Below are 72,089 nucleotides of genomic sequence, written 5' to 3'. Positions count from 1 at the left end.
CAGGAACAAGAGATTACTCTCAAATCTATATGTCAAGCCCTTCTTTCTCTCTCATGAAATGGAGACCTGAATTTCTAACCTATGTACATCTCTATGAAGATGTCTCACTGGCACATCAGTCATTTTTTAAACATTACATTGGGGGGGGCAGAGCCAAGATGGCATAGAATATACACGTGAATCTGTAAGCTCCCTTCTTCCCTCATTACAAATTAGTTAAATCAGCCACAAAATAACGCTGGACTGATAGAAACCACAAGGATTGGAAGCACAACTTACCAGCTGAAGAGAATCTGGAGTTTCAACAGAAAAGGTCAGTTCCAAGGGGAGGAAGAAAAAAGGCCAGCACAGATGGTTAGGTGCTAGCACACTGGGCCAATTGGGCGGGGGAGAACTCTGGGATCAGAGAAGCCACTGAGATAGAGGAATCTGGCACAGGCTGTTAGCTCTACTCTGCTTATAAAACAGCAGTTCAGAAAAGAAATCAAGCCACTTTAAAATATAAAGATAGTAGAATCACCCCAACCCAGAAGTGACTTAACAGATCTCTGCACGGCTGTGCAGCCTCTTTCTGCTGTCCCGGCTTCACCTTGGGGTAGTTAAGAGCCTGAACAGCGGGGACACACCCTGAGGCAAAATCCAATCCACATAGTGCCAGGTTTGGCTGGAGGCTGTGGAACTCAGCTGTGGAAGTCCCAGAGAAGCAGAACCTTTGAAATAGGGACCACAGTTTCTGGGCAGACACTTCCCATTTGAGTGCAGGGGCCTTTCACGTCAGCTGCTGATATCCATGCCCCATGTAACCTCAGGGAAGTACACACAGCCCTTCACTGGGCAACTCTCACAGCTCAGTTGTACTAATCACCTCTGAGGCACTTCCAGAGAGGGGGAGGGGAACTCTCTCCCAGAGCTATCTCTTAGCTCAGACAGGAGCCGCTGCATCACTCCAGGCTGGTAAAGAAATAAATAAATAAGCTTCTTACCCCAAGCACAGACCCCAAAAGATTTTTAACAATGAGTGAAAAGCTGAAGAGAACTATTAATTCCTTCTACACAGAGAAAGAGTGGGTATCCAACCCCGAGGAAGTTAAAAGCAGAGAGTCAGCAGATAACACCCTAAAGGGGAATGATATCTGCACCCCATTACATAACTCTCTCCTAGAAGAGACTATTAAAAAGTTAAGAGAGTTTGGAGAAAAATGGGGAAAGGAAAGAGAAGCTATGATAGAGAATAACAATGTTCTGAAATTAGAGTTGGAAAAAATAAAGAATTCACAAGAGATGCAGGGAAACAAAATTTGTGAATAAGAAAAGGTTAAAAAATAACAGGAAAGTAGTATTTCTGAATTGGAAAAGATAAAAAATTCTCAAGAAAGTAGGATTTCTGAATTGGAAAAAGAAAATAACTATCTAAAAAAAATTAGGGAAATGGAAAAAAATTCAATAGAGCAAAATAATTCATTTAAAAATTCAATTGAGCATATACAAAAAGATCTAAAAAACGTGAATGAAGAAAATAACTCATTAAAAATCAGGACGTAACAAATAGAAATGAATGATTCATTGAGAACCCAAGAATCAGTCAAACAAAACAAAACAAAACAAAAAAAAAAAAAAAAAAGAAAAGCTGGAGAATAATGTCAAATACTTACTGGGAAAATCTATAGACCTGGAAAATAGATCTAGGAGAGATAATCTGAGGATCATTGGACTTTCCAAAAACTATGATCAAAAAAAGAGCCTAGATTCTATTTTACAGGAAATCATCAAAGAGAACTGTCCAGAGATAATAGAAACAGAAGGGAAAATAGGGGTTGAAAGAATTCATCAAACATCTTCTGAAAAAGACCCTAAAAAAAGAACTCCACAGAATATTGTGGCTAAGCTGCAGAACTACCAAATAAAGGAAAAAATATTGTAACCAGCTAGAAAAAAGCAATTCAAATATTAAGAGGCAAAAATAAGAGTCACTCAAGATCTGGCTGCCTCCACATTAAAATATCAAAGGGCCTGGAACCTGATATTCCGAAAGGCAAAAGATCAAGGATTGCAACCAAGAATAAACTATCCAGCTAAGTTTACCATTTTCTTCCATGGAAGAAGGTGGTCATTTAATGAAACAGAGGAATTCCATTAGTTTCTAAGAAAAAAATGGACTTAAACAAAAAATTTGATCTGCATCCACAAGACTGAAGAGAAACAGAAAAAGTAAAAAGAACTCTTGAAAACTGTATCTCTGTTGTGGATATATAGAAAGTCCACATGGATAATTTGATTTTACTGATATAAAAAAATGGGAAGTAGTAAAGAGAAGGGGGTAGTATCAGAAAAAGGGGAAGGAGTGATTAAAAGAGGGAAACTACATTCCAGGAAGAGGCATAGAAAAATATACCACATCTGAGGGAATTTAGAGAGGGGGTGAAATATTGTGTGAATCTTACTCTCATCAGAGTAGGCTCAAAGAGTAAATTATTGACATATTTGTTTTTCAGAGAATTCTCTCTCACCTCATTAAAAGGGGGGAGAGGAAAAGGAAAAAGGAAAAGGGGAATAAGGGAAGGGTACAAGAAAAGGGAAAGGATTTGGAAGGAGGGGAAGGGATACTAAAAAGGGAGGGCTGCGTGTCACAAGTGGGGTCTATAAATTAAATATTGGAGAAGGGGTTCATGGAGAAAAGCATAATCTGGGGATAATATGATGGCAGGAAATACAGAATTAGTAATTTTAACTGTAAATATGAATGGGATGAACTCTCCCATCAAATGGAGACGGATAGTAGACTGGATCAAAAGTCACAACCCTACAATATGTTGTTTACAGGAAACATTCTTAAAGCAGGGAGATACATACAGAGTAAAGGTAAAAGGTTGGAACAGAGCCTATTATGCTTCAGGTAAAGCCAAAAAAGCAGGGGTAGCTATCCTTATCTCAGTTCAAGCAAAAGCAGAAGTTGATCTAATTAAAAGAGATAAGGAAGGAAACTGTATCCTGCTAAAAGGTAGCATAAACAATGAAGCCATATCAATACTAAACATATATGCACTAAGTGGTATAGCATCTAGCTTTCTAAAGGAAAAGTCAAGAGATTTGCAAGAAGAAATAGACAGTAAAACTATAATAGTGGGAGACCTCAACCTTGTACTCTCAGATTTAGACAAATCAAACCACAAAACAAATAAGAAAGAAATTTAAAAAGTAAATAGAACATTAGAAAAACTAGGTATGCTAGACCTTTGGAGAAAACTGAATGGCGATAGAAAGGAATATTCCTTCCTCTCAGCAGTTCATGGATCCTATACAAAGATTGACCACATATTAGGACATAAAGATCTCAAAATTAAATGTAGAAAGGCAGAAATAATAAATGCTTTCTTCTCAGATCACAATGCAATAAAAGCTACATTCAGTAAGAAGTTAGGGGTAAATAGACCAAAAAGAAATTGGAAAATGAAGAATCTCATCTTAAAGAATGACTGGGTGAAACAGCAAGTTAAAGAAACAATTAAGAATTTCACCCAAGATAATGACAATGATGAGACATCATACCAAAATCTGTGGGATGCAGCTAAAGTGGTAATAAGGGGAAATTGTATATCTTTAGAGGCTTATTTGAACAAAACAGAGAAAGAGTAGATTAATGAATTGGGCCTGCAACTTAAAAAGCTAGAAAAAGACATTTGGTATTGGCTAAGAAATAGACCGGTAGATCAGTGGAACAGATTAGATACAAAGGACAAAAAAGGGTACATCTATAGCAATCTAGTGTTTGACAAACCCAAAGATACCAAAATTAGGGATAAAAATTCATTATTTGGAAAAAACTGTTGGGAAAACTGGAAATTAGTATGGCAGAAATTAGATATGGATCCACACTTAACACCATATACCAAGATATGATCAAAATGGGTCCATGACTTAGGTATAAAGAATGAGATAATAAATAGATTAGAGGAACAGAGGATAGTCTACCTCTCAGACCTGTGGAGGAGGAAGGAATTTATGACCAGAGGAGAACTAGAGATCATTATTGATCACAAAATAGAAGATTTTGATTACACCAAACTAAAAAGTTTCTGTACAAACAATACTAATGCAAACAAGATTAGAAGGGAAGTAACAAATTGGGAAAATATTTTTAAAGTTAAAGGTTCTGACAAAGGTCTCATTTCCAAAATATATAGAGAACTGACCCTAATTTATAAGAAATCAAACCATTCTCCAATTGATAAATGGTGAACGGATATGAACAGACAATTCTCAGATGATGAAATTGAAACTATTTCCACTCATATGAAAGAATGTTCCAAATCACTACTGATCAGAGAAATGCAAATTAAGACAACTCTGAGATACCACTACACACCTGTCAGATTGGCTAAGATGAGAGGAACAAATAATGATGAATGTTGGAGGGGATGTGGGAAAACTGGAACACTGATACATTGTTGGTGGAGTTGTGAAAGAATTCAGCCATTCTGGAGAGCAATTTGGAACTATGCCCAAAAAGTTATCAAACTGTGCATACCCTTTGACCCAGCATTGCTGCTATTGGGATTATATCCCAAAGAAATACTAAAGAGCGGAAAGGGACCTGTATGTGCCAAAATGTTTGCAGCAGCTCTTTTCCTAGTGGCTAGAAACTGGAAGATGAATGGATGTCCATCATTTGGAGAATGGTTGGGTAAATTATGGTATATGAAGATTATGGAATACTATTGCTCTGTAATAAATGACCAGCAGGAGGAATACAGAGAGGCTTGGAGAGACTTACATCAAGTGATGCTGAGTGAAATGAATAGAACCAGAAGATCGCTGTACACCTCAATGCTGTATGAAGATGTATTCTGATGGAAGTGGATATCTTCAACATAAAGAAGATCCAACTCACTTCCAGTTGATCAATGATGGACAGAAACAACTAGACCCAGAGAAGTAACACTGGGAAGTGAATATAAATTGTTAGCACTACTGTCTATCTACCCAGGTTACTTATACCTTCAGAATCTAATACTTAATGTGCAACAAGAAAATTGTATTTACACACATATATTATATCTAGGTTATACTGTAACATATGTAAAATCTATGGTATTGACTGTCATATAGGGGAGGGAGTAGAGGGAGGGAGGGGATAATTTGGAAAAATGAACACAAGGGATAATGTTATAAAAATTACTCATGCATATATACTGTCAAAAATTTGTAAGTATAAAACAAAAAACATTACATTTTTTATTCCTTTTCTAAAATTGCTTTTCCTAGTGTTTTCGTTTTTATCAATTTATACCATTCTTCTCTACCCGTGCCCTGAATCCTGAATTTTTTTTTCATCTCTTTCTCTTTGCCTCTTTTCTTACTTCCAATCAAACAACCAATTCCTTTTGATTTTATCTGTAATATTTATAACATATAATTTTCTTTTCTTTCTCATATGGACACCCTAAGTCCTCATTTATCTGTTCAGCGGATTATCCCAATACCTTTCTAACTGTTCTCTTTCCCTCCAATAACCCTTGATTTCAAAGTATTTTACTCAAAAATCTGTATTCACTCTCTACTATCTATTGATAAAATTTAAACTCCTTAGGTGGCTGATAGTGATCCATATTTTGTGTTGAATGTATCTGTTCGGCCCAGATCATATTATTCCCCGGGATGAGTGCTGAAATTAAACTAACTGAATTAGTGATAACTTCTGGAACAAATTTCATACTTGCTTGTTTTGATGTCTTTGTTCACTTAAAATGTTTTATCTCTACTTCCTTGTTTGTTGAAATATACAACCAATGCATCTATCCTTTAAGACAAGTATCAAATACTAGTTCTTTCGTGATGTCTTTCTTGAATTCACCATAACTAAATATGTTTTCTCCCCTAGATTTTCATGTAAATTTCCTGTGACTTCTCTTACTCAGATCCTATATTGTATTGTAATTATTTTTTTGTTTATATCTCCAGTTAAATTGATAGTAAATAGAAAGTTTGTCTTAATTTTAGTTCCCTCTTCTAAGTTTCTTGCATTGTAACAACTAAGTAATAGTTTCTTTAAAAATATTTGTTGATGAAAGAATGCAAATTCTTTGATGATAGAAACTGCATATATATATATATATATGTATATATATATGTATATATATATATATATATATATATATATATGTATATATTTAAATTTGGCTGAGGCAATTGAGTTTAAGTGACTAGCCCAAGATCACACAGCTAGGAAATATTAAGTATTTGAAACCAGATTTTGAAAGCAAGTCCTCCTGACTTCAGGGCTGGTGTTCTATCCACTGCACCACTTAGCTGCCCCCAAATTATGTTCTTTTGAATACTAAAGTTCATAGCTTAATAAATTGTTAATACTTTTCAAAGTAATCAACTTGCTTCATATTTAAAGGCTTTAGAACTGTGGTTGGGAGATTGTGGGGATTCTATTTCTATTTCTAAATTAGTTTCAATACATGTTGTAGACATATTCATGTTAAGGGTAAAGGAGACCTAAAATCGTGGAGAAAAGGCAGGGACTTGTCTGAATTTTCCCAAATTTCTCTCCAAGCAGTATTAAATAATGCTTCAAAACAAATTCTGGAATCACAAGACTCACAAAAGGACAAGATAAAACAGTTCCATCCCAAGACAACTTAGAAGGTCAGTAGGAAATGTCTGTCATAGTGAGGTGAAAGTGGAACAAAAGTCAGTGCAGGATATACCAGTACTAAAAATGCCACAGGAAACTGGAAGGCCTTGGGGGCAATTGAATCAACAATTATATTGGATGTTTTTAGAACTCTCAGTCCAGAACTGGTAAGAAGGCTAAAGAAACTTTGAATCACTGGTTTGAATATGATAGAGGTCCATTTGGGGATATTTGGTATAAGGCTCTTTTGCACTCCCATATTCAGATCCAGATTACAAACTTATGTTGCAGTTACAGTGCAAAGATGAGTACTAGCACATTAGAGCTTGTGGAGAAAGTGGATCAGGTGCCATGTTTCCATGGAAGAAAAGAGTGCTTAGAATTGTTCATGAATTGGAACATAAGTGAGCAGAATTAGCAGTCAATACATTTCATGTTTAATCATAGCACTTATGGAACTGAAAGCTTAAAAACTCTCCCAATATTAGCTCTGAAAATAGCTTTACAAAAAACCTAAAAATTGGTCCAATGCCCCCTCTACCCTGAGAGCAGAATCAAACTTTAATATAAAGCTAAGTGTCAAGAGATAGTCTAGAAAAATAGCAAACAACAAAAAGATTCTGACTATAGAAAGTCAGATGTGACTGTGATGATATGATAGATCAAAAAGAAAAACAACTCAGAAGACAATAAAATTATATCTAGAAGCTCAAAGAAAAATGTGAATGTCTCAGGCTCAGAAATAATTCCTGCAAGAATCCAAAAGGTTTTAAAAATATTTAAGAGAAAATTGGGAAAAGAAAAGACAGTGATGAAAGGAAATCATGGGGGGGGGGGGAAGCTCAACAGCTTTATAAAGCAAGTACAAAAAACACTGAAGAAAATTACACCTTAAAAAATAGGCCAAATGGTAAAAGAGGCACAAAAATCTGATAAAAAGAATGCCTTAAGAATCAAAATTTGTTAAATGGAAAGAAATATACAAAAATGTAATGAAAGAAACTCATTTAAAAATTGAACCAACCAAATGGTTAAAAAAAATGGTGTAAAATCTCATGAAGAAAATAATTCTTCAAAAATTAGAATTGAGAGAGTGGAAGCTAATGATTCCACAAGACATTAAAAAACAAAAAGCAAAATTAAAATACATAAAAATTGTGAAAGAATTCATTGAAAAAAAAAACTTAGTTGGAAAATAGATTGAAAAAAATGCACCTGAAAGCCATGATCAAAAAAAAAAAAAAAAAAAAAAAAGGAATTTAGACATCATTTTTCAGGGAATTACCAAAGAAAATTGCCCTGCTATTCCAGTACCAGAAGGTAAAATATAAATTGAAAGAATATACTGATAACCTCTTGAAAGACATTCCAAAATACAAACTCCCAGGAATATTATAGTCAAAGTCTAGGGCTTCTAGATCAAGGAGAAATTACTGCAAGTATCCAGAAAGAAGCAGTTCCAATTGTGGATCCTCAGTCAAGAAAACAAGATTTAGCAGCTCTCCATTACAGGACTGGAGAGACTAACGTATAATATTCCAAAGGGCAAAGTCTTTAGGATTACAATGAAGAATCACCTATCAAGCAAAACAGAATGTAATCTTTCAAAGGAAAAAGTTGATATTCAATGAAATAGAAAATTTTAAAGTATTCATCGTAAAAAAAAAAAAAAAAAGAATAGAATAGAAACTTTGACTTTTAAATCTAAGACTGAAGAGAAGCATAAAAAAGTATCCAGAAAAGAAAAAAAAGATTGGGATCAATTATGTAACATAAAAAAGGCAAGAAAGGGCTTTTTATAATGGAGGGGAAGGTTAGACAGATAAGCTGGAGAATTTGAAACTTACTCTCATTGGAATTATTCCAAAATGGGAATAATATACAAACTCAGTAGGATACAGCAATCTATCTTATCCTACAGGAAGTTAGGAAAGAAATAATATGAAAAGGGGGTTGATAGAAGGGAAGGCACATTAGTGGAGTTGGTAGTCATAAGGGAAAAAAAAAAAAACTTTTGAATATAAGTAGTGTGAAGAGAGATACAATGGAGGGAAATATATGGTAATCATAGCTATGAAAAAATCTTATAACAAGTAATTGTGATAACAGACTCATTTCTCAAATTTATAAAAAGTGGAGTCATATTTATCAAAAATAAGATCCATTATCAAGTTAATAAAATGGTCAAAGACTATGAAGAGTTTTCAGACAAAATAATCAAATTTATCTGTAGTTGTATAAAAAAATTATCTTAGTAACTATTGATTAGAAAAATGCAAATTGAAACAACCCTTAAGTACCATCCTGTACCTATTAAATTGACTAAGAGGAAAAAAATGAAAATAAGGAAAATTGGAGAAGATATGGGGAAACTGAGATGTTAATACTTTTTTGGTGGAGTTGTGACTGATTCAATCATTCTGGAGAGCAAAGGGGAATTATGTGCAATGGGCTATAAAATTATGCATATACCCTTTGACACAACAAAATTAGTACTAGGTCTTTATCCCAAAGAATTAATAAAAATGATCTATTTGTGCTGAAAATTTTATAGCACTCTTTTCTGGGGCAAAGAACTGTAAATCAAGAAGTTGTTCATTAGGTGATGCTCATTAGCTGATGAGCAGAATACATTCAAGAAAAAACTTGGAAATACATATATGAGCTGATTTAAAGTGAAGTGTATAAATTCAGGACAACAGTGTACACAATAATAGCAATATTATATAATTATTGACTTCAAATGACTTATTCTTTCCAATGCAATGGTCCGAGATTATTCCTAAGGACTTATGATAACAAATGTTTAGAGAAAGAACTGTTGGAGTCAATGTAGATCACAACATTTTAAAAAAACTTTCTTTGTCTATTTGGTTTTGGTCTGTGTTTTCTTTCAGATGTATGACAAGATATGAAAACCTAACAATTTATGATATATTTCTCACTTTCTCAGTGATAGGAGCTGAGAGAGGAAAGAGAGAATTTGAAACTCAAAAGGCTAAACTTGTTTTTATGTATATTTAGGGAAAATAAAGCATTCATTTTTAAAGTGCCAATGTTGTTAAAGATATAAATAGAAAATTATTAAAATCAAGCAAGCCACTTATTATTTCAAGTGTTAGTAACATTTTCAAGATGTTTTTCAATCCTGATCAAAAATGAAAACAATACACATAGTTTGTGCTGAGTACATTATCCAAAGAATCATTTAAATTTTATTCAAATGATTTAGTATTTAAAGCAATGTCAAGACTGGGGTATTTGTACCATATCATTGTGGAGGAGAGTGAATAATGTTGTAAAAAAGAATGAGGTGGCTCAATGTACAGAGTACTGGGGTTAGAGTCAGCCCAGTGTTGATCTCTCTGGGTTTTGATCTCTTTCCCTTAAATTTCATTAATTCCTTTTGATTTTATCTCTGAAATTTATTTCATATATGACCTCTTATTTCCATTCACACTATACCAACCCTAATCCCAGTCCTTACTTTCCTTTCGCTTGAACTAGTCAAATAGCTTGTTAAATGTTGTTCTTACCTACAAGATTCCTCTACTTAAGGACATTTTAGAAATTATTAGGTTCATTCAATTGGTCAAAACCTATAATGGCCTTCAATTGTCTTTTTAAAAAGTTTAGACTCTTTAGGATTACAGTTGAGTCATCCATATTTTGAGTTAAATCTATCTCATAGAAGATAGTACCACAAACATTAATTATTTATGTTACTCCAGATAAATTATTTTACCTCCCTAAGCTTCACTTTCTTTCCTCACATATATATATATATATATATATATATATATATATATATATATATATATATGTGTGTGTGTGTGTGTGTGTGTGTATGTGTGTGTATACATATATATTTAATCATTTATTCTTTTTTAAGGCTTTTATTTTTAAAATATATGCATGAATAATATTCAAAATTCATTCTTTTATATAAAAGTAAAATTTTTTATTATTACAGTTAGCTCACAACAGGATACAAAAGCACAAAGGTAGCATCATAGATCCTAGATTTAAAACTGAAGGGATTTTTTTTTAATTGACAGAACTTATGCCTGGGTAATTTTTTAAAACATTATCCCTTGCACTCACTTCTTTTCTGACTTTTCCATTCCTTTCCTCCACTCCCTCCCCTAGATGGCAGGCAGTCTTATACATGTTAAATATTATAGTATATCTTAGATACAATATATGACAGCAGAACTGTGTAGTTCTTTTGTTGCACAAGAAAAATTGGATTCAGAAGGTAAAAATAAACTGGGAAGAAAATAAAAAATGCAAGTAGTCCACATTCACTTCCCAGTGTTCTCTCTCTGTGTGTAGCTGATTCTGTCCATCATTGATCAATTGGAAGTGAATTAGATCTTCTCTTTGTTGAAGATATCCACTTCCTGTAGAATACATCCTCATACAGTATTGTTGTTGAAGTATATAATGATATCCTGATTCTGCCCATTTCACTCAGCATTAGTTCATGTAAGTCTTTCCAAGCCTCTCTGTATTTATCCTATGAGTCATTTCTTACAGAACAATAATATTCTATAACATTCATATAACACAATTCACCAAAACATTATCCAATTGATGGGCAACCATTCATTTTCCTAGCCACTACAAAAAGTGCTGCCACAAATATTTTGGTACATACAGGTCCCTTTCCCTTCTTTAGTATCTCTTTGGGATATAAGCCCAGTTGCAATACTGATGGATCACAGTTTGATAACTTTTTGGCCATAATTCCATATTGCTCTCCAGAATGGTTGGATTTGTTCACAACTCTACCAACAATGCATCAGTGTTCCAGGTTTCCCGCATCCCCTCCAATATTCATCATTATTTTTCCCTCTCATCTTAGCCAATCTGAGAGGTATGTAGTGGTATATCAGAGTTGTTTTAAATTGCACATTTCTGAACAATAGTGATTTGGAACACCCTTTCGTATGAGTAGAAAAATTTCAGTTTCATCATCTGAGAATTGTCTGTTCATATCCTTTGACCATTTATCAATTGGAGAATGACTTGATTTCTTATACAGTCAAATCTCTCTATATTTTGGAAATGAGGCCTTTATCAGAGCCTTTAATTGTAAAAATGTTTTCCCAGTTTATTGCTTCCCTTCTAATCTTGTTTGCATTAGTTTTATTTGTACAAAGGCTTTTTAATTTGATATAATTAAAATTTTCTATTTTGTGATCAATAATGATCTCTAATTCTTCTTTGCTCACAAATTCCTTCCTCCTCCACAAGTATGAGAGGTCAACTATCCCATGTTTCTCTACTTTCTTTATAATCTCACTCTTTATGCCTAAATCATGGACCCATTTTGATCTTCTCTTGGTGTGTGCTGTTAAGTGTGGTTCCATGCTTAATTTCTGCCATATTAATTTCCAGTTTTCCCAGCAGTTTTTGTTAAATACTGAATTCTTATCCCAGAAGTTGAGATCTTTAGGTTTATCAAACACTAGATTGCTCTAGTTATTGACTATTTTGTCCTGTGAACCTAACCTATTCCACTTATTAACTAATCTATTTCTTAAGCAATAGCAAATGGTTTTGGTGATGACTGCTTTATAATATAGTTTTAGATCAGGTACAGATAGGCCACCTTCATTTGATTTTTTTTTCATTAATTCCCTTGAAATTCTTGACCTTTTGTTCTTCCATATGAATTTTGTTGTTATTTTTTCTAAGTCATTGAAATAGTTTCTTGGAAGTCTGATTAGTATAGCACTAAATAATTAGATTAGTTTAGGGAGTATTGGCATCTTTATTATATTCTATCAGCCTATCCAAGAACACTTAATATTTTTCCAATTATTTAAATCTTACTTTATTTGTATGGTAAGGGTTTTGTAATTTTGCTCATATAATTCCTGACTTTCCTTTGGTAGATCGATTCCCAAATATTTTATGCTATCAACAGTTATTTTGAATGGAATTTCTCTTTGTATCTCTTGCTGTTAGATTTTGTTGGTGATTTATAAAAATGCTGAGGATTTATGTGGATTTATTTTGTATCCTGCAACTTTGCTAAAGTTGTGAATTATTTCTAATAGATTTTTAGTAGAATCTCTGGGGTTTTCTAAGTATGCCATCATATTATCTGCAAAGAGTGATAATTTGGTTTCTCATTACCTACTCTAATTCCTTTAATCTCCTTCTTCTTGCTAAGGCTAGTGTTTCTAATACAATATTGAATAGTAATGGTGATAGTGAGCAACCTTGTTTCACTCCTGATCTTACTGGGAATGGTTCCAGTTTATCCCCATTACATATGATTCTTACTGAAGGTTTTAAATATATGCTCCTTATTATTTTAAGGAAAAGTCCACTTAGTCCTGTACTCTCAAGTGTTTTTATTAGGAATGGATGCTGGATTTTATCAAATGCTTTCTCTACATCTATTAAGATAATCATAGGGTTTTTGTTAATTTGGTTATTGATATAGTCAATTATGTTAATAATTTTCCTAATATTGAACCAGCCCTGTATTCCTGCTATAAATCCTAATTGGTCATAGTGTATTATCCTGGGGATGATATTCTGTAATCTTTTTTTTATTGGTATTTTATTTAAGATTTTAGCATCAATATTCATTAGGGATATTGGTCTATAATTTTCTTTCTCTGTTTTCAATCCACCTGGTTTAGCTATCAGTATCATGTCTGTGTCATAAACGGAATTTGGTAGGACTCCTTCAATCCCTATTTTTTCAAATAGTTTATATAGCATTGCAGTTAATTGTTCTTTAAATGTTTGATTGAATTCACATATAAATCTATCTGGTCTTGGGGATTTTTTCTTAGGGAGTTGATTAATAGCTTGCTCTATTTCTTTCTTTTTTTTTAAGATGGGACTGTTTAACCAATTTACTTCTTCTGTTAATTTGAGCAAGCTATATTTGTGAAGGTATTCTTCCATTCTATTTAAGTTATCAAATTTATTGGGACAAAGTTGGGCAAAGTAACTTCTAATTATTGTTGTAATTTCCTCTTCATTAGCGGTGAGATCTCCCTTTTCATTTTTAAGACTAACAATTTAATTTTCCTCTTTCCTTTTTTAAAATTAGATGTACTAAGGACTTATTTGTTTTGTTGGTTTTTTCATAGAACTAAATTTTCAATTTAGTAATTAATTCAATAGTTGTTTTTTTTACTTTCAATTTTATTAATCTCTCCTTTTATATTTAGAATTATAAGTTTAGTGCTTGAGTGGGGATTTTTAATTTGTTCCTTTTCTAGCATTTTTAGTTGTAAGCCCAATTCACTGACCCTATCTTTCTCTATTTTATGCATGTATGCCTCTAGAGATATAAAATTTCCCCTTCTTATCTCTTTGGCTGCATCCCACATATTTTGGTATGATGTCTCTTTATTGTCATTTTCTTGAGTGAAGTTATGTCTATGATTTGCTGTTTCACTCAATCATTCTTTAGTATGAGATTATTTAGTTTCCAATTATTTTTGGTCTATTTCCCCCTGGTTTTTATTGAATGTAATTTTCATTGTATCATAATCTGAAAAGGATGCATTTATTATGTCTGCCTTACTGTATTTGAATTTGAGGTTTTTATGTCCTAATATATGGTCGATTTTTGTATAGGTTCCATGAACTGCTGAGATGAAAGTGTACTCCTTGCTGTCTCCATTTAGCTTTCTCCAAAGATCTATAATATCTAACTTTTCTAGTATTCTATTTACCTCTTTGACTTCTTTCTTATTTATTTTGTGGTTTGATTTATTGTGGCTTCTCTATATTTGAATTGTTTTTTTTCTAGCAGCCTGCAGTATTTTTTTCCTTGGTCTGATAGTTCTTGAATTCAGCTGCAACTTTTCTTGGAGTTTTGATTTTAGGATCTTTTTCAGTAGGTGATTGATGAATTCTCTCAATGTCTATTTTGCCCTCTTTTTCTAAAACATCTGGGCAGTTCTCTTTGATAATTTCCTGTAAAATAGTGTCCAGTCTCTTCTTTTCATCATATTTTTCAGGAAGTCCAATAATTTTCAGATTACATATAGATTACATAGATTAAATAGATTACATCTATTTTCCAGGTCTCTTGTTTCCCCAAGAAGGTATTTGACATTTTTTTCCATTGTTTCATTTTTTTTATCTTGCTTGACTGATTCTTGGTGTCTCCTTGAGTCATTCAATACCATTTGTTCAATTCTGATTTTTAATGATTTATTTTCTTCACTCACTTTTTTATATCTTTTTTGTATTTGTCCAATTGAGCCTTTAAATGAGTTGTTTTGTTCTATGGACTTTTTTTCTATTTTGCCAATTTTATTTTTTAGAGAGCTATTTTTGTTTTTCCAATTCATTATTTCTGTTTTTCTTGGAATTGTTTACCATTTTCAATTCACCAATTCTGTTTTTCTAGGATTTGATTTATTTTTCCACTCTATCCTTAAATGAGTAGGATGACTTATCCAGACCCTCTTGCCAAGCTTCCCTTTCCTTTTCCCATTTACTTCTAGTTATCTTGTGAGAGCATTTTTAATTTCTTCTACGAGAGTCTTGTATTTTGAGGACTAGATCATAACCCCTTTGGGGATTCATTTGGAGACATTCTGTTTTTCGTCTCCTTGGGTTTAAAGTATGCTTTCTATCCATATAGAAGCTGTCAATAGTTAGAGCTCATTTTAATTTTTTGCTCATTTTGTCAAAGAAGAATCAAAGAAAACAAACTAACAAAACAATTTCTAGTCTTATGTAAAGGGGCTCCAAATCATTATTGATCAGAGAAATGCAAATTAAGACAACTCTGAGATACCACTACACACCTGTCAGATTGGCTAAGATGAGAGGGAAAAATAATGATACATATTGGAGGGGATGGAGGTTTCCTGGAACACTGATGTATTGTTGGTAGAGTTGTGAACAAATCCAACCATTCTGGAGAGCAATCTGGAATTATGACCAAAAAGTTATCAAACTGTACATACTCTTTGGTCCAGAAGTATTATTTCTGGGTTTATATCCCAAAGAGATATTAAAAAAGGGAAAGGGATCTATATATGCAAAAATATTAGTGGCAGCCCTTTTTGTAGTAGCTGGAAACTGGAAATTAAATGGATTCCCATGAATTGTACAATGGCTGAGTAAATTATGGTAAAGTGATATTATTGTTCTATAAGAAATGACCAGCAGGATGAATACAGAGAGGCTTGGAGAGACTTACATCAACTGATGCTAAATGAAATAAGCAGAACCAGGAGATCATTATACATTTCAATGACAATACTATACGATGATTGATTCTGATGGAAGTGGCTATGTTTGTCAATGAGAGGATCTTAATCAGTTCCAATTGATCAGTGATGAACAGAACCAGCTACACCCAGACAAAGAACACTGGGAAATCAGTATGGACCACAACATAATATTTTCATACTTTGTGTTGTTGTTTGCTTTCATTTTTATTTTTCTTTGCAGGTTATTTAACATATACTTTAACATGTTTAACATGTATGGGACTACCTGGCATCTATGGGAGGGGGTGGAGGGAAGGAGGGTAAAAGTTGGAACAGAAGTTTTTGCAAGGGTCAGTGTTGAAAAATTACTCATGTATATGTTTTGTCAATAAAAAAAAACTGTAATAAAAATAATAAATAAAAAAAAAGAAATGAGCAGAACCAGGAGATCATTAACACAATAACAGCAAGATGATAAGATTATCAGTTCTGAAGGACATGGGTCTCTTCAACAATGAGATGATTCAAACCAGTGATGAAGGGGATGAGAAGAAGGGGTGGATTTGAAACATAAAGTTTTGTGAAGGTTAATTTTAAAACCTGAATTGAAGCAGAAAACATTACCTTGGCAAATAAATTATCTTGAAAGAGCAAAATGTTAATAACATTGTCAGATGCTTGATTGTCAAATTTGGAGTCCAACAATGGAAGCTCAACAAAGATAATTCTTTACTTTTTGATTCTTTCTAAGTGGCATTTTTCCTGCTTGAAATATCTGGCTTTTACATTAAAACAGATCTGCTTATGAAATCTGGGTAACTGATAGATTTTTTCATATTTCTCCATTTGCAGAAAGGGAAGAGAGAGACAGAGACAGACAGACAGAAAGACAGACAGACAGAGATAGAGATAGAAAGAGAAAACAAGACACAAAGAGACACAGAAGAAAAGAGAGACAGAAACAGACACAGATACACATACACAGAGAAGGGGAGATGGGAAGGAGAAAGAAGGAGGGAGGAAGTTAAGGAATGAAGTAGGAAGAAAAGATAGGAAAGAGGGACAGAATGAGGGAGAAAAGCAGGAAGGAAGGAAGGGAAAGAGGAAAGGAAGGAAGAAAAGAAAAGAGACAAGGATGGATTTTAGAGGGGAAAGAGTGTAATTCTTTTATTTACTTATGTCTCCTGATTCTGGCAAAAAGAGTTTTTTTTTTGTTTTTTTTGTTTTTGTTTTTGTTTTAGAGGTTTTGCCCCCACAAGTGTTGTTGTTTTTTTGTTTTCTTTTGTTTTGTTTTTTTCTAGAATATCCATGGTGGGCATAAAATTCAAATGAAATTAGACTAAGCCCATTAAATTCAGGTAATAAAAAGGTAATATTTTAAATTTAAAAAAAATTAAACCCTATGACATAGTACAATCTTCTAATTCTTCAGGCTTTTCTTTTGAATATAGTAACACTTTTCCTTGTTGCTAAACATAGGAATAGCTTCACTATGAGCTGCTGAAAATATAAAGTCAGAAAATTAGAGTAATCATAAGACACATTAGAGGATATTTTAATTTCTAGATTCTTTCCACCTTAAAAATATTGAAATATTTGTCCTGGAATTTCTATTCTACTTGTCAGAGCTATTGAGATTCTCCAGTCCACTAGACATAAATTTTAGATTCAGCAATATTAAGGAATGTAACAGTGGAAAGGAACTGGACTTGGATTGAAATGCTGCTTCTAACTATTATTACCTATGAATTTGGAGAAGCCACTTAATCTCACTGGGCTTTAATTTCATCATCTGTAAAATAAAACAGGATGGGGATTTCTACCTTCTTTATAAAATGCCTTTTGCTTCTAAACCCATAATCCTATGCAATTTGTTAGGTATATATTATATAGCTGCCATTGTACTAGCCACAGTAGAGCTTAGATTTAGGGGTAGAAGTATCCACTTATGGGTCAAAATCCAACAAAACATTGTAAATGAAGAAATTGAAATTCAGGGGTTAAATCTCATATTACAGAGCTACCAAATCTCTGAGGTAGGACTTGAATTTAGATTTTCCTGAAATCAACCCAAAAGTTCTATTATCTGGACTAAGAAAATGAAAATAATGTCTTTCCTTAAAGAGATTGTACATTATCCTGGGTGGTAAGACATTATATGTATGTAAATAAAGAAGTGAAAAAACAACCATCTATTACATACTTACTATGTGCTAAGTACTTTAGTAATATTATCCCATTGATCCTCACAACAATCTTGTTAGGTAGACTCTGTTGTTACCTCATTTTAATGTTGAGGAATCGGAGGAAGGCAGAGATTAAGTACTTGCCCAAAGTCCATGGGTAGTAAATTTAAATTAAATTGAATTACAGGAACAGTAATAATTAGAGCCATCAAGAAAAATTTTGTGTAGGAGTTTACATTTAACTGAGTCTTTAATGGAGCTAGGTGTTCTGAAGAGCAAAATTAAGGGAAATAATTGTGGTCTTTGAAAATAGCCTGTGAGAGTCCCTAGATGGTGCAGTGGATAGCATTGGTCATGGAGTCAAGATGATCTGAATTCAAATCCTGCTTAGACATTAATACTTCCTAGTAGTGTGACCTTAAGCAAGTTTCTTAACCCAACTTCTTCATAAAAGAAAAAAAAAAAGATAAAAATGTAGTCTGTGCAAAAAGTTAAAAGAACATAATATAGCATGTGGAGGTTGGATTAGAAATTAAATGTTTTTCTTAAAATAAGTAACACAATAGAGGGGGCGGAGCCAAGATGGTGGAGAAGAAACACACCACTCTGTGAACGTACTCACTCTCTCACAACCAATTAGATAAATTAAGCCTCAAAATAAGCCCAGGACTGATAGATACCACAAGGACTGGAAGCACGACTTACCAGCTGAAGAGAATCTGGAGTTTCAACAGAAAAGGTCAGTCCCCAGGGGAGGAAGAAGAGAGGCCAGCACAAACGGCTGGGTGCTAGCATACTCTGCCGATCGCGCTGGGAAGGGCTCTGGGATCAGAGAAGCCACTGAGATAAAGGAATCTGGCACAGGCTATTAGCTCTTCTCTGCTAATTATTTAGCAGTTCAGAAGAGAAAGCTAAAATACTTTAAAAACTCAGATTAGATTTTCCTCGGATCCTGGAGGTGACTCAGCAGATCTCTGCACCAGGGGGTGTGGCCTCAGCTACCACCTGAGAATAGTTAAGAGATTGACAAGTGGGTGGATACGGCCCAAGGCAACACACACTGCCTAGTTTAGCTGGAGGGAGTGGAACTCAGATCCAGGAAGTCCCAGAGAAGCTGAACCTTTGAACTAGGGACCGCGGTTTCTGGCAGACACTTCCAGTTTGAGCACAGGGGCTTTTCATGTCACCTGCTGCAGACATCCACGCCCCACCTGGACGCATAGGCTAGGCTTTGTGCTGCCTTTACTGTTCAGTCTCAAACCTCAGGGAAGCCTCTAAAACACAGCGCCCTCGGGGCACAGCAGCTCTAATCACCTCTGAGGCACTTCCAGGTAGGGGGTGGGGAACTCTCTCCCAGAGCTCTCTCTTAGCTCAGGCGCAGGAGCCACTGCATCCATCCGGTCTGGGAGGAAGCTGGTAAAGAAGTAAATAAATAATTTCCTACCCCAGGGACAGATCCCAAAAGATTTTTAAAATATGAACAAAAAAGCCAAAAAAATCATAGATTCCTACTACACAAAGAAAGAGCGGGTATCCAACCCGGAGGAAGTTAACAGCAGAGAGACAGCAGATAACAACCTAAAGGGGAACGATTCCTGCCCCCCATCACATAACTCTCTCCTAGAAGAGACTCTTAAAAAATTAAGGGAGTTTGAAGAAAAATGGGGAAAGGAAAGAGAAGCTATGATAGAGAATAACAACGTCCTGAAATTGGAGTTGGAAAAAATAAAGAATTCACAGGAGATGCAGGAAAACAAAATTTATGAATTAGAAAAGGTTAAAAAAACACAGGAAAGTAGGATTTCTGAATTGGAAAAGATAAAAAAGTCTCAAGAAAATATAATTTCTGAATTGGAAAAAGAAAATAATTCTCAAAAAAAATTAGGGAAATGGAAAAAAATTCAATAGAGCAAAATAATTCATTTAAAAACGAAATTGGGCATTTACAAAAAGAACTAAAAACTGTGAAAGAAGAAAATAACTCCTTAAAAGTCAGGACGGAACAAATGGAAATGAATGATTCACAGAGAACCCAAGAATCAGTCAAACAAAACAAACAAAAAAAAATGAGAAGCTGGAGAACAACATCAAATACTTACTGGGCAAATCTATAGACCTGGAAAATAGATCTAGAAGAGATAATCTGCGGATCATTGGACTTCCAGAAAACTATGACCAAAAAAAAGAGCCTAGATTCTATTTTACAGGAAATTATCAAAGAGAACTGTCCAGAGATAATAGAAACAGAAGGGAAAGTAGATGTGGAAAGAATTCATCGAACTCCTTCTGAAATAGACCCTAATAAAAGAACACCATGGAATATAGTGGCTAAGCTGCAGAATTACCACACAAAAGAGAAAATCCTGCAAGCAGCTAGAAAAAAACAATTTAAATACCAAGGTGCCACAAAAAGGGTCACCCAAGATCTGGCTGCCTCCACATTAAAAGATAGAAGGGCCAGGAACCGGATATTCAGTAAGGCAAAAGATCAAGGACTGCAACCAAGAATGAACTACCCAGCTAAGTTTAGCATCTTTTTCCATGGAAGAAGATGGTCAATCAATGAAACAGAGGAATTCTATATGTTTCTAAGAAAAAAACCAGACTTAAACAAAAAATTTGACCTATATCCACAAGACTGAAGAGAAACAGAAAAAGGTACACAGAACCCTTGAGAACTGTAACTCTGTTGTGGGTATATAAAAAGTACTCAAGGATAATTTGATTTTACTGATATAAAAGAAAAAAAGGGGGTGTAGTAAAGGGAAGGAGGTCGGTTCAGAAAAAGGGGAAGAAATGATAAAAAGAGGGAAACTACATCCCAGAAAGAGGCATAGAAAATGCACCATATCTGAGGGAACTTAGTGAGGGGGAGAATCATTGTGTGAATCTTACTCTCATCAGGAGAGGCTCAAAGAGTAAATAATTAACATATTTGTTTTTCAGAGAATTTTCTCTCACCTCATTAAAAGGGGGGAGAGGAAAAGGGAAAAGGAAAAGGAGAATAAGTGAAGGGACTTGGAGGGAGGGGGGAGGGATACTAAAAAAAAAGAGAGGGAGGGTTGCGCGTCACAAGGGGGGTCTGTAAATTAAATATCGGGGAGGGGGATCAGGGAGGTCAAGGGAAAAAAGCATAATCTGGGGATAATATGATGGCAGGAAATACAGAATTAGTAATTTTAACTGTAAATGTAAATGGGATGAACGATCCCATCAAACGGAGACGGATAGCAGATTGGATCAAAAAGCAGAACCCTACAATATGTTGTCTACAGGAAACACACTTAAAGCAGGGAGATACATACAGAGTAAAGGTAAAAGGTTGGAACAGAGCCTATTATGCTTCAGGTAAAGCCAAAAAAGCAGGGGTAGCTATCCTTATCTCAGATCAAGCAAAAGCAGAAGTAGTTCTCGTTAAAAAAGATAAGGAAGGAAACTATATCTTGCTGAAAGGTAGCATAAATAATGAAGCCATATCAATACTAAACATATATGCACCAAGTGGTATAGCATCTAACTTTCTAAAGGAAAAGTTAAGAGAATTGCAAGAAGAAATAGACAGTAAAATTATAATAGTGGGAGATCTCAACCTTGCACTCTCAGATTTAGACAAATCAAACCACAAAACAAACAAGAAAGAAATTAAAAAAGTAAATAGAACATTAGAAAAACTAGGTATGATAGACCTTTGGAGAAAACTGAATGGCAATAGAAAGGAATATACTTTCTTCTCAGCAGTTCATGGATCCTATACAAAAATAGACCATATATTAGGACATAAAGATCTCAAAATTAAATGTAGGAAGGCAGAAATAATAAATGCCTTCTTCTCAGATCACAATGCAATAAAAGCTACATTCAGTAAAAAGTTAGGGGTAAATAGACCAAAAAGTAATTGGAAACTGAATAATCTCATCTTAAAGAATGACTGGGTGAAAGAGCAAATTATAGAAACAATTAAGAATTTCACCCAAGATAATGACAATGATGAGACATCATATCAAAATCTTTGGGATGCAGCTAAAGCAGTAATAAGGGGAAATTTTATATCTTTAGAGGCTTATTTGAAGAAAATAGAGAAAGAGAAGATTAACGAATTGGGCTTGCAACTTAAAAAGCTAGAAAAAGACCAAATTAAAAAACCCCAACCAAAAATTAAACTCGAAATACAAAAATTAAAAGGAGAAATCAATAATATTGAAAGTAAAAAAAACTATTGAATTAATAAATAAAACCAAGAGTTGGTTTTATGAAAAAGCCAATAAAATAGATAAACCTTTTGTAAATTTGATCAAAAAAAAAGAAAGAGGAAAATCAAATTGATAGTCTTACAAATGAAAAGGGGGATCTTTCCACCAATGAAGAGGTAATTAGAGAAATAATAAGGAGTTACTTTGCCCAACTTTATGCCAATAAATTTGATAACTTAAGTGAAATGGATGACTTCCTCCAAAAATATAGGCTCCCTAGATTAACAGAGGAGGAGATAAATTGCTTAAATAGTCCCATTTCAGAAAAAGAAATAGAACAAGCTATTAATCAACTCCCCAGGAAAAAAATCCCCAGGGCCAGATGGATTCATATGTGAATTCTACCAAACATTTAAAGAACAATTAGCCCCAATGTTATATAAATTATTTGAAAAAATAGGGGATGAAGGAGTCCTACCAAACTCCTTTTATGACACAGACATGGTACTGATACCTAAACCAGGTTGATCGAAAACTGAGAAAGAAAATTATAGACCAATCTCCTTAATGAATATTGATGCTAAAATCTTAAATAAGATATTAGCAAAAAGACTTCAGAAAATCATCACCAGGATAATATACTATGATCAAGTAGGATTTATTCCAGGAATGCAGGGCTGGTTTAATATTAGGAAAACTATTAATATAATTGACCATATTAATAATCAAATTAATAAGAACCATATGATCATCTCAATAGATGCAGAAAAAGCATTTGACAAAATCCAACATCCATTCCTACTAAAAACTCTTGAGAACATAGGAATAAATGGACTATTCCTTAGAATAATCAGGAGCATATATTTAAGACCTTCAGTAAGCATAATATGCAATAGAAATAAACTGCAACCTTTCCCAGTAAGATCAGGAGTGAAACAAGGTTGCCCACTATCACCATTACTATTCAATATAGTACTAGAAACGCTAGCCTCGGCAATAAGAGCCGAGAAAGAGATTCAAGGAATTAGAGTAGGAAAAGAGGAAATTAAACTATCACTTTTTGCAGATGAAATGATGGTATACTTAGAGAACCCCAAAGACTCTGCTAAAAAGCTACTAGAAATAATTCAAAATTTCAGCAAAGTGGCAGGATACTAAATAAATCCACATAAATCCTCAGCATTTTTATATATCACTAACAAAATGCAACAGCAAGAGATACAAAGAGAAATTCCATTGCAAACAAATGTTGAGAGTATAAAGTATTTGGGAGTCCATCTACCAAAGAACAGTCAGGAATTATATGAGAAAAATTACAAAACACTTGCCACAAAAATAAAGTCAGATTTAAATAATTGGAAAGACATTCAGTGCTCTTGGATAGGACGAGCGAATATAATAAAGATGACAATACTCCCCAAACTAATCTATTTATTTAGTGCTATACCAATCAGACTCCCAAGAAACTATTTCAATGACCTAGAAAAAATAACAACAAAATTCATATGGAAGAATAAAAGGTCGAGAATTGCAAGGGAACTAATGAAAAAAACCTCAGAGGAAGGTGGTCTAAGTGTACCTGATCTAAAGCTATATTATATAGCAGCAGTCACCAAAACCATTTGGTATTGGCTAAGAAATAGACCGGTAGATCAGTGGAACAGATTAGATACAAAGGACAAAAAAGGGTACAACTATAGCAACCTAATCTTTGACAAACCCAAAGATACCAAAATTAGGGATAAAAATTCATTATTCGGAAAAAACTGTTGGGAAAACTGGAAATTAGTATGGCAGAAATTAGATATGGATCCACACTTAACACCATATACCAAGATAAGATCAAAATGGGTCCATGATTTAGGCATAAAGAGGGAGATAATAAATAGATTAGAGGAACAGAGGATAATCTACCTCTCAGACTTGTGGAGGAGGAAGGAATTTATGACCAGAGGAGAACTAGAGATCATTATTGATCACAAAATAGAAGATTTTGATTACATCAAACTAAAAAGTTTCTGTACAAACAATACTAATGCAAACAAGATTAGAAGGGAAGTAACAAATTGGGAAAATATTTTTAAAGTTAAAGGTTCTGACAAAGGTCTCATTTCCAAAATATATAGAGAACTGACCCTAATTTATAAGAAACCGAACCATTCTCCAATTGATAAATGGTCAAAGGATATGAACAGACAATTCTCAGAGGAAGAAATTGAAACTATATCCACTCACATGAAAGAGTGTTCCAAATCACTATTGATCAGAGAAATGCAACTTAAGACAACTCTGAGATACCACTACACACCTGTCAGATTGGCTAAGATGACAGGAACAAATAATGATGAATGTTGGAGGGGATGTGGGAAAACTGGGACACTAATACATTGCTGGTGGAGTTGCGAAAGAATCCAGCCATTCTGGAGAGCAATCTGGAATTATGCCCAAAAAGTTATCAAACTGTGCATACCCTTTGACCCAGCAGCGCTACTACTGGGCTTATATCCCAAAGAAATACTAAAGAGCGGAAAGAGATATATATGTGCCAAAATGTTTGTGGCAGCTCTTTTTGTAGTAGCTAGAAACTGGAAGATGAATGGATGTCCATCAGTTGGAGAATGGTTGGGTAAATTATGGTATATGAAGGTTATGGAATATTATTGCTCTGTAAGAAATGACCAGCAGGAGGAATACAGAGAGGCCTGGAGAGACTTACATCAACTGATGCTGAGTGAAATGAGCAGAACCAGAGGATCACTGTACACTTCAACAACAATGCTGTATGAGGATGTATTCTGATGGAAGTGGAAATCTTCAACATAAAGAAAAACCAACTCACTTCCAGTTGATCAATGATGGACAGAGGTAGCTACACCCAGAGGAGAAACACTGGGAAGTGAATGTAAATTGTTAGCACTAATATCTGTCTGCCCAGGTTGCATGTACCTTCGGAATCTAATGTTCATTGTGCAACAAGAAAATGATATTCACACACATGTATTGTATCTAGACTATATTGTAACACATGTAAAATGTATGGGATTGCCTGTCATCAGGGGGAGGGAATAGAAGGAGGGGGGGTAATTTGGAAAAATGAATACAAGGGATAATATTATAAAAATATATATAAATAATAAAAAATTATTAAGTAAAAAAAAATGGAATTGTGTAAAGAGAGAATAAAAAAGAAGTCAATATTTCCATTTTATTGCAACAGGTCTGAAAGCATCTGGGAAAAGGTGATTAAGAGGCATTCTGAAGTTAGTTTCAAATTATTCCATATAGGTTCTTAATGCTCTTTCAGAGCAGAGAAAGTTTCATTGTTGTCTTTGTAGATCTAGTATTGAGTATAGTTTCTGGTGTATATTAATAGGGTTTTAATAAATGACTGTTGAATTGAAATGAATTGAATTAAATTGAAAAAGTCTGTGGAGATTGCCAAAAAAATTCATTCAGAAGTTAAATTCATCAAATGAAAATTCAACTTGTACTGAGATTATTATTTTCCAATTAACAAAAATAAGATATGGTATACAGTAAAAAAAAAAAAAATAAGTAGCACAATAATATGTGAACCCTGGTTCCCTGACTCCAATTATGCTCTACATGGGCACATGGAAGCATATGTCCTAGGTAGGCAAGAACACTCATCCAACATATTATCACAATTTTTTTCTCTCCCCTATAAATTCCTTATAGCTTCGATATGAAAAGAGGGGATGGAGAAAATTTGTGGTAGGCATAGAAATCAATGAAAAATTTGTTGTAGTTTTGCCACAAATCAAGCAACACAAATTTATTTTGTGTTTGGGAATTGGTCTAGATCTAAGAATTCTCCTAAAGCCAATCAAAGGCATTGAAGTGAAAGATCTTGCCTGAAGCCCTGAGCGGTAGCAGGGTAGTTTTCCACACTTCTCATCAAATGAAAGGAGATAGATAATCTTAAAACAGGAACTTTAAAGGGTATGCCAATTGCTCTGACTCCTTGCCATTAACAAGTTTAGAATTAGCTCACAGATGGCAGGCTCTGCAGTTCAATGGCTTTCATATGAAAAAAATGGAGGGAAGAAAGGTAGCTTATTTTTCTGCAAGCTATGGAACACAAGTTAGTTGGCAGTCTTATTGTATCTTGTAGAAATACAGCTTTATTCATGGAAGAGTATGCTTAACATTAATAATTCAGAGAGGATGGTGAATAGTCAAGCATCCAAGAGATGTTGAAAATAAACATTTGAAAGTACTATATAAAAGCTAAAAGCTAAAGGGTTGAAGCTTTACTTTACTTTAAAAATGATATAAACCAACTATATGACTTAACATCTTGAGTTCCAAATTCTGCTGTTTTTCTAGTGGAAATAAAATCTGAAAAAGCTCCATGCTACTAGTTATATGATGTTAGAATAGTACATTTCTCTAGAATTTTGTGATCACTTTCCATATATTTTCCCATTTGATTATCAGAGACAGGTGAGCAAAAACAAATACTATTATCTCTGTTTTACAGATTCAAACAAGTGAGATTCAGAGGTAAAATGACTTCTCTAAGGTGTGGTAACCCAGGTATAATGCAAATTCTCCAAGATGTAATGCAAGAAAGCAAGGATAGCAGTTCAGGTCTTCTTACTCCAAATCTAGTGCTTTTGTTTTTACTTTATTCCACTAAAAGTATTTTATCATCAATTTAAAATAATTTAAAAATTAAAAATGCATACCTACATATGTACCCACACACATAAATATATAATAAATATGTATATATATTTATATATGTTGTTTCCTTTCAAGATGTACCAAATAGAATAACTGCACTCTCTCAAATTTTATTCTTTTTAAAAGCACAATTATTGAGTATGAAATGGGGAATGTATTTATAGTGTTTAGTCTCTAAAAGTTGGAAAGTGATAGCTTTTGGGAAATAGGTGATGAGAATCCTTTCTGTATGATATAACTTCTGGTAGGTTTCCTATAGTGTCATGTAATTTACTTAGACTCAATGGGGTGAGAGTGAGTGGAGATTAGAAGTCTGGGAGTTCTCTGTCACTAGATGTTTGAAATGAATGATTACCCTTTGAATATCATAGACTTTCAAGAAACTGATACAGGGTCAATTTTGGGCGATATGCCCTCTTTGCTTCTTATTATATATAAGAATATAAAGAATTGCCAGCTATATAGAAAAGAATTAAAAGTTAATAGAACATCTGGATGATTGGATGATATTTATTCTTTAAATCTTTTTTTTCCTAAAAGGAACTACTTTTCAACATGAAAAAACCCATAATTAGAAGGGATAAATGCCAGATCACAATTATGGTTTTGGAGAACACTTTTCAAGGAAGCAGTAGTTTTAGATCAACTCAGGAACAATGATCTCTGTGAAGTGGTTTGAATTATTGGCCTAGTCCATTGTAACTCTCCCACTCACTCTCTAAGAAAGCAACCAGCCAGCAACAATTATTAAGTTTAGGTCATGTTTTCTGGACAAGGGAAGCACAGCTACAAGATCTACCCTTATGATAAGCAAAAAAAGACAGAATTACAAGAATTTGAAGAAGATAAGTCAAAGAGGAGAGAATCTGAATGATTAATTTTGACATTTTCCATAATGTTGAGATGCATCCAAATTCATCCAAAGTATGCAAAATTCATCCAAATATAATCATTCCAAATGATTTCTTCAAAGTCTCAACTGTAACATGATAATGTTATGCAGAAGGTTCCAGTGTTTATGTCAAGGAAAATGTAATCCTCACCATCTGCAATTGCCCAAAGCTCTAGAATTTTGGATTTTTCAGGATATTTATGTATTATTAGTATGATAAAATGGACATATATTCACATTAACTAAGTCCAATGTTTTGCTGTGGGGAAATTTTGATTAAGAAATTGTAACTTTTTCCCCACTCATTTTACTAAATCTGATAAGACCAAACAAAAACATTTTTCAATCTCTTTCCAAATTCCATTAAGTAGCCTATTTTTCAAACTTTTATATTATATCAAATGCATATTTATTATTCCATTTTTCTCAGCACTTCCTTTTTCTCATATTGCTTATATGAAGAAAGATTTGTTGCAATTTTAAAATCAAACACATGCAAATAGAACTTTAGAAAAAAATGCAAATATAATGTCATTTGATTAATGAGAGGGAAATAAACTGCTCACTTTGTGATGATGCATTACCTCTTTAGACCTATACTTAACTATTTACAATAATGATATAGATAAATGTTCTACTTCTACCTACCAGCCTCACTTTGAATATAATACCCTATAGTTTTCAGAGAGACTGATTGTAGATTACTGCTACAGTAAGATCTAAAACAAGTTTAGATACATGGAAATGTCTCCATGTAGACCTCCAGGCAGTTATTATGTCATATTCCATTTTGTTAAAGCTTTCCAAAATTCTATCATATTTCCCTCCCTCTTTCCCACACCTCTAGTCAGATTTGAAAAACATTTATCTTTTATCTTTTTGGTTTATTTGTGCTTTAGGTTCAGTCAGAGATAACCTTGGGTCTTTAAATCAGTAATTTAACCTCTATGGACTATAATTGTTTCATACCTATGGAAAAGGTATTAAACTAAGTGATTTATGTGGCCTTCATAGTTCTAATGTTCTTTGATTCTATTTTATCTGGGAGAGGAGGGACAGCTAGAAGATCATTGAGGAGAGAAATGAAAATAGTAGTAGGGAAATATTAAATGCAAACCATTCCAGTATCTTTGTCAAGAAAATCCTAAATGGGGTTATAATGTGTTGGACACAACTGAAAAATGACTAACAACAACATGTCAGTATCTATGATAATTGTTGTGAATATAAATAAGAAAAAATGCCAATATTCCTCAAAAATATTAAAATCCAAGGGGATTATCCTATGGGGAGTTTGTGGGGTGAGGTCATAGAGGATGCAGTAGAAGTCAAGAGCTATGGAAATTGGGAGTTCAGGAGCACTCTATGAAGAAAGAATATGGGAAGAATTGAGTTTTTATCCACAAGTCAGAGGGGAGAGATAGCTGAGCATGAGTTAAGATGGTATTGAACATCAAAACCTGTATTAATCACCTGATTTCACACAATCGGATTGGAGGTGGTATGGAATGGCATTTATAGAGTTAAAGACAAAAACAGTTGTTCATTGAAAATCCAGGACTATTAAAACTTATTTACTAAAAGGAGACATTTTCCAGGAATAAATAATTGAAAACAATGAGTGTTTTCAAAAATCTGTCCAGTTCATAGTTATAAATTTGAAGAATATACTTTGTCATTCTTCTTAAAAATCTTTTAAAGGAATCTTAGCAGTTTAGACTAATTCAGGAACGATGTTTGCATTATGAACTACTTTGGACATTGAATGAAACCTGTATACAGTTTATCAAGATAAGATTTTAAATGTGTAGAATAAAATCTATAAAATTTCAAAGTAAACCAAATATATTGAAACAAATAGCTAATTTTTATCTGTTCAAGTTCATAGACCCTTTGAAATTTATTCACAGATATCAGATTAAGAACTCAAGGTCTAAATTATTACTTGATATGCATTCCATTTAGGGTACATTGACATATGATGTACGTTTGTATCAATTCACATCCTTTGTCATTATAAATCAGTTTTTGAGTTTTATATTTATAGCCCATATATCATATGTGTTGACTTTTAATTCTTACTTCCATTTATGGGTTGAGTTTCCAGAGTTAGGATGGCTATATTACATAATCAGGGTTCTGTAGGGCCATGGATGATTCTCTAATGCAATTAGCTTGAGCTCTAACTGGCATGAATTTTACCAATATTGTATGAGTTGAAAATCAGTTTAGTCAATTAGCTTCTAGAAAGGAATATTTACTAAATTGGTGCAATAAGACCACTTGGTATACAATGATCTTCCCCTTCTTTTCTCTAGAATCTATCATGTGCTTTCTCACAAGAATATGGAAAACCGGGGTGGGGGAGGAGTTGATTCAATTTTAAAGAGTCTCTATGATAAAGGTATAGTAGTTACTGATTTCTGATAATTCTTTCCCCCATATTCTTGGGATGCTCATTTTGTTTATATTACAAATTCCTTATAGATTTGTGTTCCTTCTCTGGGTGTAGTTATTTCACATCATTGATCACATCATTGATCAACTGGAAGTCAGTTGGATCTTCTTTATGTTGAAGATATCCACTTCCATCAGAATATATCTTCATACAGCATTGAGGTGTACAGCGATCTTCTGGTTCTATTCATTTCACTCAGCATCACTTGATGTAAGTCTCTCCAAGCCTCTCTGTATTCCTCCTGCTGGTCATTTCTTACAGATCAATAGTATTCCATAATCTTTATATACCATAATTTACCTAACCATTCTCCAATTGATGGGCATCTATTCAACTTCCAGTTTCTAGCTACAACAAAAAGAGCTGCCACAAACATTTTGGAACATACAGGTCCCTTTCTGCTCTTTAGTATTTCTTTGGGATATAATCCCAATAGCAGCAATGCTGGGTCAAAGGGTATGCACAGTTTGATAATTTTTTGGGCATAGTTCCAAATTGCTCTCCAGAATGGCTGGATTCTTTCACAACTCCACCAACAATGCATCAGGGTCCCAGTTTTCCCACAGCCACTCCAACATTCATCGTTATTTGTTCCTGTCATCTTAGCCAATCTGACAGGTGTGTCAGAGTTGTCTTAATTTGCATTTCTCTGATCAGTAGTGATTTGGAACACTTTCATATGAGTGGAAATAGTTTCAATTTCATCATCTGAGAATTGTCTGTTCATATCCTTTGACCAGTTATCAATTGGAGAATGGTTTGATTTCTTATAAATTAGGGTCAGTTCTCTATATATTTTGTAAATGAAACCTTTGTCAGAACCTTTGCGTTTAAAAATATTTTCCCCATTTGTTACTTCCCTTCTAATCTTGTTTGCATTAGTATTGTTTGTACAGAAACTTTTTAGTTTGATGTAATCAAAATCTTCTATTTTGTGATCAATAATGATCTCTAGTTCTCCTCTGGTCATAAATTCCTTCCTCCTCCACAGGTCTGAGAGGTAGACTATCCTCTGTTCCTCTAATCTATTTATTATCTCATTCTTTATGCCTAAATCATGGACCCATTTTGATCTTATCTTGGTATATGGTGTTAAGTGTGGATCCATATCTAATTTCTGCCATATTAATTTCCAGTTTTCCCAACAGTTTTTTCCAAATAATGAATTTTTATCCCTAATGTTGGTATCTTTGGGTTTGTCAAAGATTAGGTTGCTATAGTTGTACCCTTTTTTGTCCTTTGTATCTAATCTGTTCCACTGATCTACCGGTCTACTTCTTAGCCAATACCAAATGGTTTTGGTGCCTGCTGCTATATAATATAGCTTTAGATCAGGTACACTTAGACCACCTTCCTCTGACTTTTTTTTTCATTAGTTCCCTTGCAATTCTCGACCATTTATTCTTCCATATGAATTTTGTTGTTATATTTTCTAGGTCATTAAAATAGTTTCTTGGGAGTCTGATTGGTATAGCACTAAATAAATAGATTGGTTTGGGGAGTATTGTCATCTTTATTATATTCGCTCGTCCTATCCAAGAGCACTGAATGTCTTTCCAATTATTTAAATCTGACTTTATTTTTGTGGCAAGTGTTTTGTAATTTTTCTCATATAATTCCTGACTGTTCTTTGGTAGATGGACTCCCAAATACTTTATACTCTCAACATTTGTTTGCAATGGAATTTCTCTTTGTATCTCTTGCTGTTGCATTTTGTTGGTGATATATAAAAATGCTGAGGATTTATGTAGATTTATTTTGTATCCTGCCACTTTGCTAAAATTCTGAATTATTTCTAATAGCTTTTTAGCAGAGTCTTTGGAGTTCTCTAAGTATACCATCATGTCATCTGCAAAGACTGATCGTTTGATTTCCTCATTTCCTACTCTAATTCCTTGAATCTCTTTCTCGGCTCTTATTGTCGAGGCTAGATGTTCTAGTAGTATATTGAGTAGTAATGGTGATAGTGGGCAACCTTGTTTCACTCCTGATCTTACTGGGAAAGGTTGCAGTTTATTTCTATTGCATATTATGCTTACTGAGGTCTTAAATATATGCTCCTGAGTATTCTAAGGAATAGTCCATTTATTCCTATACTCTCAAGAGTTTTTAGTAGGAATGGATGTTGGATTTTGTCAAATGCTTTTTCTGCATCTATTGAGATGATCATATGGTTCTTATTAATTTGATTATTAATATGGTCAATTATACTAATAGTTTTCCGAATATTAAACCAGCCCTGCATTCCTGGTATAAATCCTACTTGATCATAGTGTATTATCCTGGGGATGATTTTCTGAAGTCTATTTGCTAATATCTTATTTAAGATTTTAGCATCAATATTCATTAAGGAAATCGGTCTATAAATTTCTTTCTCAGTTTTCTATCAACCTGGTTTAGGTATCAGTACCATGTCTGTGTCATAAAAGGTAGGACTCCTTCATCCCCTATTTTTTCAAATAGTTTATATAGCATTGTGGCTAATTGTTCTTTAAATGTTTGGTAGAATTCACATGTAAATCCATATGGTCCTGGGGATTTTTTCCTGGGGAGTTGATTAATAGCTTGTTCTATTTCTTTTTCTGAAATGGGACTATTTAAGCAATTTATCTCCTCCTCTGTTAATCTAGGAAGCCTATATTTTTGGAGGAAGTCATCCATTTCACTTAAGTTATCAAATTTATTGGCATAAAGTTGGGCAAAGTAATTCCTTATTATTTCTCTAATTTCCTCTTCATTGTGGGAAAGATCCCCCTTTTCATTTGTAAGACTAACACTCTGATTTTCCTCTTTCCTTTTTCTGATCAGATTTACCAAAGATTTATCTATTTTATTGGTTTTTTTCATAAAACCAACTCTTGGTTTTATTTATTAATTCAATAGTTTTTTTTACTTTCAATATTATTGATTTCCCCTTTTAATTTTTGTATTTCAAGTTTAGTTTTTGGTTGGGGTTTTTTAATTTGGTCTTTTTCTAGCTTTTTAAGTTGCAAGCCCAATTCCTTAATCTTCTCTTTCTCTATTTTCTTCAGATAAGCCTCTAAAGATATAAAATTTCCTCTTATTACTGCTTTAGCTGCATCCCAAAGATTTTGATATGATGTCTCATCATTGTCATTATCTTGGGTGAAATTCTTAATTGTTTCTATAATTTGCTCTTTCACCCAGTCATTCTTTAAGATGAGATTATTCAGTTTCCAATTACTTTTTGGTCTATTTACCCCTAACTTTTTACTGAATGTAGCTTTTATTGCATTGTGATCTGAGAAGAAGGCATTTATTATTTCTGCCTTCCTACATTTAATTTTGAGATCTTTATATCCTAATATATGGTCTATTTTTGTATAGGATCCATGAACTGCTAAGAAGAAAGTATATTCCTTTCTATTGCCATTCAGTTTTCTCCAAAGGTCTATCATACCTAGTTTTTCTAATGTTCTATTTACTTTTTAAATTTCTTTCTTATTTGTTTTGGGGTTTGATTTGTCTAAATCTGAGAGTGCAAGGTTGAGATCTCCCACTATTATAGTTTTACTGTCTATTTCTTCTTGCAACTCATGAACTTTTCCTTTAGAAAGTTAGATGCTATACACTTGGTGCATATATGTTTAGTATTGATATGGCTTCATTTATGCTACCTTTCAGCAGAATATAATTTCCTTCCTTATCTCTTTTAACGAGATCAACTTCTGTTTTTGCTTGATCTGAGATAAGGATAGCTACCCCTGCTTTTTTGGCTTTACCTGAAGCATAATAGGCTCTGTTCCAACCTTTTACCTTTACTCTGTATGCATCTCCCTGCTTTAAGTGTGTTTCCTGTAGACAACATATTGTAGGGTTCTGATTTTTGATCCAGTCTGCTATCTGTCTCCATTTCATTGGAGCATTCATCCCATTCACATTTATAGTTAAAATTACTAATTCTGTATTTTCTGCCATCATATTATCCCCAGACTATGCTTTTTCCCTTGACCCCCCTGAACCCCTTCCCAGATATTTAATTTATAGACCCCACTTGTGACACGCAGCCCTCCCTTTTTTTGTATCCCTCCCCCCTCCCTCCAAGTTCCTTCCCTTATTCTCCTTTTCCTTTTCCCTTTTCCTCTCTCCCATTTTAATAAGGTGAGAGAGAATTCTCAGAAAAACAAATATGTCAATTATTTACTCTTTGAGACTCTTCTGATGAGAGTAAGATTCACACAATGTTTCTCCCCCTCTCCAAATTCCCTCAGATATGGTGTATTTTCTATGCCTCTTCCTGGGATGTAGTTTCCCTCTTTTTATCCCTCCTTCCCCTTTTTCTGATACTACCCCCTTCCCTTTACTACACCCCCTTTTTTCTTTTATATCAGTAAAATCAAATTATCCATGCATACTTTCTATATACCCACAACAGAGATAAACTTCTCAAGGGTTCCGTGTACGTTTTTCTATTTCTCTTCAGTCTTCTGGATGTAGATCAAATTTTTTTGTTTAAGTCTGGTTTTTTTCTTAGAAACATATGGAATTCCTCTATTTCACTGAATGACCATCTTCTTCCATGGAAGAAAATGCTAAACTTAGCTGGGTAGTTTATTCTTGTTTGCAATCCTTGATCTTTTGCCTTACTGAATATCCGGTTCCAGGCCCTTCTATCTTTTAATGTGGAGGCAGCCAGATCTTGTGTGACCCTTATTGTGGCACCTTGGTATTTAAATTGTTTTTTTCTAGCTGCTTGCAAGATTTTCTCTTTTGTGTGGTAATTCTTCAGCTTAGCCACAATATTGCGTGGTGTTCTTTTTTTAGTGTCTATTTCAGAAGGAGTTCGATGAATTCTTTCCACATCTACTTTCCCTTCTGTTTCTATTATCTCTGGACAGTTCTCTTTGATAATTTCCTGTAAAATAGAATCTAGGCTCTTTTTTTGGTCATAGTTTTTGGGAAGTCCAATGATCCGCAGATTATCTCTCCTAGATCTATTTTCCAGGTCTATAGATTTTCCCAGTAAGTATTTGACGTTATTCTTCAGCTTTTCATTTTTTTTTTTTTTTTTTTTTGTTTTGTTTGACTGATTCTTGGGTTCTCAATGAATCATTCATTTCCATTTGTTCCATCCTGACTTTTAAGGAGTTATTTTCTTCATTCACAGTTTTAGTTCTTTTTGTAATTGCCCAATTTCATTTTAAAATGAATTATTTTGCTCTATTGAATTTTTTTCCATTTCCCTATTTTTTTTTGAGAATTATTTTCTTTTTCCAATTCAGAAATCCTATTTCCTTGAGACTTTTTTATCTTTTCCAATTCAGAAATCCTACTTTCCTGTGATTTTTTAATCTTTTCTAATTCACAAATTTTGTTTACCTGCATCTCCTGTGAATTCTTTATTTTTTCCAACTACAATTTCAGAATGTTGTTATTCTTTATCATAGCTTCTCTTTCCTTTCCCCATTTTTCTTCAAACTCTCTAACTTTTTAATAGTCTCTTCTAGGAGATGTGATGGGGGCAGGAATCATTCCCCTTTAGGTTGTTATCTGCTGACTCTCTGCTGTTAACTTCCTTGGGGTTGGATACCCGCTCTTTCTCTGTGTAGAAGAATCGATAGTTTTTCTTTGCTTTTTACTCATATTTTAAAAATCTTTTGGGGTCTGTCCCTGGGGTAGGAAATTATTTATTTATTTCTTTACCAGATTCCTCCCAGACTGGATGGATGCAGTGGCTCCTGTGCCTGAGCTAAGAGAGAGCTCTGGGAGAGAGTTCCCCACCCCCTCCCTGGAAGTGTCTTGGAGGTGATTAGCAGGACTGCGCTGTTAGGGCGCTGTGTGTCCTAGCGACTTTTCCTTTTAGACTGAACAGTAAAGGCGACACAAAGCCCAGCCTATGTGTCCCAATGGGGCGTGGATGTCAGCAGCAGGTGACGTGAAAAGCCCCTGCACTCAGACTGGAAGTGTCTGCCCTGAAACTGCAGTCCCTAGTTCAAAGGTTCCACTTCTCTGGGACTTCCACAACTGAGTTCCACAGCCTCCAGCCAAGCAAAGCACTATGAGTTACTGCCCGCTTTTCAATCTCTTAACTACCCCCAGGTGAAAGCCTGGACAGCCTAAGTAGGCCATACCCACAGTGCCGAGATCTGCTGAGTCACTTCCGGATTGGGGTGGTCCTAGTATCTAGCTTATATTTTAAAGTGGCTTGATTTCTCTTCTGAACTGCTGTTTTATAAGCAGAGATGAGCTAACAGCCTGTGCCAGATTCTTCTATCTCAATGGCTTCTCTGATCCCAGAGTTCTCCTCAGCGCGATTGGTGCAGTGTGCCACCACCCAACCGTCTGTGCTGGCCTCTTTTTTTTTCCTCCCCTGGGAATTAACCTTTTCTGTTGAAACTCCAGATTCTCTTCAGCTGGTAAGTCGTGCTTCCAGTCCTTGTGGTTTCTATCAGTCCAGTGCTATTTTTGATTTGTCTAATTGGTAGTGAGGGAAGAAAGGAGCTTACAGGATTGCGTGTATCTTCTCCGCCATCTTGGCTCCGCCCCCTTCTCATAATTTCTTAAAGAACAATAATATTCCATTACTTTCATGTGTCATAACTTCTTCAGTCATTCCCCAACTGATGGGCAATCACTCAATTTCTAGCTCCTTGACATTACAAAAAGAGCTGCTACAAATATTTTTACACATATGGGTACTTTTCTCTTTTTTATTATCTCTTTGGGATACAGACCTATTAGTGAGACTGCTTAGTCAAAGGATATGCACAGTTTTATAGCCCTTTGGCCATCATACCAAATTGCTCTCCAGAATGGTTGGATCATTTTATAACTTCACCAGCAATGTATTAGTATAATGGTTTTTCCTTACCCCCTCCAGCATTTATTATTATATTTTTCTGTCATCTTAGCCAATATGAAAGATGTCTTAATTGTCTTAATTTGCATTTCTTTGATCAATAGTGATTTAGAGCATTTTTTCATATGACTATAGATGGATTTAATTCCTTCTTCTCAAAATTGTCAAAATTGTCTATCCTTTGTCCATTTATCAAGAAAGGAATGACTTGTCTTCTTATAAATCCGAGTTATTTCTCTATATATTTTTAAAATAACGCCTTTATCAGAAATGTTGGCTGTAAAACTCCCCCCTCCCCTAGTCTTTTACTTTCCTTCCAATCTTGGTTTCATTGTCTTTGTTCTTCAAAATTATTCTTGAAACAATAGTGCTGTTCCGGTATACAATGCTTTCTTTGGTCTACTAAGCTCATTCTTCATCATTTCATGCAGCCCTTTCCATGTTTTTTTTCTAAAGTCATTGAACTCATAATTTCTTATAGCACAGTAGCATTCCATCATCAATCATATACCATAATTATTTCCAAATTGATAAAGATCACTGGAGAGATAGGCTATAAACATTTTAGATCATATAGGTTCTTTTCCTTTTTCCCTAGTTATCTTTGGAAATAAAACAAGTTGTATGAATAGTTTAGTAACTCTTTGAGAGTAATTCCAGATGACTTTCCCAAATAGTTGGATCAATTCACAATTGCACCAATAATAAATTATTGCCCAAATTTTTTCCACATCTACTCCAACATTTGCCCCTTTCTCTTTTTTATCATTTTAACTAGTCTTTTATGTGTGAAATTAGAAATATTAATGCCAATAAATGTGTCTCCTTTCTTTACATTGATCAAATCCCATGATTAACTGTATAGGATTACAACATAGGTTGAAAGGTTGACAAAGAAGCAGTTAATGGAAAATCTGCTCAAATAATTCAAGTTATTCACAAGTAGTTTTGACATGAGTTATTTTCACCCATAAAGGATATATTTTATGTGGAAATTGTGTTTTCATGCCAGAAGATGGTTGTCTTGGTCACATTATATCCATCAATTTCAAAAAAGTGTTTTCATGAAGGTCTTGGCTAGAAGCTGTGCCTGGTGACCTGGAATCAATTTTGATATTGGAAAGACTATAAAAAAGGGTGAGCTATGCCAAGCTCCTTGGCAAAATCCAGCTAAAGCATCTACTCTTCTATGGAAAGGAACCAAGATGTCTTTATAATGGTTTTGCCAGCCCTTCTTCCATCTTTTCAAAATGATACTAAATATACAAAGTACCATCTCATATCTATGATTCAAAATGGATAGTTATTTATTGATTATATATCTGACATGACTAATCAACCAAAATTTTTTTATAATTATCAAAAGTAAATAGAAAATCTAGCAAAACATATTTGGAGGAGTGAGCTGGTTATAAATACTGGCTCATGTAAGAAGTACTTGCCAAGGTCACATTTCAAGATGATAATTAAAGGAGAACAATTTAAGGGTAGGTTTTGGTAGGAGTACAATACTGGTATTATATCAATTTATCAATATTCTTCCTCTTTTTCCTTTCTTTTCCTTTTTTCCTGAGTCAATTGGGGCTAAGTGTCTTGTCCAGGATTACACAGCTAGGGAAGTGTTAAGAGTTTAAGGCCAGATTTGAAATAAGGTCCTCTTAACTTCAGCACTGGTGCTCTCTCCATTGAACCACCTAGCTGCTCCTGTCAATATTATTCTTTAACATGTTGTTGATCAGTTGTTGTCTTTTGTTCTTGAAGAAGACCAAAATGATATCATATTAGAGTCAAGTTACAGTGTGTCCCGCCAATCAGACCAATCTGAGCTGAGAATGCTCTGCTTCAGAATGGGCACAAATAGTCTATAAGAACATTTGGTGTGGATTCTCTAACTTTGCACATCTTCTGAGCTACTTCATTTTGTATAATGTTTGGGCTAGCTTTCTGGAGGTCCTCTGGAAGGGCCTTGGTCTCAGCAGAATAGACACCACAAGAATGGACAAGAATAGAGTCCAAAGTCTTTGTAGTCTCTTACATAGTCTGTATCTGTCATAGTCTGACTCAGTCTCCTTCAGCAGTCTGCCAGTCTGACTTCTGTCTGATTGCCTGTCCCCAGTTCTTATATACCCTTATATACTCTATTACAATTACTGAACATGTATGAATATACTAAAGATGTGTGAACTAGAAAATCATTACATCACCATACTAAGTACTAAGTACTAAGTATATATGTGAACTACAGAATTATCTCATCCATTCCACTGAGTTAACACCTTGCTTCTCCAGAGTTCTGGCTCTCTACAATATTGTTTTGCTCATAGAGCATTGCACCTTCTCTGATGAGGGCATGCCATGCTAGGCAATACTGTGCCAGTGTCATCCATTCATACAATCAATTCTAAAGCTCCTTTTAAAAAAAAATTCTGCTTTAAAAAAACAGAATAGAAAAAATAAAAGGGGAACAAAACAAAATAGAATATTGCCATGTTATCAGCAGAACATCAGGGAAAATTCAAAGTATGTAACAATAAATTTCCAGTTCAAGAATGAATAAATAATAGAAGAAATTATATTCATGAATATCCATCTGTTATTTGCTTCATTGTAGGTTGTTTTTTGTTCTCTGCTGTGCACTTTTTTTACTTTAATCTTTTTTCCCCTTTCATCTTTCCCACTTCCCTTAAACAGACTATAGTTAAGCATATACACACACATGCACACACACACACACACAGACACACATATACATACAAGTAAATGCACATATACATATACTTGACATCTACCCATAGACTCATACACTATACATATATCTATATACATACAAACATAGAATGAAATACATACATATCTACAGATGTTCATACACATACACATATAAAACACATTTGCCCATATGAAACATATATCTAAAACAATATTATCATATCTGACATATAATGTGGATGACTCTTTTGACTGAATCTTTAAGTTTGACTTTATCTAAATTTAATGATTACTAGCTATTCATTTTTTCCTTAATAAATTCTACACCTGGGCTTTGTTGTAGTATTTATTTTTAATCTCTATTTTACTGTCTCTGCTGATTCTTCTACTTTAATTTTGCTTCTTAATTTGCATTTCTATTTCTTAACCTTCTCCTACTCATGTATCCCTCTTTTGTCTTCTTCCCTTCCCTTTTGCTTTTCACTCAGCTCATCCCATCTTTATAGATTTTAGAGGGTGCTATACCCTTTATGATATATATATATAGCATAAAGCTTTTCTCCCCCCCATGCCTCTTTGTCTATACTTTTTCTACATCTCATTTGTAAAACATAATTGCTATGTTTAAGTTTTCCTAGGCAGTTTACTTTTTAGAATCAGATTTTACTCAATTCTATCATAATCTCTCTTTTGAACTACCCAATTACTGTTATAGTGTCTATTTTCACATATAAAACACAAACAATTTGTCTATGTTAAGTTGAAATTGAAACCTTTGAAATTAACCTTTGATATTAGCTCTTGTATGTTAAATTTTCTATTGAATTTGGATTTGGTTGAAATTCCTGAAAATCTGCTAGTTTGTTGCTATCTATATTATAGGTAATTTTTCTGGATGTAACATTTTTGGACACAGGTTTAATTCTTTTGATTTTTGGTAGATATGAATCCAGGACCTGTTTTTTCATTGTGGCTGTTGATAAGTCCTCTACAGTTCTAATTGTTGCTCCACCATATTTGAATTACATTTTTCTTGTTTCTTGCAAAATTTTTATCTACAATATAGTGATTTCAAACTTTGGCAATTATATTCCTATGTATTTTCCACAAAAGAGGTCTTTGAGATGGTGATCAATGGATTTTTTTTTCCATTTCTACTTTTCCTTTATGTTCCATTATTTCAGGATAATTTTATTGGATTATTTTTTGCATTATAATGTCAAGGTTCTTTTTTTGGGTCACAACTTTCCAATTATTCTTATATTTCCTTTTCTTGATTTGTTCTCCAGATCTATTGTTTTCCTTATGTTTCACATTCTGTTCTATTTTTTCATTCTTTATATTCTATCTTGTTATTTCTTGGTCTCATAACTTCACTGGCTTCATCTTGCCCAATTTGAATTTTCAAAGAGTTATTTTAAAACTCTATCTCCTTTTCTAGTTCATTAACTTTTTTAATATTCTTTTTTCTTTTAATTTAGTTTAGTTTAGTTTTCTCTCAATGTTTCTAATTTGATTTTAAAATTCTTTTTTGAGTTTTTCTATAAATTCTCTCTGGGCAGGGAGCCATTTAACATTACTCTTTGGGGTAAAAGAGACTTTTTCTTTCTTTCTTTTTTTCTTTCTTTTTTTTTTTCTTTTTTTCTTTCTTTCTTTCTTTCTTTCTTTCTTTCTTTCTTTCTTTCTTTCTTTCTTTCTTTCTTTCTTTCTTTCTTTTTTCTTTCTTTCTTTCTTTCTTTCTTTTTTTTTTTTTACTTCAATGTCCACCTCTGTAAGTTTTCATAGTTGAATTAAAAAAATATTAGTGTAAGGATTTTTAATTGAGGGGTGGGGTTGTGATATTGCCTCTAGCTTTACTTCATCTCTCTCCTCTGAGCTGAAACCCAAACCAAAAGCTCCACCTTCCTGCAAGTGTCCCCAGCCAGCAGTATCCCTGCCCTATTGCTTTTGCATTTACCTTGCCTGCTAGTTCTATTTCTTCCAGGGTAGCATCTCTGTAGCACAACAGGGCCTGTTATTCCTAATCAGCCAAGTTTCCCTTCTCATCCCCAACTCAGACCCCCCAACTCCACAAGCAATCTGGGAGGTGAAAGTATCTGTGTTTCCACCTGAGATTTTAGCCACCCAGCCAGCCCCAGAAGCCCTACTTGGTGTTACAGTGGAGCTAGCCCTGAGGCATTTGTATTTTACATGAGTAAATCCCCACTCGCGGGTTTTTAGACCATGGGCTATACATGGAGGACCCCAGTTGTACCCCAAGTCTTCTTAATTTTTCACGAGTCTATGTCCTGAGGTGCAAATGTGTTCTGTTTGTGGGTGAAATCTAAAGCTTGAAATTTACCAACCTACTCTGCCATGTTCCCAAGATAGTCCCCATATTCTAAAGTTCTTAAGATAAACCTTAAAAGTGTCCTTGTGTTCCTTTTCTGATCACCAAGTGAGCAATTGCCCTTTGTGTGAGTTCTCCATAAAATAGTCTTTTTGGCAAGTACACATTTGGTCTTTGGACAATGTTGCCTGCCCCACAGAGTTACATTCTCTTTAATGGAGTTTGAATTCTTTGAAAAAGGACCTCAGTATCTGGTGTCTTATCCTATCAGGTGATCTTCAGAATCTTCCTCAGAAAATTAAAATGGAAGCCATTCCATTTCCTGGCATGGTGTCCTTAGATGGTCTAGGTTTCACAGGCAAACAACAATGAGGTCAGCACAATGGTTTTGTACATCTTCAGTTTGGTAGTTAATCTAATAACTCTCTTCTCCCACACTTTCCTTTGAAGCTTCCCAAACACTAAGCTAGCTCTGGAAATGCATATTTCAACCTCTTTATCAATGTTCATCACATCCATCAGAATTGATCCTCATATAGTATTATTGTTGAAGTATATAATCATCTCCTGGTCCTGCTCATTTCACTCAGAATCAGTTCATGTAAGTCTCTGCAGGCCTTTCTGAAATCCTCTTGCTGGTCATTTCTTACAGAACAATAATATTCCATAATATTCAGACACCACAATTTATTCAGCCATTCTCCAATTGCTGGGCATCCACTAAGTTTCCAGTTTCTAGCCACCACAAAGAGGGCTGCCACAAGCATTCTTGCACACACAGGTCCCTTTCCCTTCTTTAAGATCTCTTTTGAATATAAGCCCAGTAATAACACTGCTGGATAAAAGGATATGCACAGTTTGATAATTTTTTGAGCATAGTTCCAAATTGCTCTCCAGAATATCTGGATGTATTCACAATTCCACTAGCAATGTATCAGTGTCCCTGTTCTCCCTCATGTCCTCCAACATTCTGCATTATCTTTCCCTACCATTCTAGCCAATCTGAGAGGTATATAATGGTATCTCAGAGTTGCCTTAATTTGCATTTCTCTGATTAATAATGACCTGGAGCATCTTTTCATATTATTAGAAATAATTTCAATTTCTTCATCTCAAAATTGTCTGTTCATATCCTTTGACCATTTATCAATTGGAGTATGGCTTGATTTCTTATAAATTAGAGCCAATTCTCTATATATTTTGGAAATGAGGCCTTTAATAGAATCTTTGACTGTAAAAAGGTTTTCCCAGTTTATTGTTTCCCTTCTAATCTTGTGTGCATTAATTTTGTTTGTACAAAAGCTTTTCAATTTGATATAATCAAAATTTTCTATTTTATGTTCAATAATGACTTCTAGTTCTTCTTTGGTCATGAATTCCTTCCTCCTCCACAGGTCTGAGAGGTAAACTATCCTATGTTCTTCTAATTTATTTATAATCTCATTCTTTATGCCTAGATCATGAACGGAGGTTATAACTCTTGAACTGACATTCAAAGGGAAGAAGAGATTTGAAAAAAAATGGAGCATGGAATGAGGAGTAAAGGAATCCATTTCCAGCATGGCATTAGGGAAAAAAAATATAAGGAAAGATATAAAGATGGCTGTGAGAATAAAGGTTTAATACAATCCATTTTAACAGAGATTGTAGATTATATGAAAGGGAGTGAATATGAAAGAAGCCTGGAAAAGAAAGCAGTATAATATATTGGAAAGAGCACTGACATTCAAGTGAGAGGATCTGTGTTCAAATCCCGTCTCTTACACTGTATAATTTTGGGGAGTCTTTCTGGGTTTGTTTTCTCTTCTATTAAATGAGTTTAATTACCTATAAGACTTTTGAGTCTTATAAAACTTATGAGATCCTTTCCAAATCTACATCTATTAGACCTTATTTTCCTTCACATAAATATTCTCTTAATCTCTAAAATATTTCTTAGTTAAACAATAAGTTGCCATAAGAATTTCTCTCTCTCTCTCTTTCTCTCTCTCTCTCTCTCTCTCTCTCTCTCTCTCTCTCTCTCTCTCTCTCTCTCTCTCTCTCTCTCTCTCTCTCTCTATCTATCTGTCCTTCCCTCCTCATTCCCTTCTCTGTTATCTGGGGAGTGGTTGTTGAAATTCCACTTGTTTGTATGACAACTTAGAAGCAAGTAACATGGGAATTTGGACAGAGAACACAAGAAAACTGTCAGTGATGATATGTCATCAGAATTAGTTTTATTTCTGCTTTTCTAGAATGTCCTATGAAGCATATCTATTGAGATGCCCCAGAGAAAATATCCACTCCAGAGGTTTTGATATCTGATACTGTGTGATTTCCCTCCATTGAGTTTAAAGATTTTGTAGATGAAAATCTTATTATTCTGTCATTATCATCCCTCTTTACTCTTAAGCAAATAGTGAGGTTTAAGTGGCAGTGCAGATTTCTGCAATAGAATGACTAAGATACATTTGCCAATTTTTCATTGTTTCATGTGGCATTCTATGATACACAGTGGAAGTCAGTTTTTCTAAATCATTAAAAAAAAACTTACTTAGGATTTGTCTTGACTGTCAATATCTAGGTTTATCAGAACACTCATTGTTTGCATTTTCCCTCCTAGTTTGTTTTAGTCAGAAATTATCAAACTGATCTAAATTGGTTTCCTGGTACTATAATTAAAATTGGTGGTGAAGGTCCTACTGATGGGTTAATGTGGAACTGTTTTGCTGATCAAATGTGAGAAACTTTCCTCAAACTGTAATTTGACAATATCAGAACCATTAGCCACATCTTTTATTAAAGCCAGTCTTTCACTAAGACCTGCTGAGGACTTAAAAGAGCTATAAAGATAATTGAATTTGTAAGGTTAATATACTTATTTTTTAGTCATTACAACTATCATGTTGGATACAACTGTCATTTCTATATCTTCTACCATGATCCAGAAACATTTTTACCCAAGGGTTTCCCCTTCCTCTTTCTAAGATTTTTCTACTTAAGAGAAATGGAAGCTATGTATATTTCTTACTAAGAGATGCTATATCGAGATGAAGTGATCTTATTCAGCTTACAATCTTTTTTCTTTTAAAGTAAAAATACTATGTTGTGATCCACATTCAGTCCCCATAGTCCTCTCACTGTATATAGATGGCTCTCTTCATTACAAGTCTATTAGAACTTGTCTTAATAACCTCATTGTTGACAAGAGCCAGTCTATCACAGTCTTGGTGCTGCTCACTTCACTTAGTATCAGTTCATGTAAGTCTCTCTAGGACTCTCAGAAAACATCCTGCTAATTGTTTCTTATAGAACAATAATATTCTATAACATTCATATACCATAACTTATTCAGCCATTCTTCAACTGATAGGCATCCATTCAGTTTCCAGTTTCTTGCTACTATAAAAAGGACTGCCACAAATGGTTCTGCACATGTATGTCCTTTTCCCTCCTTTATCTCTTTGGGATACAGACTCAGAAGAAACACTGCTAGATCAAAGGGTATACACAGTTTGATAAACCTTTGGGTCTAGTTCCAAATTATTCTTCAGACTCCACCAATAATGTATTAATGTTGAAGTTTTCCCTCATCCCCTCAACATTTATCATCTTAGTCAATCTGAGAAGTGTGAAGTTGTACTTCAGAGTTGTCTTAGTTTTAAGCTTACATTCTTACATAGCATGCTTAATTGAAGAAAGAATTATCTTTTAAAAATCAGGTAGGCAGATCTGATTTCAAATCCTGTACTTGAGACTTATACACGGCTATGTGACCTTAAGCAATTTCCTCTCAATTCTTTGGGCAACTATTTCAGACCTTATGTTTCTGAGGAGAAATCAGCCTCCCTTGACAGAAGTGTTTTGCATGTGTGTTTGTGTGTGTGTGTGTGTGTGTGTTTGTGTGTTTGTTTTTGTTTTTGTTTTTTTCACTCAGAAGTTTCACATACATATGAAATCACAAGTGCTGGTTCCAACCTTTCCAATATATCCTAATTAGATTGTATTATTTTAGTTCTGGCACTTATATGTTACACTTATTTTTAGAAAAAATGTATATGATATAATCAAGTACAGTCATATTGAAGTTATTATCTCTTGCTATTATCAATGTTATGCAATATAATTTTTAAAAAGTAACAAGAAGAATGCAATTTATACTTTCCATTTTATAGCATGTAAGGAAAATAGCCTTTCTCCTAAAGATATCTCATCCTCCAATGATGATTTCTCTTTTTCTGATATTTTTGACACACTGATACAAGAGCAGGAATTAGCAAACCCCTTGTTTGCCACTGTCACTTCCAAAACCTTCTTCTGCCAGCAACCTTTCCCCCTCTGAGGTTCATTTTCTCCTCTCCAGGTTCTTGTTGATATCATCTACTGGTCTCAAGATCACTTCTTTATCTTTTCACAAATATAATTTAATTCAAATTGACTAATTTATTTTTACATTTTTCAACTATGGATCTCGGGGGATATTTTACACTCTCAGATTACAAGTGTTTCTATTTAATTATTCTGTGTTCTGTGCAGGTAGCTCAAATAGGATCATTTATGAGAGGTACAGAATTTATATTTATTATATTATTTGCTATACTACTATACCCCCAATCTTTGAAAAACAAAGTAAAAATTAAAATAGGGCATGTAGGTGAAAATGCAATGGATAAGGGCACTAGGTCTAGAGTAGTAAGACTTGTAATACAAGAGTTCAAATCTGACCTCAAACACTTATTGACTGTGTGACCCCCAGAGAAATAAATTGAATCTTGCCTGCAAAAAACTGGAGAAAAAAGCAGAAAATCACTCCAGTGTCTTTGCCAAGAAAACATAACTGAATAATTAAACAACAGCAGCAATGTTTAGTTACTTTTTGCATTAGTTTGGATTGACAACATGGATTTACTACATTTTCAAGGGAAAATGGAATATTTTGAGGGATTAGGAGAGGTTTTAAGAAATCTCCATTTTGATAATATTGAGTTTTAAAGTTAAAAATCAATGCAGACAAGATTAGAAGGAAAATAGTAAAGTGAGAAAAATTTTATCCAAGGGTTCTGATATATAGACAATTGAATCAAATTTATAAGAATACAAGCCATTCTCCAATTGACAAATGGTCAAAGGATATGAACAATTTTCAGATGAAGAAATTAAATCATTTTTGGTATATGAAAAAATACTCTAAATTACTACTGATGAGAGAAATGCAAATTAAGACAATTCTGAGGTACCGCTACACATCTGTCAGATTGGCTAAGATGACAGGAAAAGTTAATGATGAATGTTGGAAGTGATGTGGGAAAATTGGAACACATACATTGTTGGTAGAGTTGCAAACTGATCCAATCATTCTGTAGAACAATATGGAACAATATGATGCAGAATGACAATTTTGGAAATATGTATAGAAAGACTGTAGATGTTTAACATATATTAAATTACTTGTCAACTACAGGAGGAGGTGAGAGGGAGGGAGAAAAAAATTGGAACACAAAGCTTGCAAGAATGAATGCTGAAAACTCTGCATATTTTGAAAATAAAAAAGCTCTGAAAAAGAAAAGTATAATTAAATAATTATCTGGAAAACATCTTCTCCATACCTAATTTTGAAGTTCTCACAATGTGAGAAGTGCTACCATTATTGGTAGTAAATATTGAAGGTGTGCTCAGAGACTGTGACATTATTTATCATCATTACTAAAGGTAAAGACATACCAATGGAGTAATTAATTGGAGATTGACTTCTAGAGGAAATTCAAGGCTTTCAAAATGCAATGGAATTTTTATTCTCTGTTAATATCATGGTCTAAGATTAGAGGAAGTTAAATAACTTGCTTATGGTAACTGTCAGTGCTGCAATGGAGAAAATTTTGCCTAATCAGAACCATTACTAGGGTGGGATACTTTGACTCAGAGATGTGGATTTTTAAGTGGCTAAATTTAGAATGTTTTCATAGCACTTGCAGGTTTTCAGCTGCATGGAAACAACAGAGCCTAGCACTTATATATCAAAAATAATTTGTTAAAATAGGAAGCTGTCAGATGGCTGTCTGGGATGAGCTCTTCTCCACAATAACTCAACCTGCCCCAAATAACTATCCCATGCAGATGACCAGAGTCCTTCTCTCCCTACCTTTTACCATGAGGTAGAATCTTGCATACTGTTTCCCTTTTCTTCATCTCCAATTCAGGGTCCACATTTGACCATGTTGTCCCAGATATAATTTCTGATAATTTTTCCTGCTACAAAATAAAATAAAATCTTATTTATCTGTGTACCTATAATCTCACAGATTTTCCCTTTCTGGAAAAAAAAAAGTTACATAATTTGCTTAGAAAAAGCTGTAAAGCTAATGTAAACATTTTGTTATAGGCTGGAATTGTCCAAACATGTGGTAAGAAGGAGGTTAATTGATTGGTTTCAGAGACACTAAAAATGTCCTGTCACCTTCAGTCTTATTTTTTTTTCACTTCTATAGCCTTTGTTTTATTCAGCAACTTTGGTCAAAGCATCCTGTGAGGGAACAGAATGTAAATGGAAAGTCCTTTGAATCTTCTCTCTAAGACCAGAATCTTTGAAAAATGAATTCCAGTTTTTGGCCTCTATATTTTTCAGACATTTGGCATTCTGAAAGATCAAGACAGAAGTTAGAGTTACAAGTGGATATTGCAATCAACCTAGTATTAATGTCGTTAGGAGCAACAGTTGACCTTCAGTAAATTGTATGGGAGTCCAGGCTAGCAGAAACAGAGATGAGGAATGGCAAACATGTTATATCTGCATATAAACTAAATAGGATCAATCCAACGGAGGAAGAGAATTAATATTCATATTCATGAATATTAATATTAATATTCATTAATATTCATTCTACTCTCCAAGTTACTGAAGTAGTATGGGGAAAAATATACTCTTATGATATTAGGGAAGCATTTCTATATTTGTTTTGGCTATATCTTTGAGGTAAAAAAGTCTTTTGTAGAGGTCAGTTAGTTGGTTACATAGAACTAGCGAGCTTGTCATTTGGCCTCAACAATAAAAGCAAACACATTCAGAAGAGACTTCACTGTTGACAGAAAAATGAGTCATCCCCCTTCCCAAAAACTCTGAAGTTACTCTAGAAGCTTGAGGAGCAATATAGCCTGCTTTGCTCTGGGCAAAAAAGCATGCTATATATATATATATATATACAATACAGCAATTCTCTTTCAATGGGCTTTTATATAACATGTCACCCTCAAATTGTGAGGTTAAAAGACAGTGAAATTTTCATTTCTTTTCTATAACGTGGGTATCTGAGATATACTTTCAACTACGGATCCATCTGGTATTGTTAAGATTTTTTGAAACTGAATTTTTATGTCAATTCCTTCATATAAATCTATTTTATAACACATATATCCTAGAAGAGATTCTTATTATGTATAGAGTAGTACTAGTTTTCTGGTTGTACTTTATCTAGTCAGAACCTCTAGGATACAAGGGCATTTTATATGAAATAGATAAGAAATTAGAAATATATATATATATATGCATATATATATATATATGTGTGTGTGTACATATCTATATGTGTAGATATATGTGTAACACACACATACCTTCTCATATAATTCATCTATTAAATTAAGATTCAGACTAGTGATTATCAAACTATTCTGTCTCTAAAAATAACTAACATTTGTGTAACATTTGATGAGTACAAAATGTTATTTTTATTTATCTCAGTTGATTTCTATAATATCCTTATAAAAAAGTGGAATAAAGATCATATTTTTAAAGTTTTGTGTTTTCAAAACATTTGACTAGATAATTTTCAACATTCACCTTTGCAAAACCTTGTATTTTTTCTCCCTCTCTTATCCTCACCCCTTCCCCTACACAGCAAGTAAGACAATGTATGTTAAATATATGTAGTTCTTCTATACATATTTCCACAATTATCATGCTGCACAAGAGAAATCAAATCAAAAAGGGGAAAAAATGAGGATAAAGCAAATGCAAACAAACCACATCAAAAAAGTAAAAATACTATGTTACTATTCATACTCAGTTCCCACAGTCCTCTCTCTGGATGCAGATGGATCTTTTCATCACAAGACCATTGAAATTGGCCTGAATTACTTCACTATTGAGAAGAGCCAAATCTATCAGAATTAGTCATTGTATAATCTTGTTGTTGCTGTGTACAATGTTCTCCTAGTTCTACTCACTTCAGTTAGCATCCTAGCATGAAATCTTTTTTTTTTTTTCCAAACATATGCATATAGGTAGTTTTCAACATTCATCATTGCTAAACTTTGTATTCCAGTTTTTCCTTTTCCCTTTCTTCTCCCAACCCCCTCCCCTAGATAGCAAGTAAACCAATATAAACCCTATCATTTTGCAAATGTAAAAAAATAATGTTCAGAGAGTTTGATTCTCTTAAGATCACATAACAAGAAAGTCTTCTACCTTATGTTATGTGTTTAAGATAAATTACCTATCTTCTTAGCATCTCATTTTCTTCGTGTATCCTGAAAGACTACACTGTGAAGGGATAATCCTCTTTGAATCTTTTCCTCTGTGGTTAGAGGCCACAGTGAAATGTGTTTTAGTCCTGGTCTTTTGTGTTTATTCTTTTTCAGACTTTGAGAATCTCAAAAGATCAGGAGAAGAAAGTTAGGGTTCCAATACAGGTTGAGCACCAATGCTGTAAGGAAAATCTTTGGGGCTCAAGGACAGAAGAAAGAAATTATTTGGACTAGAGCCATAGTGTCAAACTAAAATAGAAATAGATCCCTGTGTAGAAAAGATCACATAAGGACTAAGAAAACAACAAATCAACATTAACTATATTGCATTGAATTGTTAAAGTTTTGTTAATTATTTTCCCAATTGCATTTTAATCTGATTCTTTATGTGAATCCGATTATGCTTTTGGTGGACTAGAATATTTCTAAGGTTCCTTCCAATTTTAGAACCAATAAGTAACTGATCCTGGTATAGCTAAATTTTAAGTTCAAATCTTCTGAGCCCAAGAGCTATTTGCATCATACTAGGTTAATCATAGGTTCTAAAACATTAAGTAAGCAAAAATATGATCAGAATAGCAATCTAGGGTTAGGTTTCAAAAATTTATATATAAATTGAATTAGCACAATTAAAACTTGTTCTCATTTTCTTTTTTTTTTAATAGTTTTTTATTTACAAGATATATGCATGGGTAATTTTTCAGCATTGACAATTGCAAAACCTTTTGGTCCAATTTTTCCCCTCCTTCCCCCAACCCTCTCCCCAAGATGGCAGGTAGACCAATACATGTGAAATATGTCAAAGTATATGTTAAATACAATATATGCATACATATCCATAAAGTTATTTTGCTGCACAAGAAGAATCGGACTTTGAAATAATGTACAATTTACCTAATGAAGGAAATAAAAAATGCAAGCGGACAAAAACAGAGGGATTGGAAATGCTATGTAGTGGTTCATGCTGATTTCCCAGAGTTCTTTCGCTAGATATAATTTGCTCTCATTTTCAACAATACCACAGCAATTAGTCAAACTGAATACCATTTTCTCTGGCCAAGAGGGGGCATTATTTTAAGTATTTTAAAGTTAATATACAGCATTTATAATTGACATCATATTAAGACTTAAAATATCTAAATGTGGTTTATGCTATTTTGATTTGAATTATTTTTTCACTATTCTGACTTTATAATATGCAAATAACCCTATCATTAATTTATCGCACCATTTAATGACTCCAAAGTCAGTAGTGCAAAATTTGATTGAACAAGCTTTGCCTTTGGAAAATTATAGATGATGCTTTTGCTATACTGCAAATCAAATCTAATCTGTTCCTTCTTATTCTGAGTATGTACTTTATTTTTTTTAATTTAATTTTTATTTTATTTTATAATTATAACTTTTTTTTGACAGTACATATGCATGGGTAATTTTTTATAACATTATCCGTTGCACTGACTTCTGTTCAGATTTTTTCCCTTCCTCCCCCAACCCCCTCCCCAAAGTGGCAGGCAGTCTTATGCATGTTAAATATATTACAATATATTCTAGATACAATATATGTGTGTAGAACCAAATTTCTTGTTGCACAGGAAGAATTGGATTCAGAAGGTAAAAATAACAGTTTACACTTATTTCCCAGTGTTCCTTTTCTGGATGTAGCTGATTCTGTCCATCATTAATCAATTGGAATTGGATTAGCTCTTCTCTATGTTGAAGATATCCACTTCCATCAGCATACATCCTCGTACAGTATCATTGTTGAAGTGTATAATGATCTTCTGGTTCTGCTCGTTTCACTTGGCATCAGTTGATGTAAGTCTCTCCAAGCCTCTCTGTATTTCTCCTGTTGGTCATTTCTTACAGAACAATAATATTCCATAACCTTCATATACCATAATTTACCCAACCATTCTCCAATTGATGGACATCCATTCATCTTCCAGCTTCTAGCCACTATGAAAAGGGCTGCCACAAACATTTTGGCACATATAGGTCCCTTTCCCTTCTTTAGTATTTCCTTGGTATATAAGCCCAGTAGTAGTATGGCTGGGTCAAAGGGTATGCACATTTTGATAACTTTTTGGGCATAATTCCAGATTGCTCTCCAGAATGGTTGGATTCTTTCACAACTCCACCAACAATGCATCAGGGTCCCAGTTTTCCCACAGCCCCTCCAACATTCATCATTATTTGTTCCTGTCATCTTAGCCAATCTGACAGGTGTGTAATGATATCTCAGAGTTGTCTTGATTTGCATTTCTCTGATCAATAGTGATTTGGAACACTCTTTCATATGAGTGGAAATAGTTTTAATTTCATCATCTGAAAATTGTCTGTTCATACCCTTTGACCATTTATCAATTGGAGAATGGCTTGATTTCTTATAAATTAAAGTCAATTCGCTGTATATTTTGGAGATGAGGCCTTTATCAGAACCTTTAACTGTAAAAATGCTTTCCCAATTTGTTACTTCCCTTCTAATCTTGTTTGCATTAGTTTTGTTTGTGCAGAAACTTTTTAATTTGGTGTAATCAAAATTTTCTATTTTGTGATCAATAATGGTCTCTAGTTCTCCCTTGGACACAAACTCCTTCCTCCTCCACAAGTCTGAGAGGTAAACCATCCCATGTTCCTCCAATTTATTTATGATTTTGTTCTTTATGCCTAAATCTTGGACCCATTTTGATCTAATCTTAGTATGTGGTGTTAAATGTGTGTCCATGCCTCGTTTCTGCCATACTAATTTCCAGTTTTCCCAGCAGTTTTTGTCAAATAATGAATTCTTATCCCAAATTTTGGGATCTTTGCGTTTGTCAAACACTAGATTGCTATTTTTTTTCACTATCTTGCCCTGTGAACCTAACCTATGCCACTGATCAACTAGTCTATTTCTTAGCCAATACCAAATGGTTTTGGTGACTGTTGCTTTATAATACAGTTCTAGATCAGGTACAGCTAGACCACCTTCACTTAATTTTTTTTTCATTACTTCCCTTGAAATTCTCGACCTTTTGTTGTTCCATATGAATTCTGTTGTTATTTTTTCTAGGTTATTAAAATAGTTTCTTGGAAGTCTGATTGGTATAGCACTAAATAAATAGATTAGTTTAGGGAGTATTGTCATCTTAATTATATTCGCTCGGCCTATCCAAGAGCACTGAATGTCTTTCCAATTATTTAAATCTGACTTTATTTTTGTGGCAAGTGTTTTGTAATTTTGCTTATATAATTCCTGACTCTCCTTTGGTAGATATATTCCCAAATACTTTATACTATCGACCATTATTTTGAATGGAATTTCTCTTTGTATCTCTTGCTGTTGGATTGTGTTAGTAATGTATAAAAATGCTGAGGATTTATGTGGATTTATTTTGTATCCTGCCACTTTGCTAAAATTCTGAATTATTTCTAATAGCTTTTTAGCAGAGTATTTGGGGTTCTCTAAGTATACCATCATGTCATCTGCGAAAAGTGATAATTTGATTTCCTCATTTCCTACTCTAATTCCTTGAATCTCTTTCTCAGCTCTTATTGCTGAGGCTAGAGTTTCTAGTACTATATTGAAAAGTAATGGTGATAGTGGGCAACCTTGTTTCACTCCTGATCTTACAGGGAAAGGTTCTAGTTTATCACCATTACATATGATGTTTACTGATGGTTTTAAATATATGCTCCTTATTATTTTAAGGAATAGTCCATTTATTCCTATACTCTTAAGAGTTTTTAGTAGGAATGGATGTTGGATTTTATCAAATGCTTTTTCTGCATCTATTGAGATGATCATATGGTTTTTGTTAATTTGGTTATTGATATATTTGATTATGCTAATAGTTTTCCTAATATTGAACCAGCCCTGCATTCCTGGTATAAATCCCACTTGGTCATAGTGTATTATCCTGGGGATGATTTTCTGAAGTCTATTTGCTAATATCTTCTTTAAGATTTTAGCATCAATATTCATTAGGGAAATTGGTCTATAGTTTTCTTTCTCAGTTTTCGATCTACCTGGTTTAGGTATCAGTACCATGTCTGTGTCATAGAAGGAATTTGGTAGGACTCCTTCAATCCCTATTTTTTCAAACAGTTTACATAGCATTGGAATTAGTTGTTCTTTAAATGTTTGGTAGAATTCACATGTAAATCCATCTGGTCCTGGGGACTTTTTCTTAGGAAGTTGGTTAATAGCTTGATCTATTTCTTTTTCTGAGATGGGACTATTTAGACTACTTACTTCTTCCTCTGTTAATCTGGGCAAGCTATATTTTTGAAGGTATTCTTCCATTTCATTTAAGTTATCAAATTTATCGGCATAAAGTTGAGCGAAGTAGCTCCTAACTATTGTTCTAATTTCCTCTTCATTAGTGGTGAGTTCACAAATTGTACATATGTTCTTTACATATTTTTTTGACAGAAGTATAGTTCTCAAGATTTCTATTTACCTTTTTAGAAATCTCTTGAATTCTGTATTTGAAGATCCAACCTTTTATGTAGGTCTGGTTTTTTTTTTATCAAAAATAGATGGAATTCATTTATTTCATTAAATGTCCATCTTCTTCCCTGGAAAATGATGCTCATTCTTGCTGGGTAAGTTATTCTTGGCTGCATACCAAGTTCCTTAGCCTTTTGGAATATCATGTTCTAGTCCCTTCGTTCTTTTAATGTGGATGCTGCTAGATCCTGGGTTATCCTTATTGTGGATACTCCATATCTGAATTGCTTTTTTCTAGCAGCTTCCAATATCTTTTCCTTTGTCTGATAGTTCTTGAACTTGGCCACTATATTTCTTGGCGTTTTGATTTTAGGGTCCCTTTCAGTAGGTGATCGATGAATTTTTTCAATGTCTATTTTACCCTCTGTTTCCAAAATGTCTGGGCAGTTCTCTTTGATAATTTCCTGGAAAATCGTGTCCAGACTCTTTTTTCCTCACATTTTTCAGGGAGTCCGATTATTCTCAAATTGTCTCTCCTGGATCTGTTTTCCAGGTCTGTTGTCTTTCCAATAAGGTATTTGATATTGTTTTCAATTGTTTCATTTCTCTGGTTTAGCTTGACTACCTCTTGGTTTCTCCTTGAGTCATTCATTTCTACTTGTTCCAGTCTAATTTTCAATGATGTATTTTCTTCACTCACTTTTTTTTATATCTCTTTGTAATTGTCCAATTGAGTTTTTATCTTCTATGGAATTTTTTTCCATTTTATTTTTTAGAGAGCTGTTTTCTTTTCCCAGCTCACTAACCCTGTTTTCCTTGGAGTTGTTTACCTTTTCCAGCTCACTAATCTTGTTTCTCAATGATTTGATTTCTTTATCCACTCTGTCTTTGAATGCATGGGATGACTTCTCCAGGCTCTCTTGCCAAGCTTCCCTTTCCTTTTCCCATTTCTCCTCCAGCTCTCCTGTGAGAGCCCTTCTGATTTCCTCTATGAGATTCTTCTGCATTGAGGAGCAGCTCATATCCCCCTTAGGGGATTCCTCTGGGGACAGTCTGTTTTTAGTCTCCTCAGTGTTTGAAGTCTACTCTCTCTCCATACAAAAGCTGTCAATGGTTAGAGCCCTTTTGAATTTTTTGTTCATTTTGTCAGAGTAGGAAGCGAAGAAAACAAATTGACAAGAGAAACAGTCTGTTTTTTGGGGGATGGGACTGGATGGTATTAATGGGCTTCCTCTACAGACTGGGGGTAGGGCAGCAGAGAGCCACTAACAGAACAGCAATGACTGTACTGAGTCTGTGCTCTGAGGCTCTGAGAACTCGCTGAGTCAGTACAGGTGGGGGTTGGAGGTGGCCGGATTCTGAGAGACGCTGGCTTTCCAGGGTTTCAATCTTCACCTCCAGTGTTTACACCCTCTCCACTACTCCTAGCTTGCTGCCAAGACGGAGTATCCACACTGGGGAAAAAGTCCCCTTGCAGAAACGGCAGAGATCGTATCCCTCCCCCTCCGGTCTGAGATGTGTGAGCTGCCTGTCTCGCTCTGGCTTGCCTGCCCTCAGTCTGCGCCCAGTCTGATAGACCCTCCCCCAAGCAAACACAGACCTTTTCTAGCGACTTTCAAGGATGTCTTCTCTTGGTGATTATCTGTGGATTTCTTTCTGGGTCAAGCATTAAGTCTGAGGCTTATCATGAAGTAAGTTCTGAGAGAAAATGAGAAGCTCAAGCAGCTGTCTGCCTCCACGCCGCCATCTTGGCCGGAAGTCCCTGAGTATGTACTTTAAATGAAATATGAATAGCTTAGTCCAGAGATGAAAAACTTAAGAGACCTTCACTCTGCTTTGATGGGAATGTGTTTTTAACATAAATCAAACTTTCTTGAATCATCAAATACCAGGGTTGTAATGGGATCATCCTAGGTATCCCTTAAATTTTATAAGAGGAAATTGAGACTAAAAGCAAAATGTTTTCCCATATAGTCATATGGCTAATGTCAAATATAGAATGAGAACTCAGATCCCCTTACTCCTGGTCCAGTATTCTTTCCATGGTGCCATGATGTGTGATGAAAAAATGGTATTCTACTTTTTGTGTAGAGGTTGGGTACTGGACAGATAGTCTTATTTTTGTATCCTTGGTGTATTTAAAATACTCTGAATCCCTGGTGCTAAAAGATTTATATGTCATTTCATATTTATAACTCATTTCTATTCATTATTCTTTAGGATAGCTACATGAAGGAGACTGCTTCTGATATCCACATTTTACAGAGAAGAAAATGAGCAGGGAGGGATTAGATGATTGGTACAAAGTCTTTAGGTGTCAGATGTAGGATTATGATTAAATTGAGTTTCCCCTCTGTATCTTATCCTCATGAATAACTCACTTTCTTGAGATCCCTTTAAAAAGGGAAAAGAAGCATTAAAGAAATTTAGAAGTTTGTATTAAGATTACTAGTATTACCTAGGGCTACTCAATTTGTCTAAATGCTAGGCATTTCTACTTCTCCTTGGCATTTAAGAAATGTAAGTTATTGTGAGTGCCTCCCATATTGTCATTAGTCAATTGAAAGAGTTGGTAAATTAGGGAATGTAAGGAATTTTCCTGTCTTGGGCATTTCCTCACTTTTGATTTATGTGGCAAACACTAGCATCCTTATCTTCCCTTGAAATTATGTACTTAAAGAGGAAAATTAGAAAATGAAAGAACAATGCAGCACAGATGACTTAGAACTTTTGACTATTAAATTAGCAGGTACCCATTAGTAAAAAATGTAATTGAATGCTGTCTGCTTATTTCCATGGCTCTGGGTGACTTGTTGACCTCGTGTAACATAAAATGTCCAGTAACAATTTAACTTACTTTGTTAGAAATTGTGCAGAACTGGAAATATTCTCAGGACTAAGCCATTTTTTAAAAATAGAGTAGTAAATTGGTGTCGTGTTCACACTTGGTCATTGACAAATTATTCCTGTCAGACTTTGTTTATGAGCAATGATCCACTGAATATTTGCAGTTGAGAGTTAACATGTTAATATTATTTGATCACTACAGAATATAATATATGCAGTATTAGGTATATTTTGCCATCATACTTGAGGAATTAAAATTACAAGGAGAAAAACTACCTAACATGTATAAAGCACTATAATAGGTATTAAGCTTTGTGTTTGTTGATTATATTATCCCTATGATTATATTAGTATGGGGTCCCTATGATTTTATTAGTATGGACTCCATATAAAGACCTTTACTGTACCAACACAGATAGGTAACTATCCTGTAACTTATACTCACAGATAATTACTGGAACAACTTCCCAATGTCAGTTGGCCATTACATGTCGGAGATAGGAATTTAATCAAAGTCTTCTGATCTTAAAACTGGCTCCCTTTGAACTATATTATAATACCTATGTGATGGGAATATAAAGATAAGAATCAAAAATCATTCCAGATCACAAGAAATTGTCATTTCATTAAGGAATAGATTTAATATGAAAGCTAGTAACTAAGTAAAAGATAATTTGATGAAAGAGGGAAAACTAATAATTGAGAAAAAGTTCCAGTAGAGGTGTAATCTAAGGAAACAAGAGAGATAAAGTATTTATTAAATTTTTACTATGCACCAGGCACTATATTAACTGTTAGAAATAAAAATACAAACAAGATAGTCTCTGACCTCAAGAAGCTTACATTCTGATTGAGAAGACAATACATAAATAGTTGCTGAAAAATATTGGAGATGGAGGCGCAATGTGGATGTGATTAGAAAATATTGTGGAATGCTGTTCTGGGCAACCCTGGTTTTCTATGGGCAACATCTCAGAGTCCAGTAGTAGAAAGTAAGTGGTAGAAAGTTTGGAGCTTAGGAAGCATGCTATGCAGATGGCTGAGTACTATCATGTCAGCCTAGTTCTGCTCAAGATAAGGCAAAAAACTTATGTCTCAGACTCTGCTATAATAGAGGAAGAACTCAAAGGGGATCATATCCCATGTATGATAGAGTAGCTTATGAAAAGGAAAATTAATTAAAAGTAAGCTATATGAAGTAAGTCTGAAATATGAAGTAATATGAAATAATATGAAATAAGTAGAAAAAGTAGAAAAATGTATCTAATATTACATGTTACATTCTGTAGTGATCAAATAATATTAATATTATAACTCCCAACTACAAATATTGCTTTTTTTGCTATTTCTGCTAACCATAAAGTATTCATTACCCTAAATGTGCATTTTTCTAGAGATTTTTATAAGAAAATTTCATCAAGTATCTTGATATTTAAAGTGTATATATTTCAGTGGATCATCTCTCATAAAACAGCCTTTCAAGGGGTGAGGAATTTCTGCATTTTACTTAGAGGTAATATAAAGTCACCAGAGATTTTGGAGCAGGGGAAGTGATATGATTAGATCTATGTCTTAACATTCTCATTCTGTCAGGAGGAGGCTCTCTCTGTATGTGTGTGTGTGTGTGTGTGTGTGTGTGTGTGTGTGTGTGTGTGTGTGTCTGTTCCATGTGCAGGGATGGACTAGAGAAGGGAGACAGAAATCAGAGGAGATCACTAAAGAGACTCTTACAACAATTCAGGTGCAAAGTGATAAGAAACTGTTACAGTGGAGAGGAGTGGAGTTATTTCTGGGAAAGGAAGGGAGTAGAAATGAGAGATCTTGTATTCATATAATTGATCAAAGCTTATAAGTAGTTATATGCAGCTAGAATTAGGGAGCTAAGAAGGATTTTGAGATTGTGAATCTTAGTTACTAAAAAGACTGATGATATGTTTAATAAAAATAGAAAAGTTTAGAGGAGCAGGGAAGATGTCTTATATAGAACATGTGGAGCTGAAGAAGCTCAGGAAACATAAAAATACAGATGTCCAATAGGTAAATTTATTATGTATGAACACATTTCTTTTTTTAAATCAAAGCTTTTTATTTTCAAAACATATGTGTGAAAAATTTTCAACATTCACCCTTGCAACTTTCCTTCCCTCCATTCCCTCCCCTAGATGACAAGTAATCCAATATATGTCAAACAATTGAAATTCTTCTATACATATTTAGACAAATATCATGCTGTACAAGAAAAATCAGATTAAAAAAAAGACAAAATGCAAGGAAACAGCAGAAAGAGTGAAACTACTATGTTGTGTTCACACTCAGTCCCCAAAATTCTCTCTTAGTGTAGATGGCTCTCTTCATCACAAGATCATTGAAACTGGTCTGTCAACTCATTGTTGAAGAAAGCTGCAGGACAAATAAATTTCAATAGAGTAATAGGACTGGATATATAAAATTGGAAGTCATATTCATAAAAACAATAATAACCTTTGAGAGCTAATAAGATGGCTATGAAAAAAATACTCTAAATAGGGGAAAAATAATTAGAGATCAGTACAGAGCCGGGGCTTCAACCAAGTTCTTCCCAACTCCAAGAATGATTCACTTTCTATTGCATTAGTGTTTCCATTGTTCTATAGTTTAAGAAAAAGAAATGTATAATTATCCATTAAGGGAGACTGAGAAAGAGCTAGTAGAGTGTTGGATGAAGAATAAATAGAAAGTAGTGCCAGAGAACCCAAGATAAGAAATAGCATGCAGGTTGGGAAGAGGAATAGAGTTATAATGATGGAGAAAATATGACTTACTTGAACTCTGCCCCCCAAACTCTTACAAACACTTTAAATAATGCTATGAAACAATTCCTATAGCAGCTGAACCCATCAAAGGAAGGGGTGAAATATTTTTCCATCCAAAGATGACTTCAAATGTCATCAGGAAAGGCCTGTTATGGTTGGGCAACACAATTCAGCACAAGGAGCACCAGCATAGAATCAGATTCAGATAAAGGAACAAACCTTGGGAGCCACTAAATTAACAGTGGAAGTGGATGCTTTTGGAGATCTCAGCCTATAGATAATAAGGGAATCAAACAACTAGTCAGAAAGAGATTACAAGGGTCTCTATTAGCATTGAGGCTGGAATTTGCTGCTTTAATCATACTCAGATCTAAGTCAGCGTCCTGGGTGTCAGTCTCAAGGTGAAGAGGAGCACAAATACACTAGAACTTGCAGCCACAGTGGAGCAGGGATCTTCCTCATAGTTTCAGGGCAGAAATTAGTTTTTGTGGTCACTCACAGAGCACAGGCCAGGACAGTAGCAAATACACCTCTCTTGAGATCATATCGCCTTGGAAGAAGTGAAATACACCTCTCTTGAGATCAAAGCGCCTTGGAAGAAGTGAAAACTTATAAATATCTAAAAGGCTCTCTGAAAATGGCTGAACAAAACATCTAAAGCTGGGACAATGCACCCTCTACTTTGGGAGCAGAACCCTACTTTAACAAAGAGTTAAAAGTGAAGTGATAGGCTGGGGAAATAGACAACAGCAAAAAATTCTGACCATAGGAACACCAAAATATGCTCTAAATGAGATAACAAAGTCAAAGCTACATCCCAATTCTTTTCCACTCTCTCTCCTCCAAAATGTGATTTGATCTCAGGCCATGGAAGAACTCAACAAGGATTTTGAAAACTTAGTAAGAGAGGTAGAGGAAATAATAGGAAGAAAAATGAGAGTGATGCAAGAAAATCATGAAAAAAAGTCAACAGCATGATCAGGGAGACAAAACAATATTTAAAGAAACAACTCTTTTAAAACAGATTAGGCCAAACTGGGACACTGATGCTTTGTTGGTGGAGTTGTGAAAGAATACAACCATTCTGGAGAGCAATCTGGAATTATGCCCCAAAAGTTATCAAACTGTGCATACCCTTTGATATAGCAGTGCTACTACTGGGCTTATCTCCCAGGGAAATACTAAGAAGGGAAAGGGACCTGTATGTGCCAAAATGTTTGTGGCAGCCCTTTGTGTAGTGGCTAGAAACTGGAAAATGAATGGATGCCCATCATTTGGAGAATGATTGGGTTAATTATGATATATGAAGGTTATGGAATATTATTGTCCTGTAAGAAATGAACAGCAGGATGAATACAGAGAGTTTTGGAGAGACTTAAATCAACTGATGCTGAGTGAAATTAGCAGAACCAGGAGATCATTATACACTTCAACAACAATACTATATGAGGATGTATTCTGATGAAAGTGGATATCTTCAACATAGAGAAGAGCTAATCCAATTCCAATTGATCAATGATGGACAGAATCAGCTACATCCAGAAAAGGAACACTGGGAAATGAGTGTAAACTGTTAGCATTTTTTGTTTTTCTCCCCAGGTTATTTTTACTGTCCGAACCCAATTCTTCCTTCGCAACAACAACAACAACAAAATTCAGTTCTGCACATATATATTGCATCTAGGATATACTATGACATATTTAATATATATGGGAAAGCCTGCTATCTAGGGGAGAGGGTGGAGGGAAGTAGGGGAAAATTCAGAACAGAAGGGAGTACAAGGGATAATGTTGTAAAAAATTACCTATGCATAGGTACTGTCAAAATATGTTATAATTATAAAATTAATTAAAAAAAAAAAAACAGATTAGGCCTAGTGGTAAAGGCAGTACAAAAAACCACTAAGGAGAAGAATGACTTAAAAATCAGAATAGACCAAATGGAGAGACCCAAAAATCACTGAAGAAGGAAAAAAAAATTTCTTAAAAGTAGAATTTACCAAATCGAAAGGCAGATACAAAAGCTCACTGAAGAAAATAATTCCTTAAAAATTAGAACTGAGCAAATGGAAGCTAAAGACTTTATGAGACATCAAGAAACTAAACTAAAAGAGTAAAAGGCAACAGAAGGCAATGTGGAATATCTCATTGGAAAAACAACCTACTTGGAAAATATGTCCAGTAGAGATGATTTTAAAATTATTGGATTGGGGCAGCTAGATGGCGCAGTGGATAGAGCACCAGCCCTGAATTCAGGAGGACCAGAGTTCAAATCTGGTCTCAGACACTTAATACTTCCTAGCTGTGTGACCCTGGGCAAGTCACTTAACCCCAGCCTCAGGGGGGGAAAAAAATAAATAAAATAAAATAATTGGATTATCTGAAAAGCCATGATTAAACAAAAAAGCTTGGACATCATCTTTCAAAAAATTATGAAGTAAAACTGCCCTTAGATTCTGGAATCAGAGGATAAAATATGAACTGAATTAATCCACCAATTACTCCCTGAAAATGATCCCAAAGTGAAAACTCCCAGGAATATTATAGCCGAATTCCAAAGCTGTCAGGTTAAGGAGAGAATATTGCAAGCATCCAGAAAAGACTTAATAAAGTTAAAACTTTCTACATTTCCATATGGGAAGATGATGTTTGTAATACAAAAAAAAAATTCTCATTATGATGGAAGTTAGGATTTTATATAAATATATAATACATTGGTGTGAGTTGTATAAAAAGGCATGTTATCTAAAAAAATTAAGATGTGATAGAAAAATTATGGAAGGAAAAAGAGAGAGGTAGTGAGGGGGATCAGAGGGCACCAGGTAATCTGAATTCATAATGGATCTAGATAGTGACTTCTTCCATTGGTTTTCATTTTTTTTTCTTTGCATGCAAAGAGCAAAAGATTTGGCATGAGATTAACTTGGTATTAGAGGGTGTCTAAGCATGATAGATAGAACAAAGATAATAAAACAAAAAAGCTAGAATTTGAAGAGAGTATAGTACATTTTATCTGTAGAGATAAAAGAGAGGAGGAGATTTCTTTTCTGTATAATCTTTTCCTCTGCGTGCAGGTTTCTTGGGAGGCTTCTGGAGCCTCCAGCCAGAGAGAAGGTAGAATCTTGAATCCTCTTCTTCCTGAATCCTGGCTCTGAATCTCCTCAAGCTTCCCTGAAGTTCTCTCAGGAAGTCTTGTCCTTCCCCAACCCAGAGTGCTCCTCCAGGCCACCATCCCAACTCTGGCCCAGAGTAGACTCACTCCAGGCTCAATGTAGTCTTCTTTTATCCTCCCAGAGAATGGGCGTGTGAGAACTCAAGGGCTTGTGGGGAAAATTACTTCAACCAATGAACTTGCTCCTTTTAAAGGTTGTGTAAACTCCTTTTCATATGTAAACTCCTCCTCAGAAGTTCAAAGGGGTAAATTCCCCTTAAAGGCCAGAACCAAAGGTGTGAACTAGAGAATTGTTAAGTATTGACTTAGCACTTAGTAAGAACCTAACAGACAGGGAAGGTAGAATTATCTCTAGGTCACATAATGTTAGCAAATAATGCTAGAATTAATAAAGCAAAAAGAGAGGTGAGATTGTGGCAGACCTAGAGAGGAATGTATAGTCTTCACAGGATTCTGACCATATGCATGAACAAAGATAAGATTAGAAAAATTGAGATCAAGGAATAGAATTTATCATATGTCTGGAACAAGAAGATGAACATTGAATAACCCCTTTTGTGATGTATCAAACACTTATGGACAAGATTCTGATGTTTTATTAGTGAAAGTATTCTCTTTAAAGTTGAAGCAAGGATGAAATAGTATGAACATTCTACAGGTTTGGCCATTGAAGTTTTTCAACCATTTTAGTAAAAATGAGAGTTCAGTTGTCAGCCAGTATTGACTATAATTAATGACTTTCTCTGTACCTTGACTCACTAGTTTTTCATCAAGCAAATCAAGATGTGCGATATTCTAAATGGAAATCAGGAGCAAATTTGGATGATGTTTCTGAAATATATGTTTATGTCATTTATATTTTATTATACTTCAATCCAATTTAATTGGTTGATAAGGCTTTATTAAGGATGTAACCTTTTAGATGAGATTTTAATTAACACGATACACTAGAGATGGGCCAATAGGTTGGGATTGGGAAATTTTTAAAAATTAATTTTATTAAAATCTTTTGCTTTTGTGTCAATTTTCTTTTATTTTCATATTGTCTTTTCACCCCAGAGAGCCATTCCACATGTCAAAGAATATTAAGGATATTTTTAAAGGAAAAAATGGAAAGAGGAAGAAAAGAAAGATCCCTAACAATATAGAAACTGATAGATACATTTTGAAAAAAAATATATATATGTATATATATATACATATATATATATATATAATATTTCACACTCATTGACTACCTATTTTTATAAGTGGGTGAGAATAATGTGCATTCTTATATCTCTTTTTAATGTAATATATATATATATATATATTAACAATTCTACAACTTGTGCTTTTGTTCTTTGCATTTACTTAGTTGTCATTGTACTTTTTGTTGGTTTTCTTTTTGCTTCTATTTATTTTATTCTATAATTATTCATATAAGTTTTTTTTCCATATTTCTCAGAATATCATAATATAACAATGTCTTTGTGTACCACAGTTTGTTTAAGCATTCTCCAATTGATAGGTACTAACTTTGTTTCTAGCTTTTGGCTACTACAAAAAATGCTATTAAAAATGTTTTGTTGTATATAGGAAATTTTATCGATGAAAGGAACACAAATTGTTAACTAAATGAAATATACTTCTAGGTAAAATGATCTGAAGGTTATATGGCACTGACTGTTCAGTTGGTTGATTGGTAACCACCCCTATATATTATACTGACTGTTCAGAGACTCCCAAAACCATGTGAAAAGAAATTTCAGATTTTTGTATCATCATCACTATTACTTTAATATCATCAATAATATTATACAGTAGAATTTAAGTTCTTTGAGTTCAGACACTCTCCCCATACAATCTTTGAATTTTCTTTGCCTAGCAAAGCATCTAGGACATAGTAGTCACTTAATAAGTATTTGATAAATTATTATCTTGAAAGCACATACTTTTGCTCTTGACTTATAATGTCTGTGCTAGCTCTCTGGAGGGCCTCAGGATTAGTCAGAGTCAGGATCAGTCAAAGTCCTTGGTCTTTAGAAGGAGAAGTGAAGGAGGCAGGCAAGCTGCCACATGTCTTACCAAAGATGAATCCTGGACTCTGGAGTCTGGAGCCTGAAGTCTTCTCTCCTCTGTGTGCTGAAGCAGAGAGGCTCAGACCCTCTCCTTCAATCTTCTAATCCTTGCTTACGATTACCTCACCACAACACATTCAGCAAGCAACAATCCTCATGAGAGCCATCACATCGCCATATCATATAGAATCATTATCTCACATTGAGTAGGTAATTAGCCTTAAGTGCTTTGATGTCTTAGATTCAAATACATGTTTTCAGAGTTCTAGCCCTTTACATGACCAATTGCAATATTCATTCACTGCACAGGCCATTTCATCAGAACTTTGTCATTGTCATGATGAAATGAATGTTTTGACTGAAAAAATAAAACCATGATTTTGAAGTGAATGATATCAGTAGAAGTAAGAAAAAAGGAGTTAAAATGAACATGAAATAGTATTCTAGCTATGACTTCAAAGATATCAGAAAAATGAAGTAGAAATGAAACTGAGGAGCACAATTGATTTCCATAGGAAGTTGTTTCATAAAAAATTAACAAGAAAAAAGACCTACGTCCTACAAGAAGAAGCTAGAACATAAAGCTTGTAACCTATCCTTGATTTTACTAAGGCAGATATCTCAAAAATAAAGAAAATAAAATGTAATTGAGATTCTATTGATTCAAAATCAATAACATTTCAACTTGGACTAGACTGCTATTCTACATATATGCCAACACACATACACATACATGTTATGTTTACATATGTATCATGGTTAGACTTCATTGATATAAGTCAAAAGCTCTTTCAACATTTAGAAGACAAAAATTAGACATAATGTTAGAGCCAGCTTAATATTTAGAGTTAGGAATATCATAAATATTTAATAAGTGCTTCCATAAAAGGAAATCTTTATGTGAAATGTTTCAATCAGTTTTGATTTTTAATATCTCAAGCAATTTTATTGATCAAACCAAAAGGACAACAAAGGTAAAAAAGGAATTTTTTGAGAGCACTTTTATCAGTTTTCTACTATCACAATCAATGGCAGTTAAATCACTCAATCTTTATTTGTTTATGGGGAAATATAATTTTTAGCAAAGTCTTTGGGGTTCTCTAAGTATACCATCATGTCATCTGCGAAAAATGATAATTTGATTTCCTCATTTCCTACTCTAATTCCTTGAATCTCTTTCTCAGCTCTTATTGCTGAAGCTAGAGTTTCTAGTACTATATTGAATAGTAATGGTTATAGTGGGTAACCTTGTTTCACTCCTGATCTTACAGGGAAAGGTTCTAGTTTATCGCCACTACATATGATGTTTACTGAAGGTTTTAAATATATGCTCCTTATTATTTTAAGGAATAGTCCATTTATTCCTATACTCTCAAGCGTTTTTAGTAGGAATGGATGTTGGATTTTATCAAATGCTTTTTCTGCATCTATTGAGATGATCATATGGTTTTTATTAATTTGATTATAAATATGCTCAATTATACTAATAGTTTTCCTAATATTAAACCAGCCCTGCATTCCTGGTATAAATCCCACTTGGTCATAGTGTATTATACTGGGCATGATTTTCTGAAGTCTATTTGCTAATATCTTCTTTAAGATTTTAGCATCAATATTCATTAGGGAAATTGGTCTATAGTTTTCTTTCTCAGTTTTTGATCTACCTGGTTTAGGTATCAGTACCATGTCTGTGTCATAAAAGGAATTTGGTAGGACTCCTTCAATACCTATTTGTTCAAATAGTTTACATAGCATTGGAGTTAGTTGTTCTTTAAATGTTTGGTAGAATTCACATGTAAATCCATCTGGTCCTGGGGACTTTTTCTTAGGATGTTGGTTAATAGCTTGTTCTATTTCTTTTTCTGAGATGTGACTATTTAGACTACTTACTTCTTCCTCTGTTAATCTGGGCAAGCTATATTTTTGAAGGTATTCTTCCATTTCATTTAAGTTATCGAATTTATCGGCATAAAGTTGAGCAAAGTAGCTCCTAATTATTGTTCTAATTTCCTCTCCATTCGTGGTGAGTTCACCCTTTTCATTTTCAAGACTAACAATTTGCTTTTTCTCTTTCCTTTTTTAAATCAGGTTTACTAAGGGTTTGTCTATTTTGTTGGTTTTTTCATAGAACCAACTCTTAGTTTTATTAATTAATTCAATAGTTTTTTTTTACTTTCGATTTTATTAATCTCACCTTTTCTTTTTTGAATTCCAAGTTTTCGTTTGTCTGGGGGTTTTTAATTTGTTCCCTTTCTAGCAATTTGACTTGTAAGCCCAATTCGTTGGCCCTCTCTGTCTCTATTTTATGCAAGTAGGCCTGTAGAGATATAAAACTTCCCCTTATTACTGCTTTGGCTGTATCCCACACATTTTGGTATGATGTCTCATTATTGTCATTCTCTTGGGTGAAGTTATTAATTATGTCTATGATTTGCTGTTTTACCCAATCATTCTTTAGTATAAGATTATTTAGTTTCCAATTATTTTTTGGTCTATTTTCCCCTGGCTTTTTATTAAATGTAATTTTGATTGCATTATGGTCTGAAAAGGATGCATTTACTATTTCTGCCTTACTGCATTTGATTTTGAGGTTTTTATGCCCTAATATATGATCAATTTTTGTATAGGTTCCATGAACTGCAGAGAAGAAAGTATACTCCTTTCTCTCTCCATTTAGCTTTTGCCAAAGATCTATCATATCAAACTTTTCTAGTATTCTATTTATCTCTTTGACTTCTTTCTTATTTATTTTGTGGTTTGGTTTATCTAATTCTGAGAGTGCAAGGTTGAGATCTCCCACTATTATAGTTTTGCTATTTATTTCTTCTTGTAGCTCTCTTAATTTCTCTTTTAAGAATTTAGATGCTGCACCACTTTGTGCATATATATTTAATATTGATACTGCTTCATTATTGATGCTACCCTTTAGCAGGATATAATGCCCTTCCTTATCTCTTTTAATTAGATCAATTTTTGTTTTTGCTTGATTTGAGATGAGGATGGCTATTCCAGCTTTTTTGTTTTTGCCTGAAGCATAATAGTTTCTGCTCCACCCTTTTACTTTTAGTTTGAATGTATCACCCTGTTTCAGGTGTGTTTCATGTAAACAACATATAGTAGGATTCTGATTTTTAATCCAGTCTGCTAACTGCTTCTTCTTTATGAGGCAGTTTGCCCCATTCACATTTATGGTTAGAATGACTAATTCTACATTGCTTGCCATCCTGTTAACCCCTGCTTATGCTTTTCCCCTTTCCTTCCCTCTTACCCCCCTACCCAGTATTAAACTTGTGAACACCACTTGCTTTTCACAGCCCTCCCTTTTTAGGATCCCTCTCCCACCTTAAAATTCCTCCCCTTATTTTATCCCTTTTCCTCACAATTTCTGTATTCCCTTCCCCTTAGCTTACTCCTTCTCTTTCACTTTTCAATGAAGTGGAAGAAGTTTCACCATAAATCAAATATGTCTATTGATACACACTATGTTCATCTCCCTCCTTTCTTTCTCTCAGATATAATAGGTTACCTTTGCCTCTTCATAAGATGTTGTACCACCACGTTACACTTTTTTATGATAAAATTTCCTTTCCACCTCTAGTTTCTAAGACAAATTGTACATATGTTCTTTACATAGTTTTTTTTGGCAGAAGTATAGTTCTCAAGATTTCTTTTTACCTTTTTAGAAATCTCTTGAGTTCTGTATTTGAAGATCAAACATTTTGTGTAGATCTGGTTTTATCATCAAGAATAGATAGAATTCTTGATGGAAGTGGAAATCTTCAACATAAACAAGATCCAACTCACTTCCAGTTGATCAATGATGGACAGAAATAACTATACCCAGAGAAGGAACACTGGGAAGCGAATGTAAATCGTTAGCACTACTGTCTATCTACCCAGGTTACTTATACCTTGGGAAGCTAATAATTAATGTGCAACATGAAAATGGTATTTACACACATATATTGTATCTAGGTTATATTGTAACACATGTAAAATGTATGGGATTACCTGCCATCGGGGGGAGGAAGTGGAGGGAGGGAGGGGATAATTTGGAAAAATGAATTAAAAAAAAAAAAAAAGAATAGATAGAATTCATTTATTTTGTTAAATGTCCATAATCTTCCCTGGAAAACGATGCTCATTTTTGCTGGGTAAGTTATTCTTGGCTGCATACCAAGTTCCTTAGCCTTTTGGAATATCACATCCTAGGCCCTTTGTTCTTTTAATATAGACGCTGCTAGATCCTTGGCTAACCTTATTGTGGCTCCTCCATATCTGAATTGATTTTTTCTAGCATCTTCCAATATTTTTTCCTTTGTCTGATGGTTCTTGAACTTCGTCACTATATTTCTTGTCGTTTTGATTTTAGGTTCCCTTTCAGTAAGTGATCAATGAATTTTTTCAATGTCTATTTTACCCTCTGTTTCCAATATGTCTGGGCAGTTCTCTTTGATAATTTCCTTGAAAATAGTGTCCAAGCTCTTTTTTTCCTCACATTTTTCAGGGAGTCCGATTATTCTCAAATTGTCTCTCCTGGATCTGTTTTCCAGGTCTGTTGTCTTTCCAATAAAGTATTTGACATTCTTTTCAATTGTTTCATTTCTCTGGTTTAGCTTGACTACCTCTTGGTTTCTCCTTGAGTCATTCATTTCTACTTGTTCAAATCTAATTTTCATTGATGTATTTTCTTCACTCACTTTTTTTTATATCTTTTTGTAATTGTCCAATTGTGTTTTTAAATGAGTTTTTTTCTCCTATGGAATTTTTTTCCATTTTATTTTTTAGAGAGCTGATTTCTTTATCCAGCTCATTAATCCTGTTTTCCTTGGAGTTGTTTACCTTTTCCAGCTCACTAATCTTGTTTTTCTTGGAGTTGTTTATCTTTTCCAATTCACTAATCCTGTTTTCCTTGGAGTTGTTTGCCTTTTCTAATTCACTAATTTTATTTCTCAATGATTTGATATCTTTATCCACTCTGGATAACTTCTCCAATCCCTCTTGCCAAGCTTCCCTTTCCTTTTCCAATTTCTCTTCTAGCTCTCTTGTGAGAGCCTTTTTGATTTCCTCTATGAGGTTTTTTTGTATTGAGGAGCAGCTCATATCCCCCTTAGGGGATTCCTTTGGGGACAGTCAGTTTTTAGTCTCCTCAGTATTTGAAGTCTGCTCTCTCTCCATACAGAAGCTGTCAATGGTTAGAGCCCTTTTGAATTTTTTGTTCATTTTGTCAAGAGTGGAATTGAAGAAAACAAATTGACAAGAGAAACAATTGGTCTGGTTTTTGGGGGGATGGGGCTGGATGGTGTTAATGGGCTTTCTCTACAGACTGGGTGTAGGACAACAGAGAGCCACTAACAGGACAGTGATGGCTGCACTGTGTCTGCGCTCTGAGGCTCTGAGAACTCGGAGTCACTCCAGGTGGGGGTTGGGGGTGGCCAGTTCTGAGAGACGCTAGCTTTCCGGGGTTTTAATCTTCACCTCTGGTGTTTACACCCTTTCTGCTGCTCCTGCCTTGCTGCCAAGATGGAATATCCACACTGGGGTAAAAGCCTTTTTGAAGAAATGGCAGAGATTATACCTCTCCCCGGGGTCTGAGCTGTGTGAGCTGCCTGTTTCGCTCTGGCTGCCTACCCTCAGTCTGCGTCCAGTCTGATTGACCCTCCCCCAAGCAAATACAGACCTTTATGTCGAATTTCAAGGATGTCTTCTCTTGGTGATTATTTGTGGGTTTCTTTTCTGGTCAAACATTAACTCTGAGGCTTGTCATGTAGTAAGTCCTGAGAGAAAACACGGAGCTCAAGCAGCTGTCTGCCTCCATGCCGCCATCTTCTATCACCATTACTTTTCAATGTTGTATTAGAAATGCTAGCTTTGGCAATAAGAGTGGAGAAAGAGATTAAAGGAATTAGAGGAGGTAATGAGGAAACCAAATTATCACTCTTTGCTGATGATATGATGGCATATGTAGAGAACCCCAAAGATTCAACTAAAAAGCTATGAGAAATAATCCACACCTTTAGCAAAGTTGCAGGATACAAAATAAATCCACATAAATCATCCGCATTCTTATATATCACTAACAAAATCCAAGTTAGAGCTACAGAGAGAAATTTCATTTAAAGTAACTACTGATAGTATAAA

This window comes from Sminthopsis crassicaudata, chromosome 3 (genome assembly GCF_048593235.1).
Source record: "Sminthopsis crassicaudata isolate SCR6 chromosome 3, ASM4859323v1, whole genome shotgun sequence".
In the NCBI taxonomy this organism is placed as follows: Eukaryota; Metazoa; Chordata; class Mammalia; order Dasyuromorphia; family Dasyuridae; genus Sminthopsis; species Sminthopsis crassicaudata.
The sequence above is the reverse complement of the archived record's forward strand: the minus strand, read 5'-3'. Positions refer to the sequence as shown.